The sequence below is a fragment of the Arachis ipaensis genome, chromosome B4, assembly GCF_059453495.1.
Source record: "Arachis ipaensis isolate K30076 ecotype BB chromosome B4, ASM5945349v1, whole genome shotgun sequence".
NCBI classification, from domain to species: Eukaryota; Viridiplantae; Streptophyta; class Magnoliopsida; order Fabales; family Fabaceae; genus Arachis; species Arachis ipaensis.
The window spans coordinates 18266590-18327537 of NC_142439.1; the positions used below are offsets into that span (position 1 = coordinate 18266590).

At 36.9% G+C, this 60948-nt stretch overlaps 2 protein-coding genes and 1 pseudogene across 2 annotated transcripts; 1 reads left to right on the plus strand and 2 right to left on the minus strand.

Annotated features, from left to right (window-relative positions):
* The first annotated feature begins 37105 nt into the window (after nucleotides 1–37105).
* LOC107639038 (uncharacterized) lies at nucleotides 37106–39012 on the plus strand. Its single transcript, XM_088483070.1, has 2 exons — nucleotides 37106–38402; nucleotides 38588–39012. Exon 1 carries the CDS (start codon nucleotides 37250–37252, stop codon nucleotides 38393–38395), a length of 1146 nt encoding a protein of 381 aa, XP_088339196.1. The 5' UTR covers nucleotides 37106–37249; the 3' UTR covers nucleotides 38396–38402; nucleotides 38588–39012.
* Nucleotides 39013–40402: 1390 nt separating this feature from the next.
* On the minus strand, nucleotides 40403–41772 carry LOC107639040 (late embryogenesis abundant protein Lea5). Its single transcript, XM_016342453.3, has 2 exons — nucleotides 41714–41772; nucleotides 40403–40667 (listed from the first exon to the last, which is right to left on the minus strand). The coding sequence occupies exons 1-2, from the start codon at nucleotides 41770–41772 to the stop codon at nucleotides 40403–40405; spliced, it is 324 nt and encodes a 107-aa protein (XP_016197939.1).
* A 15465-nt stretch (nucleotides 41773–57237) lies between these two features.
* Nucleotides 57238–57666, minus strand: LOC110271444 (putative oxidoreductase At4g09670 pseudogene; annotated as a pseudogene).
* Between the last annotated feature and the right edge of the window lie 3282 nt (nucleotides 57667–60948).

Consider the following 60948-nt stretch of genomic DNA (forward strand, 5'->3'; position numbering starts at 1 on the left):
CTCCATCAATATCACAACGGGTGAAATTATATGAAATACACGAGAGGGAGTGAGCTTTTACGTGTGAGAATCTATTTTTGTTTGTGGTTTCATGCACTATGACATTTGCTGAGCTATAATACGATCTCTGTCAAAGTATAAACAGTGATATCTTAAAAAGGATGAGCAATACTCTGTATAGAAATTCCATTATCGTATTAGGAGGTCTAATATAGTTTGATATTATGCCGATCATTGACGAAGCAAGTATGCAGCGCATGTTTCATGTTTACTAGCAGACTCAGGTGCAACAAACAAAGATTGAGTTGTATATTGAGTTTGAATATATGGCTACAAATGGGATTCAACAAAACTCATACATAGAAAATGAAAGAGTTGAAGTATACGAAGGAATGAATAGTGATAGCGAAGATGACTTTGAAGCTAACTACGAAGCCAGTGATGAGAATGAGATTGGTGATCGGGGAGGTGAGGCAGTCATGAAAAATGTTGTGGTTGCACCCGCAATCAGTCAACCTATGGATGTTCCACCTTTTATTCGTATCTAGGATAGTGATGCCATGCATGCACCGGAATTCTCTTAATGTGCGAACATAGGTATGTGAGGAGTGAGTAATACATTTTCCTTAATTTGTATTTTAAATAGATCGATGAGTGATAATTTATTTTTTCTGTAGGTGTTGCTGACCCTAAGGATGGGGAGTTCAAGATCAGAATGGAATACAGTGCTAGAAAGTCGGTCGTCACGGCAATTAAGAGTTACATTATCTCTAGAGGAGTTAATTACACTGTGTATGAGTCTGAGCTACACACGTTCTATACAAAATACAAGATATATGATCATGGATGCGATTGGCTTATCCGAGCTAGTTTGATACGGAAAAAAATTGTTAGGAGATACGGAGATACAACGGAAATTATTTCACAGGATCATTCTAAGTTGAACTCAAACACGATTGCTGAGGCTATAAGGCTATTGGTTGAAATCGACCCATCCCTGAAGGAAAAATCTATAATTGTGAAAGTCCATAGTCCAGGTTCAACTACACCATCAGTTACCGAAATGCTTAGTTGGTAAAGCAGAAGTCAATCAAAAATGTTTTCGATAGTTGGAAAGAATCTTATCAATCTTTACCGTTGCAGTGCACGGTAATAGTTCAGAAGATGCTTGACTCAATTGTCCAAATATATATGCTACGTCTTCTAGTAAAACTGTAACCTCACTCACCGATAAGATGAAGGTGTGAGTCTCTGACCTCCACCTTTCCACAAGAGCATTTAGTAACGAGACATGTTCTCTAATCTCACCAATTTTTGAGACTGGTAGAACCTCGTTATTTGAAAGGCCCCATCTACCATCGGATGCCACATCTCCAGTGGCAAGTTTATAGAACAAAAATATTCCTGTTAACCTCGCAGAAAACTAATATATTAAGAAACGTTAAACATAAATATTATAATATTATAGTTAATGGTTAATTATAATAATTATATTTTTAACTATAGCTATTTAAGTTACAATAATATAACAATATAACTAAAATTATCTAAAAAAATAAATTATAATAATTATATTTTTATTATAATAATTATATTTATTAATTACACTAAGAGCAAATTATAATAAAATAAAAAATATTTATTAATTGCACTAATATTAGAATTAAATATATTTGAAAAAATAACATCTGAATTTTTTTTATTTCCAGCATAAAATATAATTATTAAAATATTAATATAATTATTAGTTTTAATAATTACAAATTAAAATAAATGGATATTGTAAACTCCCGATTTTTAGAAAATAAATAATGAATTATTTATAATTATATATATGATTTTCTTTTTAGAAAGATTATGAGACTTCATGTTTTAAATTAATTTGGTTTTATATAAATTTCAATTATAATTAGATACTTTTGATTTACTGAAATTAATGGTTCTTGCTAAATTAAAATTCAAAGTTTTAGTAATTGGAAATAAAAGAGAGTTTTGTATATAATTTAAATTAAATAATTAAAAGTTTTGATTAATATTATTTATTTATCTCTAAATTGTAAATTTGAGTATTTAATTAAAAATAATTTGTAATTTGAAAAATAAAATAGTATTTTTAAAATTAATTATTATATTGATTAAATTTGGTTTTAAATTAAAACTCTACTCAAATCCTAAATTCCCAATTCTAAACCCTAATGCCTAATCCACTAATCCTAATCCTAATTTCTAAAACACCCACACATGTATACTCCTCCAACCACCTGTTCATTCTTCAATAAGCCACAATTTATTCTTTCTCACCGCCACACCGCTTCCCCTTTCTTCTAAAATGCTACCATACAACAATAGAAATAAAAAGCAAGAAAGAAAAGAGAGAGATCTGAGAGTGAAGCTGTGACAGGGAAGGGAGAAGAGGAGAGGGAGGAGCTGCGCCACCACTGCGGGCCTTGGGCTCGCCGTTCATGCCCGTCACGTTGTCGCCCAGCTGCGTCCAACCCACTGCCAGTAGCCGCCATCGTCGCCAACAACAGAGGAGAGAGAAAGAGGCGAACGCGAGGAGAGAGAGAGAGAGAGAGAGAGAGAGAAGCCGTGCCAGCCCCTTGCTGTCGTGCCGCATCGCTGTCCAAGGGAGGAGGAAGGCCGCGCAGCTATTGCGAAGCCACCGTCTCCGTTAGTTGCTCAGCCTTGTCTCTGATTTTGGTTCCCCTTTTGTGTGCCGAAGTCGCTGCTGCCGTGATGGTGGCCGTGGGGTTGCATGTGCTTAAACAAAGCTGTTACTGCTGCTGCTCCATTCCTCTGTTCTTTTCAAGTTTTAGTAAGTTGTCCTTGTTCCCAAACCCTCATTATTACCATTCTGCTTCCATGGTTGATTGAGAATGTTGAGATGTTAATATGTTAGGGTTATGCCAATACCACTACAAATTGTTCGATGGCATTGCTATTAATGATTCGGTTTAAAGCTGTTGCTGCTGCTGCTGCTGCAAGTTAGAACGAAGTTGGAGTCACGCCTAACCTTGTGGGTTTCGACTAACTGAAGTAGGAGATTTGTTTTAAAAGTAAAGGTTTTAACTTATGAATGCTACTAAAATTAAAAGAGTAACTGCAAATGGTTTATGGTTGCTTTGTGTGAAATTGTTTTTATGATATGAATTAGCTATTTGTATTTACTCTGTTTAGTGCGGCATTCCTATTCCCTACTGAGAACTAGTGGTTTGTTCTCACCCCAAAATCTTCCACCCTTTCAGTGACAGGCTCGGAGACTCAGTTTGAAGCCGCAGGCGATTAGGAGTTTTATTTAAGTTAAGTTTATATGTTGAGTTATTTTCATAGAATTCCCTCGCCTTTGTTATTTAAGATTTTATTTTATACCGAGGGATAGGAATTATATCTGAATTTCTTTTGAATTTTTTTGTATAATATTTATCATTATTACTAATTGTTCCGAGGGTTACCTGAAACTGTAGGTCGATCTCGGACGAGATCCTCAGTGATGGTCGGAACCGATGTGTCCGGCTGGTGAATGGAGGCTGGAGCTGGTACGTCCGACTTGTTTGGACTTGGACGTGTTGCTGATCCTCTGTCACCGAAGGGTGGGGGGTACCTGCAAGAGACTCCGATGCTTAAGTTAGCATGGGTATTAAACAGGTGTTATGTAGAATCAGAGTATGAGTTATACCTGGGTGCTCCAGTGTATTTATAATGGTGAGATGTGACCTTTTTGATAAGATAAGTTAGTTATCTTATCTTATCTTTATCTTTGAGTTGAGGTCAGCGTATCTTTCAACGGAACCGCCTTCATCTCTATAGGCTTAGGCCGCCTTAGGATTCAGGTCGTGCTCCTCTGTTTGGGCCCTTAATTGGGCTCTTCTGTCGATTTGGCCGAGCTCTTTGAGAAGAGGTCGGATAATCTGACCTGAAGAGGTTGGTCGCTTTATCTCGAATCATCCCAGGTCGGATAGCTCGACCCAGGGTATGAACAGTGCCCCTGCTTGAGCTCGATCTTCTTTTTGAGGACGAGTCCTTGACTTCGGTCCTTCTTAAAGTCAAACTCAAGCATTTGTCGATTCCTTTCTTTGTAAAGTCTTTTTTGAATGTAGAACGTTTTCCTCTACAAGCGCGCGCTTCTGTATTAGCGCTTTTTGGGAACGCAAGCGGTTTTAATATCCGCATTTAATTGGCATTAATTTGCCCTTCATTCTCTCTTGGCTTTTATTTTGAATTTCGCGATCAAAACGGTTTCTCTCCTTTATTTCTTCGTAACTTCTCCCTTTACTCTCTCATTTTCTGTTTCTCTCATCTGCTCTCTGTCATTTGCTTGCGCTTCTGCTTTCTGGTGTTTGCGGCGTCGCTTGGCATTTTTCTGGGCAGCCTTTATCTCTGTGCTTCCACTCTTCCTCGAAGCTTCTTCTGTCTCCAGGTTAGTCCCATTTTGTATTTTTCTCGTTTTTGACCTTGCGATGGAGTTTTCCTTTTGATCTTCTTTTTGAATAAAGTTTGGATCTTTTCTGTTTGACTTGTTGCATGTTCTGGAATTTCTTTGATTTGGTGCGAATCTTTTTTTTGTTGCTTGAATCTTTTTCTTTTGCATGTTGCCGCCGTTTCTGTTTGTGCCTTGGCTGATGATTTTTTACTTGATTTCAAGAGAAAGTTTGCGCCTTTGCTACTTGGCCTTTTTTGACATTTCTGATATACTGTAGAAGTAGTGTTTTTTGTTGGTAAACTGTAGAAGTGTGGTCCTTTTGCGTTTTTGCTTCCTTTGTTTTCTTTCTGAATTTTATTTTGATGAGTGCTGGGATGTAGGCCGTAGAAATAACTTGAAAACCTTGCTTGTTTACTGCCTCCAAGGGATGCCCCAAGACCTTTGTCTTGAGTCTTGGGGTTTTCCCTTTTTGTTTATCCGCCCGTCGAGATGTTTTGCCCTCTGTCCGAGATGTTTTTGAGTAATCCATTCTTCTTTTCTTTTTGTAGGATTTAGTTGACCTCATGTCTTCCCAAAATAATGTTGTCGAAATGCCTTCCCAGGTTCCCGCGGGTATGGCCGATTGGGTGGACTCCATGGTTCTCGTGTGTGTCTCGCTGGTTGATTCTGAATTTTGTACTCAACTTAGGCAGTTTCACAGTGTCTGTAGTAATTCTGGTGATGAGAAGAACTATGAACTTGTCCCTCCCTCTTCTGACGAGAGAGTCTACTTTTCGACTCGAGTTGTTGATGGTCGCCCTTTCTTTTATGCTTATGATTTTTTCTTTGGTCAGCTGGGTATCACCCTTCCTTTTACCAAATTCGAAACCGACCTGTTATGGTCTTGTAATGTTGCCCCTTCTCAACTTCACCCCAATTCCTGGGGTTTTATTAAAATTTTCCAATTGCTGTGCGATGGTTTTGGTATTCCTGCTTCCCAATCTCTCTTTTTCTATCTGTTTGTCTTGACTAAGCCGGTGTGGTAAAAAAGAAGTCGGCCTGGGTCTCCTTTCGTTCTACCCAGGGGAAGAAGGTTTTTTCCATGTTTGACGAGTCGTTCCGTGATTTTAAAAACTACTTTTTCAAGGTCCGAGCTGTTGAAGGAGCTCGGCCCTTTTTTCTAGATGAGAATGACGAACCTGCTTTTCCTCTAGAATGGGAAAAAGATGTGAGGGTCTCCAGGTATTCGTGGGAAATGTTGGATGAGGCTGAGCGAGCCTTTGTGACTATCTTGGAAGAACGCTAGGGTCAACCTCTCCATCTTGACACAAAGAAATTTCTAACCAATCCTACTCTTCTTCAAACTGAACTGGGTATCTTGTGTTTCTTTTATTATTTTGTTTATGTTGCTTGTAGCTGTCCTTTCTGACTTATCCGACTTGTAGCTGAGTTTTCTGTTTTGTTTGCAGAGGCAATGAAGAATAATGAATCCATGAAAGCTTATAAGAGGGCGCAGAGGGCGACTGCTGCCAGAAATGCTGCTGCCCAGGCGGCTGGTGTTCATACCCTGGGTCGAACTGTCTGACCCGGGATGATTGGTGGCAAAACGACTGACCTCTTTAGGTCCAACTATCCGACCTCTTCTTAAAGAGATCGGCCAAATCGACAGGAGAGCCCAGTAAAGGGCCCAAATGGAGGAACATGACCCAAATCCAAAGGCAGTTCAAGCCTACAGAGATAAAGGCAGTTCCCTTAAAGATAAGCTGACTTCACTCAAGATAAAGATAAGATAACTAACTTATCTTATCAGAAAGGTCAGCCCACACTACTATAAATACACTGGAGCACCCAGGTATAACTCATACTCTGATTCTACATAAAAACCTGCCTAATACCCGTGCTAACTTAAGCATCGGAGTTTCTTGCAGGTACCCCCCACCCTCCGGTGGCCAAGGATCAGCAGCGCAGCAAATCCAACAAGTCGAACACAACCGCTCCGGCCGCCACCAGCCAGCCGGACACGTTATCTCCGATCGGTACCAAAGATCTCATCCGAGATCAACCTCCAGTTTCAGGTAATCCTCGGAACATTAGCGCCGTTGCCGGGGAACCCGAAAGTCATCCCAAAACCATGGCGGACGGCCATGACAACGACCACGACTCGGATCTGGAGAACAGAACACCGCACAAAAATGCGGACACTACGCTAAAGGATACTCCGGAATCCAACCGGCACAAAAACTCACCAAATCCGGGAGTCATGGAAGCACTTCAAGATTGCTTAAAGCAAATTGAGAAAGAAACCCAGCAACAACGGGAGATCGGAAAGGATCTACAAAGAGAGGTACGGCGACGTCGAGAACTAGAAGAAAAACTACAGCAATTAGAGGCCGACCTCAAATCAAAAGCTCCTCGGACCACTCCTGAGGAAATTTCACGCAAAGAACAGGATCCATTCACCAGGGAAATCATGAAGACCAAAATCCCAAGAGATTTCAAGCTCCCAAATATGGTTTTGTATGATGGCACTACAGATCCCAACCATCATCTCAGCAATTTCAGAAGCAGAATGTACCTTACCGATGCCTCAGATGCCGTTCGCTGCAAAACTTTTCCAACAACTCTCACGAAAACGGCGATCAGATGGTTCGACAACTTACCTCCGAAGTCCATCTCAAACTTCGACGACCTGGCCAAAAAGTTCCTGGCCAGATTCTCCATCCAGAAAGATAAGGCCAAGCACGCACCCAGCTTACTAGGGATCAAGCAAGGAGATCGGGAGAGCCTTCGCAACTACATGAAAAGATTCAACAAAACATGCATGGACATACAAAGTTTACCAACAGAGGCCGCCATCATGGGGCTTATCAATGGCTTACGAGAGGGACCTTTCAGCCAGTCTATATCAAAAAAGTATCCTACCTCCTTAGACGAAGTCCAGGAGCGAGCAGAAAAATACATCAACATGGAAGAGAACGCTCGGCTAGGAGAAATCTCAAAATCTGGGGCCTCCTACTGAGACAAAGACAAGGACTCCAAAAGGAAAGAAGATCGACAGGGTGAGAAAATTAAAAAATACCACAACTACACTCCTCTCAAAGCATCCCTGGTCGACGTGTACAAAGAAGTCTGCCATACAGAAAAAATCCCCCAGCACGGCCACTCAAAGGCAAAAGGGGAGGAGGAAACCGGAAGGAATATTGTGAATACCATCGAATTCGAGGGCATTCTACCAACGAGTGCTTTGACTTAAAAAATATCATAGAAAAATTGGTAAGAGAAGGAAAATTAGATCGATTTCTGGCCACCCAGGATGATGACCAAAGAAAAAGACGGAGAGACGAAGATGATGGACGAGCTGAACGGTCACCTCGGACACCAGAAAGACACGTCCACATGATACACGGCGGATTCACAGGAGGTGGGATCTCCAAATCATCCCGAAAGAGATATCTCAAAGAAGTATATCATGTTGAGGGAAAGGAGGAAGCACCTGACATCCCGGCGATAATATTTACTAAAGAGGACGCATCCGGCATCATCTCGGGACACGACGATCCCATGGTCATCACTATTATACTGGCAAACGCCAATCTACACCGCACACTAGTAGACCAAGGGAGTTCTGCCGACATCTTATTCAAAACAGCCTTCAAAAAGCTCGGTTTAGACGAAAAGAAACTTAAAGCATACCCAAACAATCTGTTTGGACTAGGAGACACTCCGATACAACCGCTGGGATACGTATCGCTACACACTACTTTTGGAAAAGAGAACCAATCTAGGACCCTCAAAATAGACTACATCGTGGTCAACGTAAGTTCAGCCTACATTGCTCTCATAGGTCGGACAACACTCAATCAACTCGGCGCAATAGTCTCAACTCCGCATCTATGCATGAAATTCCCAACTGCAGAGGGGATAGCCACGATAAAAGCAGATCAAAAGATGGCACGTCGCTGTTATAACTAGAGCTTAAACCTCAAAGGCAGAGGAGAAGAGTTTCATACAATTGAGCTTGGCGGAGCTCAGCATCGAGAAGAACTCCGTCCGCACCCAGAAGGTGAGGTAGAGAAGGTTCAGATTGGAGACACCTCGGACAAAACGACTAATATCGGCACGGTCCTAAGAGGAGACTCAAAAGAATTACTGATACAATTCTTACGAGATAATGTCGACCTCTTCGCATGGAAAGCCGCAGACATGCCAGGCATAGACCCCAAGCTAATGTGCCACAAGTTGGCGGTCTATCCAGGATCTCGGCCGGTACAGCAGAAGCGAAGAAAACTCGGACCAAAACAATCCCAAGCTGTGGAAGAACAAGTACAAACGTTACTGGAGGCAGGATTCATAAGAGAAGTCAAGTACCCACTATGGCTAGCCAACGTCGTCTTGGTGAAAAAATCAAACGGAAAGTGGCGCATGTGTACCGATTACACCGATCTCAACAAAGTCTGCCCAAAAGATCCATACCCACTCCCAAGTATTGACGCTCTGGTAGATGCTTCCTCCGGATATAGATACCTCTCGTTTATGGACGCCTATTCGGGATACAACTAAATCCCCATGTATCCACCAGATCAAGAAAAGACCTCGTTCTTAGCACCAAAGGCGAACTACTGCTACATCATGATGCCTTTCGGTCTCAAGAACGCGGGAGCTACTTATCAAAGGCTAATGAATAAAGTCTTCTTAGATCACATCAGAAAAATCATGGAAGTCTATGTGGACGACATGTTGATAAAAACACAAAGCGAAGATACATTATTGTCTGACCTGGCTCAAGTGTTTGACATTATAAGGAAGCATAACATACGACTCAACCCCGCAAAATGCACCTTCGCAGTTGAAGCATGCACATTCTTGGGTTTCATGCTCACACAAAGGGGAATTGAAGCAAATCCAGACAAATGTCAAGCTATACTCAATATGAAGAGCCCAACCTGCGTCAAAAAAGTACAACAACTCAACGGGAGATTGGCCGCCCTATCCCGATTCTTAGCAGGAGCTGTGATAAGATCTCTCCCCTTCTATGCTACTTTAAGAAAGGGAAAACAGTTCGAATGGACGACAGAATGTGAACAAGCTTTCTGAGACTTCAAGGAGTTCTTAGGACGGCCACCTATCCTATCCCGACCACGAGAAGGAGAACCACTCATATTATATATCGCAGTAGGAAGCCGGGCGATAGCCTCAGCACTAGTCAGAGAAGACGAAAATGGGCAACAACCCGTCTACTTCATTAGCAAAGCACTACAGGGATCCGAGCTGAACTACCAGAAAATAGAAAAATTTTCCTATACTCTCATCTTAACATCTCGACGACTCCGCCCGTACTTCCAGGCTCACACCATTAAGGTTAGAACTAATCAGCCCATAAAAGGAATATTGCAGAAAATAGATTTAGCAGGCAGAATTTTACAATGGGCAGTCGAGTTGTCAGAATTCGACCTCCAATATGAAGCTCGGACGGCCATCAAATCACAGTATCTGGCCGACTTCATCGCAGAATTCACAGATACCCTGAAAACTCCCACAGAATGGAATCTCTACGTGGATGGTTCCTCAAATAAAACTGGAAGCGGCGCAGGCGTGATAATAGAAAGCAACCAAGGAACCCAAGTTGAGCTCTCCCTCAAGTTCGGGTTCCCGGCCTCCAATAACCAAGCAGAATATGAAGCATTATTAGCTGGTTTGAAGCTGGCTAAAGAGGTCGGAGCTCAAAAACTCAACATTTACAGCGATTCACAAGTGGTCACATTACAAATAACAGGGAGCTACCAAGCCAAAGACCCCACCATGAAAAAATATTTGGATAAAACCAAGGAACTACTCGGACAAGTCGGGGAATATAAGATCTTCCACACACCCCGCGAACAAAATACCCGAGCTGATGCACTCTCAAAACTAGCCAGCACCAAACCAGGGGGCAACAATAGAAGCCTCATCCAGGAAATGTTGCAAAACCCGTCAATCTTGGAAGAGGAAAAAGTCCTGGCCATAACAAGTCAGGACCAAGGATGGATGACCCCCATAATCAACTACCTCAAAGAAGGAACACTCCCCACAGAAGAAAAGGAGGCAAAGAAGTTAAAAAGGGAGGCACAGCACTACACCATCATAAACAACATCCTGTACAAAAGAGGAATCTCAATACCTTCACTAAAATGCGTGCCGATCTCCAACACAAGGGAAGTGCTAGAAGAAATACACGGCGACATTTGTGGCAATCATCTCGGAGCACGAGCTCTCGCCAAAAAAGTACTCCGGGCGGGATTTTATTGGCCAACTCTACAGAAAGAAGCCACAGAATTTGTAAAGACATGTCCACCATGTCAAAAACATGCCAACTTTCACAATGCCCCGCCAGAAGAGCTCATCAGCGTGACTTCGCCTTGGCTGTTTGCAAAATGGGGACTCGATCTTCTCGGCCCCTTCCCACAGGGATCAGGACAAGTTAAATTTCTCATAGTGGGAGTAGATTACTTTACAAAGTGGATCGAGGCAGAGCCCCTAGCCAATGCCACCGCTCAAAGAAGCCGGAAATTCTTATATCGAAACATTGTCACAAGATTCGGGGTTCCATATTCAATAAGCACAGACAATGGCACCGAATTCACAAATACAGGCTTCAGAAAACTAGTAGCCGACTTGAATATAAAGCACCAGTACACCTCCGTCGAACATCCACAAGCCAATGGGCAGGCCGAAGCTGCTAACAACGTCATATTGGCCGGATTAAAACGGAGATTACAAGATGCAAAGGGAGCCTGGGCAGAAGAGCTCCCACAGGTCCTGTGGGCATATCGAACAACGCCACATTCCACCACGAAGGAATCTCCCTTCCGATTAGCATACGAAACAGAGGCGATGATTCCAATAGAGATTGAGGAAGGGTCGCCCAGAATAGTTCACTACAATGAGGAAGCAAACTTCCAACTTCAGAGAGAAGAGCTCAACTTGTTACCCGAAATCCAAGAAAGAGCTCGGATCAGGGAAGAAGCTCTAAAACGTCGAATGGCTTCCAGATATAATCAAAAGGTAGTGCCGAGAAGTTTCATAGAAAATGATCTCATCCTAATCCGAAATGATATCGGAACAACTCGACCAGGAGAGGGAAAGCTGGCAGCAAACTGGAAAGGACCCTACCGAGTTGTAGAAATACTTGGAAAGGGCTACTACAGACTGTCTGAACTCGATGGACGAGAGCTTCCCAGGTCATGGAACGCCTGCAACCTCAGAAGGTACTACAGTTAGAAAAGATAAAAGATCTCATCATTGGATGCACTCTTTTTCCTGAAAAGGTTTTTTAATGAGGCACCAAGTTGAGACTCAGACAATCCCATATGGATATATTTGCACTTTTTCTTTAAATAAAATATATTTTAGATACTCTACAAAGATTTCAAGACGCATTAATCTGAAGCATTCATCGTCCGATTATAAAGCAACAGATCGGCAGAAAGTGAAAAACAATTTCACTACACGATCACGATAAAGACAACCGTCCGATAAAGGTGAAAACGCGATTCACCCAAAGGACGATCTAGAGATGACAACCACTTTCTACAAATCGGCAAAGATGAACACAGAATAATGTAAGAAGTTATCGAAAGTGATCTAAAAAAGAACCTGACGAGGTCTTACGGATTGCTAAAATAATAACTTAAAGACTGGCCGACGTTGAGAAGTCGGACCAAGTCAACCCAAGTTATAAGTAAACCTTGGCAAGAGGTCTGGCCAACCCTATTAAAGAGGATTACTTTAACTTAGAAGGGCTCGACATGACAAAGTCAGCCCAAAATGGAAAGTTATAAAAGTAATCCCTGAAAGAGATCTGACAAAGATCCAAGAAAGAGGATTACAAAAATAACTTAAAGGAGACCGATATAATAAAGTCGGACTCCTACTACTAAAAAGTTATAAAAGTAATCCCTTAAAGAGATCTGACAAAGATCCAAGAAAGAGGATTACAAAAATAACTTAAAGGAGACCGAAATAATGAAGTCAGACTCCTACTACTAAAAAGTTATAAAAGTAATCCCTGAAAGAGATCTGACAAAGATCCAAGAAAGAGGATTACAAAAATAACTTAAAGGAGACCGATATAATGAAGTCGGACTCCTACTACTAAAAAGTTATAAAAGTAATCCCTGAAAGAGATCTGACAAAGATCCAAGAAAGAGGATTACAAAAATAACTTAAAGGAGACCGATATAATGAAGTCGGACTCCTACTACTGAAAGTAATCCCTGAAAGAGACCTAACAAAGATCCAAGAAAGAGGATTACGAAAATAACCTGGAAAAGATCGACCTAACGAAGTCTATCTCCTACAAACGAGAAGATCGTAAAAAGTAATCCCCGAAAGAGACCTGACAAAGGTCCAAAGAGTTTAGCAGGGGACCAACGCAAAGAAATCGGTTACAGAGCGCTAAAGAACACACACAAAGCGAGAAAACCAAAGAAGTCGGACCCCTACAACTACGGAGATTCAAGCTACAAAACAAAAACCCAAGGAGGTCGGGCTGCAAGATGTCAGCATTGGCAGAAGGAAGCCTAGCCAAAAAACCTGTTCTTTACAGAGTCATAAGGCCTCGAAAGGCCACCAACACTTACTATCCAAAAGACGGCAAGCTAATTGTTTGTTTTTCAAAAATAAAAAGTTGCTAGAAAAAGCAACTAAGAAATGTCAGCAAAAAATTTCCAAACGCCCACAAGCCGGGCCAACTACTTTAAAGAAAAAGATCAACAAGCATCAGAAGCCTTCTCGGCAGCATCAGGAGCCTTCTTGACAGCATTAGAACAAGGAGAGGGGGGCGAGTCTGAATTGGTACCGCATCTACAGTACCATCCTCCCGGTTCAGGATCTGGCAATCCAACTCGGGCCCAACTGGAGGAGCGGAAGAAGTCGGCACCTTGGTAGAAAACATAGGGGGAGGAACCACCTCATCGTCATCACCCTCATCATCAGGGACAATCTTGCCATCCCTGACAACATTATCCAAGCTAAAGAGGGTAAGATCGGCCTCGGGAGCAATGATTCGAACTTGTTCTCTCAAGTTCTCATAAGCAGCAGTCACGCTGCCAACGAGATGACCTTGGAGCTCAGCATAGTCTTCCCGGGTATTGTCAAGCTCCTCTCTCAGGCGCCTCCCCTCCCTATAGGATGTAACATAGCTATCCTTATGCATCAAGGCTGTGTCTTCAGCCAACCTCAAAGAAGCAGCCAGCGCTTCAGAACTCGCCTTCTCGTTCTCCAAGTCTTTTTCCAGTTTATCCACCTTCACCTCAAGCTCCTCCTTCAGTCCCTTCATCCGGTCGAATTCTTGTTTCGCCTCTTCCATAAATGCCTTAGTAGCATGGAGAGGGAGATTCTGAGCAGTCCGATATATGGCAGCCGACATGTATGCCATCTTAACATGATTTCGAGCCATAAAATCCAAGTGATGAAGGATGGACACATCGTCCATGGAAAGAGCACCGTAGGGGCCGATCTGTTGATCCACGAATTCAATGGCATTAAAATCAGGAGCATCGAGGTCAAAAGGCTCAGCAGTCTTTTGTTTTTTATTGGGAGGAGCAACAGAAGGGGCAGCAGAGGTGACGTGAGGATCTGCCAAACGAACTCGGGGAGTAGGGATCACCTTCTTCACCCCGGCAGAACTCTGCACCGATGGCTTCCCGCGCACTTGGGAAGATCCCTCCCCAGCCGCCTGGGCAGCGGCATTTCTGGCAGCAGTCGCCCTCTGCGCCCTCTTATAAGCTTTCATGGATTCATTATTCTTCATTGCCTCTGCAAACAAAACAGAAAACTCAGCTACAAGTCGGACAAGTTCGAAAAGACAGTTACAAAGCAACATAAACAAAATCATAAAAGAAACACAAGATACCCAGTTCAGATTGAAGAAGAGAAGGATTGGTTAGGAATTTCTTTGTGTCAAGATGGGGAGGTTGACCCCAGCGTTCTTCCAAGATAGTCACAAAGGCCCGCTCAGCCTCATCCAACATCTCCCACGAATATCGGGAGACCCTCACGTCTTTTTGCCATTCCAAGGGAAAGACAAGTTCGTCATTTTCATCCAGAAAAAAGGGCCGAGCTCCTTCAACAGCTCGGACCTTGAAAAAGTAGTTCTTAAAGTCACGAAACGACTCGTCAAACATGGAAAAAACTTTCTTTCCTTGGGTAGAACGAAAGGAGACCCAAGCTAACTTCTTTTTTACCACACCGGGCTTAGTCAAAACAAACAAATAGAAAAAGAGAGATTGGGAAGCAGGAATACCAAAACCGTCGCACAGCAACTGGAAAATTTTTATAAAACCCCAGGAGTTGGGGTGAAGTTGAGAAGGGGCAACATTACAAGACCATAACAAGTCAGTTTCAAATGGAGTAAAAGGAAGAGTAATACCCAGTTGACCAAAGAAAACATCGTAAGCATAAAAGAAGGGGCGATTGTCAACAACTCGAGTCGAAAAATAGACTCTCTCGTCAGAAGAGGGAGGGACAAGTTCATAATTCTTCTCATCACCAGAATTACTACAAACACTGTGAAACTGCCTAAGCTGAGTACAAAATTCGGAATCAACCAGCGAGACACACATAAGAACCATGGAGTCCACCCAATCAGCCATACCCGCGGGAACCTGGGAAGGCATTTCTGTTACGTTATTTCGGAAAGACATGAGGTCAACTAAATCCTACAAAAAGAAAGGAAGAATGGATTACACAAAAACATCTCGGACAGAGGGCAAAACATCTCGACGGGTGGATAAACAAAAAGGGAAAACCCCAAGACTCAAGACAAAGGTCTTGGGGCATCCCTTGGAGGCAGTAAACAAGCAAGGTTTTCAAGTTATTTCTACAGCTTACATCCCAGCACTCGTCAAAACAAAATCCAGAAAGAAAACAAAGGAAGCAAAAACGCAAAGGACCACACTTCTACAGTTTACCAGCAAAAAACACTACTTCTACAGCATATCAGAAATGTCAAAAAAGATCAAGCAACAAAGGCGCAAATTTTCTTTTGAAATCAAGCAAAAAATCATCAGCCAAGGCACAAACAGAAACGGTGGCAACATGTAAAAGAAAAAGATTCGCACCAAAAAACAAAGAAATTCCAGAGCATGCAACAAGTCAAGCATGATAAAAAACGGAAAGATCCAAACTTTCTCCAAAAAGAATATCAAAAGGAAAACCCCATCGCAAAGACAAAAACAAACGAGGAAAATACGAAATGAGACTAACCTGGAGACGGAAGAAGCTGCGAGGAAGAGTGGAAGCGCAGAGACAAAGGCTGCCCAGAAAAAACGCCAAGCGACGAAAGCAGAAGCTCAAGCGAAAGACAGAAAGCGAGAGAGTGAAAGAAGAAATGTGAAGAAGATACGAAAAGGGCGAAATAAAGAAACTGTTTTCCTGAGTGCAAAATTCAAAAAATAGAGAAGTTAGGGGAATTGGGGCAATTAAATGCCAATTAAATGCGGATATTAAAACCGCTTGCATTCCCAAAACAGCGCCGATATAAAAGCACACGCTTTTAGAGGAAAAACATTCTACATTCAAAAGCTTCTACAAAGGAATCGACAAAATGCTTGAGTTCGGCTTCATTAGAGAAGGATCAAAGTCAAGAACTCGACCTCAAAAAGAAGACCGAGCTCAAAGCAGGGGCACTGTTCATACCCTGGGTCGAACTGTCCGACCCGGGATGATTGGTGGCAAAACGACTGACCTCTTTAGGTCCAACTATCCGACCTCTTCTTAAAAAGATCGGTCAAATCGACAGGAGAGCCCAGTAAAGGGCCCAAATGGAGGAACACGACCCAAATCCAAAGGCAGTTCAAGCCTGCAGAGATAAAGGCGGTTCACTTAAAGATAAGCTGACTTCACTCAAGATAAAGATAAGATAAGATAAGATAACTAACTTATCTAATCAGAAAGGTCAGCCCACACTACTATAAATACGCTGGAGCACCCAGGTATAACTCATACTCTGATTCTACATAAAAACCTGCCTAATACCCGTGCTAACTTAAGCATCGGAGTTTCTTGCAGGTACCCCCCACCCTCCGGTGGCCAAGGATTAGCAGCGCAGCAAATCCAACAAGTCGAACACAACCGCTCCGGCCGCCACCAGCCAGCCGGACACGTTATCTCCGACCGGTACCAAATATCTCATCCGAGATCAACCTCCAGTTTCTGGTAATCCTCGGAACAGCTGGGGAGGGATCTTCCCAAGTGCGCGAGGAGCCATCGGTGCAGAGTTCCGCCGGGGTGAAGAAGGTGATCCCTACACCCCGAGTTCATTTGGTAGATCCTCACGTCACCTCTGCTGCTCCTTCTGTTGCTCCTCCCAATAAAAAACAAAAGATTGTTGAGCCCTTTGACCTCGATGCTCCTGATTTTAATGCTATTGAATTCGTGGATCAACAAATCGGTCCTTATGGCACTCTCTCCATGGACGATGTGTCCATCCTCCATCACTTGGAATTCATGGCCCGAAATCATGTGAAGATGGCGTACATGTCGGCTGCCATATATCGGACTGCTCAGAATCTCCCTCTCCACGCTACTAAAGCATTTATGGAGGAGGCAAAACAGGAGTTTGATCGGATGAAGGAGCTAAAGGAGGAGCTTGAGACGAAGGTAGCCAAGCTGGAGAAGGACTTGAAAAATGAGGAGGCGAGCTCTCAGTCATTGGTGGCTTCTTTGAGGTTGGCTGAGGACGCAGTCTTGATGCACAAGGAGAGTTACCTTTCATCTTATCGGGAAGTGATGCGCCTGAGGGGGGAGCTTGACAGTGTTCGGGAAGACTATGCTGAGCTCCAAAGTTATCTCGTTGGCAGTGTGACTGCTGCTTATGAGAACTTGAGGGAGCAAGTTCAGGTCATTGCTCCCGAGGCCGACCTCACCCTCTTTAGCCTGGATAATATTGTCAGGGATGGCAAGATTGTCCCTGATGATGAGGGTGATGATGATGATGTCGTTCCTCCTGTGTCTTCTACCAAAGTGCTGACCTCTTCGGTTCCTCCCGCTGTGCCCGACCCGGATTGCCAGATCCTGAATCGGGAGGATGGAACTGTGGATGCTGTGCCGATCCAGACTCTCCCTCCTTCTCCTTGTCCTGATACTGCCAAGAAGGCTCCTGATGCTTGTTGATCTTTTCTTAAAATTTGTATTGTTGGTCCGGCTTGTGGGCTTTTTTAGAACTCTTTTATTTATTTGCTGATACTTCTTAGTTGCTTATCTAGCAACTTTTATTTTGAAAAACAAACAATAGTTCGCTATCTTTTTTATAGTAGTCTTTGGTGGCCTTTCAAGGCCTTATAATTCTGTAAAAAGTAGTTTTTTGACTAGGCATCTTTTCTGTTTTCTGCTGATGTCGAAATCTTGTGGCTTGACCTCCTTAGGTTATTTTTGTTATGTTATTTGTAGCTTGAATCCTTTGAGGTCGTGGTTGTGGGGGTCCAACTTGTTTCTTTGATTTTCTTTGCTTTGTATGCTTTCTTAACGTTGGTCCCCTTCCAAGCTATTCTCGTAATCCTGTGTTTTGGACCTTTGCTAGGTCTCCTTCAGGGATTACTTTTATAACTTTCCAGTTGTAGGAGTCCGACTTCGTTAGGTCGGTCTCCTTTAAGTTATTTGTAGTCCTCTTTCTTGGATCTTTGTCAGATCTCTTTCAGGGACTACTTTGATAACTTTTAAGTAGTAGGAGTCCGACTTGGTTATACCGGTCTCCTTTAAGTTATTTTTTGTAGTCCTCTTTCTTGGATCTTTGTCAGATCTCTTTCAGGGACTATTTTGATAACTTTTAAGTAGTAGGAGTCCGACTTGGTTATATCGGTCTCCTTTAAGTTATTTTTGTAATCCTCTTTCTTGGACCTTTGTCAGGTCTCTTTCAGGGATTACTTTTATAACTTGTTAGTAGTAGGAGTCCGACTTCGTTAGGTCGGTCTCCTTTAAGTTATCTGTAGTCCTCTTTTTTGGATCTTTGTCAGATCTCTTTCAGGGACTACTTTGATAACTTTAAGTAGTAGGAGTCCGACTTGGTTATATCGGTCTCCTTTAAGTTATTTTTGTAATCCTCTTTCTTGGACCTTTGTCAGGTCTCTTTCAGGGATTACTTTTATAACTTTTCATTTTGGGCTGACTTTGTCATGTCGAGCCCTTCTAAGTTAAAGTAATCCTCTTTAATAGGGTTGGCCAGACCTCTTTCCAGGGTTTACTTATAACTTGGGTTGACTTGGTCCGACTTCTCAACGTCGGCCAGTCTTTAAGTTATTATTTTAGTAATCCGTAAGACCTCGTCAGGTTCTTTTTTAGATCACTTTCGATAACTTCTTACATTATTCTGTGTTTATCTTTGCCGATTTGTAGAAAGTGGTTGTCGTCTCTAGATCGTCCTTTGGGTGAATCGCGTTTTCACCTTTATCGGACGGTTGTCTTTATCATGATCGTGCAGTGAAATTATTTTTCACTTTCTGCCGATCTGTTGCTTTATAATCGGACGATGAATGCTTCAGATTAATGCGTCTTGAAATCTTTGTAGAATATCTTCTGAGGTTGCAGGCGTGCCATGACCTGGGAAGCTCTCGTCCATCGAGTTCAGACAGTCTGTAGTAGCCCTTTCCAAGTACTTCTACAACTCGGTAGGGTCCTTTCCAGTTTGCTACCAGCTTTCCCTCTCCTGGTTGATTTGTTCCGATATCATTTCGGATTAGGATGAGATCATTTTCTGCAAAACTTCTCGGCACTACCTTTTGATTATATCTGGAAGCCATTCGGCGTTTTAGAGCTTCTTCCTTGATCCGAGCTCTTTCTTGGATTTCGGGTAACAAGTCGAGCTCTTCTCTCTAAAGTTGGGAGTTTGCTCCCTCATTGTAGTGAACTACTCTGGGCGACCCTTCCTCAATCTCTACTGGGATCATCGCCTCTATTCCGTATGCTAATCGGAAGGGGGATTCCTTCGTGGTGGAATGTGGAGTTGTTCGATATGCCCACAGGACCTGTGGAAGCTCTTCTGCCTAGGCTCCCTTTGCATCTTGTAATCTCCGTTTTAATCCGGCCAATATGACTTTGTTAGCAGCTTCGGCCTGCCCATTGGCTTGTGGATGTTTGACGGAGGTGTACTGGTACTTTATATTCAAGTCGGCTACTAGTTTTCTGAAGCCTGCATCTGTGAATTGAGTGCCATTGTCTGTGGTTATTGAATATGGAACCCCGAACCTTGTGACAATGTTTCTATATAAGAATTTTCGGCTTCTTTGAGCGGTGGCATTGGCCAGGGGCTCTGCCTCGATCCACTTTGTAAAGTAATCTACCCCTACTATGAGGAATTTAACTTGTCCTGATCCCTGTGGAAAAGGGCCGAGAAGATCGAGTCCCCATTTTGCAAACGGCCAAGGCGAGGTCACGCTGATGAACTCTTCTGGCGGGGCGATGTGAAAGTTGGCATGTTTCTGACATGGTGGGCATGTCTTTACAAATTCTGTGGCTTCTTTCTGTAGAGTTGGCCAATAAAATCTCGCCCGGAGTACTTTTTTGGCGAGAGCTCGTGCTCCGAGATGATTGCCACAAATACCGCCGTGTATTTCTTCTAGCACTTCCTTTGTGTTGGAGGTTGGCACACATTTTAGTAAAGGTGTTGAGATTCCTCTTTTGTACAGGATGTTGTTTATGATGGTGTAATACTGTGCCTCCCTTTTTAACCTCTTTGCCTCCTTTTCTTCTGTGGGGAGCATTCCTGTTCTGAGGTAGTTGGCTATAGGGGTCATCCATCCTTGGTCCTGACTTGTTATGGTCAAGACTTTTTCCTCTTCCGAGATTGACGGGTTCTGCAACATTTCCTGGATGAGGCTCCTATTGTTGCCCCCTGGTTTGGTGCTGGCTAGTTTTGAGAGTGCGTCAGCTCGGGCATTTTGTTCGCGGGGTATGTGGCAGATCTTATACTCCCCAACTTGTCCGAGCTATTCCTTGGTTTTATCCAAATACTTTTTCATGGTGGGATCTTTGGCTTGGTAGCTCCCTGTTATTTGTGATGTGACCACTTGTGAATCGCTATAAATGTTGAGTTTTTGAGCTCCGACCTCTTTAGCCAGCTTTAAACCAGCTAATAACGCTTCATATTCCGCCTGGTTGTTTGAGACCGGGAACCCAAACTTGAGGGAGAGCTCAACCTGGATTCCTTGGTTGCTTTCTATTATCACGCCCGCACAGCTTCCAGTTTTATTTGAAGAACCGTCCACGTAAAGATTCCATTCTATGGGAGTTTCTAGGGCATCTGTGAATTCTGCGATAAAATCGGCCAGATACTGTGATTTGATGGCCGTCTGAGCTTCATATTTGAGGTCAAACTCTGACAACTCGACTGCCCACTGTAGAATTCTGCCTGCTAAATCTATTTTCTGCAATATTCCTTTTATGGGCTGGTTAGTTCGAACCTTAATGGTGTGATCCTGGAAGTACGGGCGGAGTCGTCGAGATGTTAGGATAAGAGTATAGGCAAATTTTTCTATTTTCTGGTAGTTCAGTTCGGATCCCTGTAGTGCCTTGCTAATGAAGTAGACGGGTTGTTGCCCATTTTCGTCTTCTCTGACTAATGCTGAGGCTATTGCCCAGCTCCCTACTGCGAGATATAATATGAACGGTTCTCCTTCTCGTGGTCGAGATAGGATAGGTGGCCATCCTAAAACTTCCTTGAAGTCTTTGAAGCCTTGCTCACATTCTGTCGTCCATTCGAACTGTTTTCCCTTTCTTAGAGTGGCATAGAAGGGGAGAGATCTTATCGCAGTTCCTGCTAAGAATCGGGATAGGGCGGCCAATCTCCCGTTGAGTTGTTGTACTTCTTTGACATAGGTTGAGGTCTTCATGTTGAGTATGGCTTGACATTTGTCTGGATTTGCTTTAATTTCCCTTTGTGTGAGCATGAAACCTAAGAATTTGCCTGCTTCTACTGCGAAGGTACATTTTGCGGGATTGAGTCGCATGTTGTGTTTCCTTATGGTGTCAAACACTTGAGCCAAGTCGGATAATAATGTATCTTCGGTTTGCGTTTTTATCAACATGTTGTCCACATAAACTTCCATAATTTTTCCGATGTGATCTGAGAAGACTTTATTCATTAGCCTTTGATAAGTAGCTCCTGCGTTCTTGAGACCGAAAGGCATCACGATGTAACAGTAGTTTGCCTTTGGTGTTAAGAACGAGGTATTTTCCTGATCTGGTGGGTACATGGGGATTTGGTTGTATCCCGAGTATGCGTCCATAAACGAGAGATATTTATATCCAGAGGAACCATCTACCAGAGCGTCAATGCTTGGAAGTGGGTATGGGTCTTTTGGACAAGCTTTGTTGAGATCGGTGTAATCGGTGCACATTCGCCACTTCCCATTCGAATTTTTCACCAAGACGACGTTGGCTAGCCATAGTGGGTACTTGACTTCTCTTATAAATCTGGCTTCCAACAGTGCTTGTACTTGCTCTTCCACAGCCTGGGATCACTCTAGCCCAAGCTTTCTTCGTCTCTGCTGCACCGGTCGAGATCCTAGATAGACCGCCAACTTGTGGCACATTAGCTTAGGGTCTATGCCTGGCATGTCCGCAGCTTTCCATGCGAAGAGATCGACATTATCTCGTAAGAATTGTATTAGCAATTCTTTTAATCCTCCTTTGAGGATTGTGCCGATATTAGTTGTTTTTTCCGAGGTGTCCCGGATCTGAATTTTTTCTATCTCACCTTCTGGTTGGGGGCGAAGATCTTCTCGTCGTTGAACTCCGCCCAACTCGATTGCGTGGAACTCTTCTCCTTTGCCTCTGAGGTTTAGGCTTTTGTTATAACAGCGACATGCCATCTTTTGGTCAGCTTTTATCGTGGCTATCCCTTTTGGCGTTGGGAACTTCATACATAGGTGTGGGGTCGAGACTATTGCGCCGAGTTGGTTGAGTGTTGTCCGACCTATGAGAGCATTGTAAGCTGAACTTACATTGACTACGATGTATTCTATTTTGAGGGTCCTGGATTGGTCTCCTTTTCCGAAGGTTGTATGTAGTGATATATATCCTAGTGGTCGAACCGGGGTATCTCCTAACCCGAACAGACTGTTTGGATATGCCTTAAGTTCTTTTTCTTCTAAGCCGAGTTTATCAAAGGCTGTCTTGAATAATATGTCGGCAGAACTCCCCTGGTCTATTAAGGTGCGGTGTAGGTTGGCGTTTGCCAATATGATGGTGATGACCATGGGATCGTCGTGTCCTGTGATGATCCCGGACGCGTCCTCCTTAGTGAATGTTATCGCTGGGATGTTGAGTGCTTCCTCCTCTCCTTCGACATGACATACTTCTTTGAGATACCTTTTGCGAGAAGATTTGGAGATCCCTCCTGCTGCAAATCCGCCATGTATCATGTGGACGTGTCTTTCTGGTGTCCGAGGTGATTGTTCTGCTCGTTCGGTATCTTCATCCCTTCGTCTTTTTCTTTGATCATCATCTCGGGTGGCCAGGAATCGATCTAATTTTCCTTCCCTCACCAATTTTTCTATGATATTTTTCAAGTCGAAGCATTCGTTGGTGGCGTGTCCTCTGACCCGATGATATTCACAATATTCCTTCCGATTTCCTCCTCCTCTTTTTCCTTTGAGGGGCCGTGCTGGGGGGAATCTTTTCTGTATGGCAGACCTCTTTGTATATTTCGACTAGGGATGCTCTGAGGGGAGTATAATTATGGTATTTTTTAATTTTCTCCCCTTGTCGGTCTTCTTTCTTTTTGTCTTTATCTCGGTAAGGGTTCCCAGATTTTGAGGTTTCTCCTAATCGAGCGTTTTCTTCCATGTTGATGTATTTTTCTGCTCGCTCCTGTACTTCGTCTAATGAGGTAGGGTACTTCTTTGATATAGATTGGCTAAATGGCCCCTCTCGTAGGCCATTGATGAGTCCCATGATGGCGGCCTCTGTTGGTAAGCTTTGTATGTCCATGCATGTTTTGTTGAATCTTTCCATGTAGTTGCGGAGGCTCTCCCAATCTCCTTGCTTGATCCCCAGTAGACTGAGGGCATGCTTGGCTTTATCTTTCTGGATGGAGAATCTGGCCAGGAACTTTTTGGCCAGGTCGTCGAAGTTTGGGATGGACTTTGGAGGTAAGTTGTCGAACCATCGGATTACTGTCTTTGTGAGAGTTGTTGGGAAAATTTTGCAGCGAACGGCGTCTAAGGCGTCGGTAAGGTACATTCTGCTTCTGAAATTGCTGAGATGGTGGTTGGGATCTGTGGTGCCATCATATAAAGTTATATCTGGGAGTTTGAAGTCCTTTGGGATTTTTGTTTTCATGATCTCTCTGGTGAATGGATCCTGTTCTTTACGTGAGCTTTCCTCAGGAGTGATCCGAGGGGCCTTCGATTTGAGATCGGCTTCCAATTGCTGTAATTTTTCTTCCAATTCTCGACGTCGTCGTATCTCTCTTTGTAGATCCTTCCCGATTTCTCGTTGTTGTTGGGTTTCTTTTTTAAGCTGCTTCAAGCAATCTTGAAGTACTTCTATTGCCCCTGGGTTTGCTGGATTTTTGTCTCCGTTGGATTCCGGGGTGTCTTTTAGTGGGGTGTCCGCGTTTTTGTGCGGCGTTCTGTTTTCTAGATCTGAATCGTGATCGTTGTCATGGTTATCTACCATGGTGTTGGGATGACTTCCAGGTTCCCCGGCAACGGCGCCAATGTTCCGAGGGTTACCTGAAACTGTAGGTCGATCTCGGACGAGATCTTCAGTGATGGTCGGAACCGATGTGTCCGGCTGGTGAATGGAGGCCGGAGCTGGTACGTCCGACTTGTTTGGACTTCGACGTGCTGCTGATCCTCTGTCACCGAAAGGTGGGGGGTACCTGCAAGAGACTCCGATGCTTAAGTTAGCATGGGTATTAAACAGGTGTTATGTAGAATCAGAGTATGAGTTATACCTGGGTGCTCCAGTGTATTTATAATGGTGAGATGTGACCTTTTTGATAAGATAAGTTAGTTATCTTATCTTATCTTATCTTTATCTTTGAGTTGAGGTCAGCGTATTTTTCAACGGAACCGCCTTCATCTCTATAGGCTTAGGCCGCCTTAGGATTCGGGTCGTGCTCCTCTGTTTGGGCCCTTAATTGGGCTCTTCTGTCGATTTGGCCGAGCTCTTTGAGAAGAGGTCGGATAATCTGACCTGAAGAGGTTGGTCGCTTTATCTCAAATCATCCCAGGTCGGATAGCTCGACGCAGGATATGAACACAAATTAAGTGATTACTATTACCTGTGTGTTCTTTGATGAATGATTTTGATTAATAAGAAACAATATTTTCCGGCATTTTCTTAAAAATCGAAACGCGGTATCAAACTAAAGGCTCAATATTAAATAGTAAATAAGAAAAACATGTCAGTAACGCCTTGCTTTTGGTACGATCATGACGTGCTAAAAGTTAGGGTGTTACAGATATTGCTAAATACAACTATTTAAGCTAAAATATACAATATTATAATACAAGTTTTTCAAAAGAAATAAAAAATCCGAAATATTTTTTTTACTTTCAGAAAATAATTAATGATTAAAAAAATACTAAGTATTTATAATTATACTGACAACATATTATGACAATATTACAACTATTTAACTTATAATAATATAAAATCAGACTTAAATATATTTTAAAAAATTAATATCCAATTTTTTTTTAATTTCTAACAAAAAATATGAATTAAACTGCAAATATTATTTATTAATTTTGATAATTATAAATTAAAATAAAATAATAATACTAAATACAACTATTTAAGTTAACATAATACAATATTATAATAAAAGTTATCCAAAAAAAATTTGAAATACATAATTTTTATTACTTTAAGAAAATATCGAAAGATTAAAAAATACTAATTAGTAATTAATTAAACTAACAGCATATTATGATAATATAATGGTAATACTAAAAATAATATTAACTAAATAATAAGGTCTAAATAAGTAAAAATAATAAACTTACATGATTAGGATATCCCAAATAATTGATAATATGTTCTGCCGCAGGATTGCACATGGAGCAGATTGGATATGGCCAAAATCTCGATCTGATCCACACCTTGTTGGATTAGATTAGATACAATATACACACTTTTTATGTTCGAATCTGATCCATAATGTGCAAATCAGATCGGATATCGGATATATTTACATATCTGCAAAATAAAAAATTTTTAAAAATTATTTCTAATTAATTTAAAGCAGAAAAAAATTAAAAAAATTTATATTAAAAAATTATACAAAATATAAATATAGGGTTAGAAAAAATATCTTGTCACTTAAAATTAAGTAGATATCTTATTAAAAATTATTTTAACAAATGATTTTTATTAAAAAAAAATAGGGAGTCGAGTGTGTGAGATGCGTTGAAAAAGAAAGGAATGGTTTAGGTTTCAAAAATAAAAAACTAAATTAACTATATATACTATTTAATTATATATATATTTTTATTATGTGTTGCGGATTTAAGGATCGGATCTGCAGATTCAAATATGATATCCGTGATCCAATCGTATTAGATGGTGGATCGGATAATATCCGTAATCTGCGGATCGTATGTAGATAAATATTGCAGATCTATAAATATTATCTAATCTATGTTCATCCATATTCTGCAATTGACGTATAATCACATACTATTTTTGCTAAATACACGTTTATACTTTTTTTTTACGTGTAATACTCTCCCTTTCAGCAAATTACTTTTTCACTCTCAATCTCTCTCAGATGAACTTTGCTATCTTTCCTTCTCAATCTCTCACTCTTGGATGAATGTTACTTGATGCCTCACCCCATCCCATTTTAAACACTTAAACCCCTTGCATGTTGTTGTTCTCCAGGCACGCGTTTATTTTTTGCATGGAGACCGGTCAACATACGACTATATGTTGAAAAAACAATTTTTACACCGGTCAAAATATCTAAAAAGGTAGAGAATCTTTGAAAAAACTACACCCATTGAAAGAAATACGCGACCTGTGTGTTGATTTTCGTTCTTCTTTCCTAAAAAAATTGCACCTACCAAAAGCAACATATAACTTATGTGTTATCTAGAACATGTCACGTGTTGATTTTCATATATTCTTCCCTGTAATACATTGTTTATGTTTTGGCTCAGAGATGTTGTTGCAGGTCTACAATCCTGCATAACACTCCATAAATGAATATAATACAACAAACTTTTTCATATTAAAAATAATTTTGGTTGGATTCAAATTTAGGCGTTATTTGTTTGGACTGAAAATCAATGGAAAGAAAATAAAAGGAAGGAAGTGAGAGAAAAAACGTTTATTTTTCCTTGTTTGTTTGGAATGAAAATTTTAATGGAAAACTAAAATAGTGTAAAATTGAGAGTGGGTCCCATCCAAAATTTTTCTTCCCAACTATGGATGAAAAACTGAGAGAAAAATGAAACCAAGAGCATTATCTCACATTTGCCCTTTCGTAAAAAAAAAAAACAAAAAATAGAGGAGTTTTTCTGCATAATATGACGAAGTAGAGTATCACATAAAAGTATTCAAGTTCTATTTCCACCACAAAATCAGAGTGTATTTTTTCTTCAATCTTGCTGTTACTATCAATATTGTACTCCAATCATTCTCAGTCTAACCTTACACAAACAGGTTAGGGTTCTACGATCTCTGCTGTGAAAAAGTTATCATTTTTCTTTTTTTTTTTTCCTTCATATGTGAAACTACTTCTGCAGTATGAAATTTGTGGTAGTTCTTGAAATTTTTCTATCTTTAATTTGTAGTGATATAGCATTATTGTCTCTATCTTTTTAGTTTATTCTTTCTTTTTTGCATTGAACTACCAACCTTGTGATTTAAGTGCCTTATTTTGTTTTGTTCTATCATAACTAAGAAATCAAAAGTTATGATACTAAAAAATTCAGAACTTTTTAAATTGTGTTGGTTACAAATAAAATGCTAGAATTTTATCTATTTTAGATATGGGTATTTAATCTTTTGCATATGCACATTGTTTATTCTATTGTTGTTAATGTTAAGTTTTGGTATTGCAGTATCTAAATTTAAAATTCATTAAGTATAAAAAAAATTGCTTTTTATTCACTGTTTGCTTTAAACATGGTTTGATTGTTTTTGTAGTTTGGGCATGTAATATAAGTTGATGATGAAGATTCGAAGTTATTTTAGTGTATAATTTTAATTGTAAGCACGACATGAAAAACATTTTCTTTGATGATTTTCCGTTATTTCAAATATGCAATCCTATTACAGTTAAAAATCAAGAGCATAGATTAGTTGTTCCCATAGGTAATTTGGGACTTATATATACTGTTGAGAGTCAAAGACATTTATTAACTGTTCTCAACGAAAGTTGGAAGAGGGATAAGCAACTTTATACAATAACCATGCTGTGTTATACTGTCCACATATTATATTTACTGAAAGTGATGGCCAAGAAAGTTGAGAAACCCATAAAAGATAACATTATTGGGAGAGAAGAGATTCGAGCCACTTTGTTACAACAGTTGCGCGAAACTAATAGGTGTCGTGATATTTTACGAATGGATTAACGTGCCTTTCTAGAGTTATATGCAAAATTAAGGACAACCGGTCATGTGAAAGATACTATACATGTCACAGTTGAGTAGCAAGTAGCTAGATTCTTATACATTATAGCTCATAATGTTAAAAATAGAACCGTTTCATTTTTTTCCACTGGTCTAGAGAGACAATCAGCCGTAATTTTTATGCTGTTCTAAGAGCTGTAATCTCACTTGAAGAAGAGTTTCTTTAGCAACCTTCCGGAACAACCATTCCCTCAGAGATTCTTCATAGCAATAGATTTTATCCATATTTTAAGATATGATTAGTTTTACATTGAAGTAGACAATCATAATTAGTATACAGAATAAATTTTTTTTCTTTTTAATTAAGTTATATATGTAGGACTGTATTGGAGTTATTGATAGAACACATGTCAAAGTTTCTAAGCGTAAAGCACCAATGAGTGGTTTATTTGAAGTTGATATGGAACGAATGAGTAAAGGTATTCAAGGATTGACAGATATGTTGAAGGATGGGAATAATTACTATGATAAATCACTTGATATTGCTAGGAAACAAGTTAAAGGCAAGCTGAAATAGCTGCAAAACAAGTTATGTTAGCTGAAAGACAAGTTCTGATAGCTGAAGAATAAATTTAAGTTGCCAAGATCCAAGCTCAAGCCGTTGAGAGAGGAATTACATTCCTAGAACAAAGCAGGGCTCGAGTTTACTCTGAAAATGATGTGTATAACGAGTTAAAGAAATTGGGTGTTGTCAAAGAGATCTTTTGGAGTTGCTATTGTTTTCTATGTAGAGATGAAAGAGCAAAACGAGAATTTTTTGGTGTTCCCTTTAAAGATCGCCACGGTGCATTATATGACTTAATGAAGGAAGCTGGTGCAATTTAAGAGGAACGCAATCAGTAATGATAAAATATATTTTATGTATGTTTATGATTTTAGGATCTAACGTTGTATAATCTTAATAAAATCTCTATATTTTGTAATTAATATACTCATTAGAGTCTTAAAAGAGGCTTACAGTTGGTATATGCTTATGCATTTTGAATATATAGCTATATATCTTGAATATTGACTGAAATATATATTTAATGCATCAAAAATTGCATATTATAATATTAGTGTTGTTGTAGTTGCTCTTTGATTAATAGACCCTTGAGAGCTACAAAAATTTATGTGATTGAGTATAATGAGGGTGGTATTTGGGAATTTTAAAGGTGGTATGCAAATTATTTGGTGTTGATAAATTTGTGTTGTTGATATATTAACTGGATGGTAGATTAGTATTGTCCTTGAAATTTAAAACATATAATTTTTCTTGTTGAAGATAACAAATTTATAAGAATTAACTATAAAATATATGAAACTTTAAATTCGTCAAAATATATATACTACTAAAAGAGCAAGCACATGTTTTAGATTTTTTTTATGTGTACGAAGAGAATTCAATAGAATTTGTATTAGCAATCCATCATACTTTGCATGGATCGGACTAAAGTTGTTATTTTTTTTTATAATTTAAACAATGCATTATATTTTGTCTTAAGTTGCATGAAGTAGTATTTTTCGTATGATTCAAACTTATTGTAACATAAAAAAAACTATGATTCATAATTTATCTTTAAATTATTAAATGTATTAATATATTTTATTTTATTTTACTTGTTTTAATTATTTTAAATTAAATAATAAATTCATATACATAAAATACCCTTTTATAATATAAAGATAAAAATATCATTTACTACTAATTTATTCTTCTTTCTCTCTAATCTTCTTTCTAACCAAACAAAGGAAATTATTCTTTTTTTTTTCTTTTTTTTATTTTTCTTTCATCCAAACAACTCAAAAGAAAATAAAAATACACTTAAATTCTTTCTTTTCTTTTCTTTCCTTTCCTTTCTATTTCTTTCTTTTCTATTTCCATCTTTCCATCCAAACAAAATCTTAGGGTTTAAGATTTAATATATAAAATATTTATTAGTTGTTAGATGATGAAAATTTTAATAATAAAAATATGATTAATTTATTTTAATTAAGAATAAAGTTAAATTGAGCATTAACATAATTTTTATTAATTTTTTAAAATTATTTAAAAAATTATACTTTATTTTAAACTTTAAATATATAAATTCAAATTTTATAGGTATAAACTCTTTATTAGAAGTATTCTATTTTCTTTTATAAAGAGGAAAAAAATTATCATGCATCACTTTATAGTAATTTATTTATTTATTTACTTTTTTCTCTTAAATATTTATAATAATTTTTGTTTTAAAAACAACTTTTTATGGGATATATAATAATAAAATAAAACTACTTACATGAATTTTTTTATCTTTTTTCTGGTGACCGAAATTTTTTTATCTAAAAATTATAATTAAATATTAATATATATTATATTAAAAAATATTTAAAAATATCTCAAAACATTTGAAATTTTTTATTATTATTTTCACTTCATTATTGACAATTTTTTAGAGTTTATGTTTACTGATAGTGTAAAAGGTATTATCTTATTAATTATTATTCAATTATATTTATATGCTTATATAATTTTTTAAATAATAAATTTAAAAATAAACTATTTTATTAATAAAAATAATACACAATTAATTATTTTTATAAATTACTATTTCTATTTATAAAAATTTAAAATATTGAAAAATTTACTTATAAATAACAAAATAAATTTATATCCAAAAAAAATTAAAAAAATTATAATTTCTAATCATAAAAAATTGAAATATCGACAAATATACTCATAAATAAAATTTATTAAATATTTTTATTACACAAAAAATATTTTTTAGGAATATTTTAAATTTTGATAAATAAAAAGAAATAATTTATTTAAAAAATATTTTATAATATATAAAATAAAATTGACATTTTGATGCGTCGGAATTTAATTATGATTTAATATAAAGATCTGCTACACATTCAAGCAATATTGCCATCCAAGTCTAACCAAATAGATCCAACACCAACAAAAATCACTCTCATTAAAAAGAGCGTGATTAAACGCGCACACATCATTCTTCTTCGTGTTCCTCCTCCTCTTTCTGCTCCTTCTCCTCCTGTTCCTTCTCCTCCTCCTTCTCGTCCTCCTCCTCCTCCTTCTCCTCCTCCTCATCTTCCTCTTGCTCCTCCTCCTTTTTCGCGTGTTTTCTCCTCATCGTTATTCTTTTGTTGCTGCTATTATTGCTAGTATTGCAGTAGAAGATGGGGAGCAAGAGTTTTGAATTGTGTAAGACAACAAGTCCAAATACACCTTAATTCACTCAGAAATGAACCAAAATTATACAATGATTACGACACAATTAACTCAGAAATGAACCAAAATTACATATTTGATTGCGACACAATTAACTCAGAAATTAACCAAAATTACATAACAATTGTGACATAATTAACTCAGAAATGAACCGAAATTACATAATGATTGCGACACAATTAACTTAGAAAGAAAGAGAAGCAAAGAACAGTGGTAAAGAATTTGTAGGTTTGAAAAGCAATGGATGTTAATAACAAAAGATTTTCATCATGAACTTATTAGAGATTTTGCAGTGGATTTCAAGTTTAACTAAGGAGAATTTAGCTACAACAGAAGAAAAGATTTTAAAAAAGGCCTTTTAGAGAAAATGAGTATATTCACGATATCTTATATTAAATTCTTAATTCATATAAGAACTGTTTAGGAGATTTTATTTGTTGGGGTTGTGAAGATTGATGAAATGCTTTTTCTCTGTCTTTGAAGAATACTTGAAAAATATTCATTGTATTCATTATTTCTTGTTATGTTTTCTCTATTTAATTTACTGATTTTCTAAATCCTTGTCCAAGAGCTAAACTCAAATTTAACACATAAAATCAGAAATTGTGTTAAATTTGAGTAAATCAAGAAGAATTTTAAGAAAATAAAATAAAAAGGAGAATATGAAGAAAAAGATGAAAAAAAAAGAAGAAAAAGCAGTAGAAGATGAGCAAAATTAATTTAAGAATGGAAGATATAATGGAGATGTGCAACTATATTGTGATTTAGCGTGTATTCCACAGATACGGATCTGTTGAAGTCAAGAACCTACAAAACGCATGTTACGTTTTGCCATACCAAAAACCAAAAAGCTGAGTCACCTGCAAAATGCAGGATACGTTTTGCATGAATCCAAAATCAGAAAGCTGCAACAACCTGCAAAACGTAGCTTCCGATTGGTAGGGAAGCAGATCGATGGCTCGAAACGTGTCCCTGTCCCCTGCATACAGACCAGACCTGCTTTTGTTGACCATGTTTGAAGTCCAAAACGGAAGTTGCGTTTGGCAGCTGGCCAAGCCAAAACGCAGGTTGTGTTTGGCAGTCTTCCCAGTTGCATGCACGCCACGTGTTGGAGAAGAGTGTTGTGGGGTATTTAAAACGCAAAACGCAGAGGGAGAGTTACTAAAGAGTCAAGAGTGTTGTGTGAGGGAGTTACTGAAGAGTGAAGGGTATTGTGTGAGGAAGCTTGTAGGAGGAAGAAGAAGAGTAGACAGCTTAAGTTCATTTGGTTCTTAAACAAAAAATGGTTCGTGATTTTACTAGACTTGAAGATCACATTATTGAGTACTTGGATCATCCCCAATAGATAAGTAATTTTTTTTAAAAAGTTTATGATAAATAAATATATTTATTTAGATTTTGTTTATTTATCTTTTAACAAACAATTTAATAATAATAATAATAATAAAATAATAATATATAATTATTATTTTATTATTATTATTATTATTATTATTATTATTATTATTATTATTATTATTATGCTTAAATCTGATGAAAAAATTGTTATCATGAGTAGTATAATAATAAAATACTTAGTAAGATAATAATAATAAATTATTAATATTTTTTAATAATAAATAAATAATACTGTCTAATAATAATAATAAATTGTTATTATTTTGTAATGAAAAATAAATAATGTTTAATTTTTTTAGTTACCATTTTTATTATGATTATGATTATGATTGTTAACCATTATAGAATACTGTATAACATTTATTATTATTTTCTAATAATAAATAATAAATAAATATTTATTATTATTTAATAATTTATTATTATTTTTTAAGATAATAATAGTAATAATATTGTTTAGTTACCGTTTTATTATTATTATTATTATTATTATTATTATTATTATTATTATTTAGAATTTAATAATTATATTTTTTTTGCAGGCTAACAGAAATTTGTTGTCCAGAAAACTCGATCCGCCCGATACCTTTAATGAAGTAGCTGTAGCGGCACTGGAATTTACTGGGTTTCAACACGTTTTGCGAGTAGGCGAAATGAGAGGTCATTCTGCACTACTAAGTGCCATGGTGGAACGCTGGAGGCCGGAGACTCACACATTTCATCTTCCGGTCGGTGAAGTGACGGTGACGCCAGAAGATGTGAGCTATATTCTTGGTCTCCCGATTAATGAGGAGGCCGTTACGGGTAGATCAAACAGCAGTCACCAGTTTTTAATGGAGAACTGTATTGCGTGTTTTGGTCGGGAGCCCGGTCCGCAAGATCACGTGTTGGGAAAGGTTAATATAGCATGGTTCCGGCGGTGCAGAGACACCGAGCCGTATGACACTCAGGAGTCTGTTGAGCGGTACATTCGGCGCACATTTTCTACGTGCTCGAAACAGTTGTGTTTTCGGATTAGTTGACTATTTCATTGAACTTGAAGTTTCTACCGCTACTTCGAGATTTCCACCGGATTTCAAGATACAGTTGGGGGGCAGCCAGTATGGCACACCTATACAGATCGTTGTGTCGTGCATCACCATACAATCGTAAAGAGATGGATGGCCCACTGATACTGCTTTTTGTTTGGGCGTGGGAGCGTATGCCGCTCCTGACACCAACCACGCCTTACGGTAACTCACAGTGTAGTTGAACCTGGATTGAACTTCTGCAATAACAAACTTCACCTTTATCGAGGTGTCTGCTTCGACCAACGGCCTAATGGCATCTGCAATTGTGTCCGAGTCCAACTTGGTATGATCTTGTGAAATCGTGCCCACGGTGCACGTGTGCTTGCCATTGTATCTCCTGATCTCCCAACAAGCTTTCTTTCGAATAAAGCTAGCTCGGATAAGCCAATCGCACCCTGCACCATACCCCTTGCATTTCATATAGAATGTCTGCGGCTCAAACTCATACACAGTATAATCAACTCCTCTAGAGATAGTGTAGCTTTTGATTGCAGATATCACCGACTCTCTTGAACCAAATTCTGTTCTGACACTAAACTCGCCATCTTCCGCCGCAGCGTTGACTTCACCTACGACATGCGCCCCACCATCAATCAGACAAGGCAAATAAAATAAACACTATAGGAAACTTGAGTTAATAATCATAACATACCCGTATTCGCATACTCAGGAAATTCCGGGGCATGCATGGCTTTGAGATATAGAGTCCGCATAAAAGACGGAACACCAAACGGGTGCTAGCTTACAATCGCATTCGCTTCATTTTGCACTGCCGAATTGCCTGCTAAGTCTCCTTCATCGTTTTCGTCATCGACTTCATAGTTAGTTTCGAACTCCTCTTCACTGTCATTATTATCTTCTTCCCAATCTATATCCCCGAACTCATCAACATTGACCTCCTCGTCGACCGCGTCCAACGCTGACTGCTGTTCAAACGCAACGTATAGCACTATCATCGGCACGTGAAATTGAGTTTGTTGATAAATACACAACATCTGCTGCATACTGGCATCGTCAGTTATGGACATTATTTGAAACTGTATTAGCCCACTAAATACTTGCACAGGACTTCTGTATAAAAGGTTGATCACCCTTTTCAAAATGTGGCTTTGAATGTTACAAAACCCATTTTGCAACTCAACAAAACTCATGGTATATGAAATAGCAAATGACAACGGACATTCACAAACAAAAGTCACTCCTTCATGTGTGTTTGGTATAACCTCACCGTTATAATACACTCACAAATTTGTAATATTTTCCATAACTTCAACCTCACCTAATTCGACTTTTTTGACACACCTAATTGCCAAACAAAATTTAGAACTATTAGATATGTGCAACAAAGAAGAATAGGAGGAGTATAAGTGGAATGAGGCATTTTGAACGAGTGTTGCTTCGTATTTATAGGCAGGCCTCTCGAATAAAATATATTTTTACACAAAACACAACCTGTGTTTTATGTTTTCCAAAAAAAATTCTGACATTTTTAAAACGTAACCTGCGTTTTGGGTCTTCCAAAAATAAAGCTGGCGCAAAAAGTAAAACGCATCCTACATTTTGTTATCTCGAAAAAAATAAAAAATGCCCATCACTAAACGCAGGCTGCGTTTGAACTTCAATGAAATAAAAAAAATTAAAAACCTTTCAACAATCAAAACGCACCTTGCATTTGATTCAATATGCTAAACAAAAAAATTAAAAAATAAAGGAAAAAATAAAACGCAAGCTGAGTTTGTTGCTGACACCATAGCAGTGAATATTTTGTTTATTAGTCCATTTCAAAGCACTACACCCATATGTTTTTCATATGGAAAAAAAATGAGCCGAAGATGAGGAGAGAATTTTGAGTTGTGCAGGACAACGAGTCCAAATGTATCTTAATTCACTCATAAATGAACCAAAATTATATAATGATTGTGATATAATTAACTCAGAAATAAACCGAAATTACATAACAATTGCGACACAATTAACTCAGTTCGAAAACAATCATATAAACAAGACTAGATCATGAACAAAAACACATCAAAAATTATTTTTGGACCAGACAACATTATCAATATGGTAAAAATTCAACAATAACAATAACAATAATGATGATAATGATAACGGTGATATGTATAAGAAGAAGATGATACCGATAACGATGATAATAATGATGATGATGATGATGGAAGAGGAGAAGAAAAAAAGAGAAAAAAAATTCAAATAAAAAAAGGAAGATGAGATAATGATATTATTGGTGATCACGGTAACAAAAGAAAAAAATAACAAAAAAAAAAGAAGAAACTTCGGCAGGTATGCATTAATTTAAAATACTTAATTAGACTTGGTTAAGATTATAAGTTAGATGTAGAGCTTTATTATTATTATTTTTTTTTGGGACTTAAAGCATCTCCAATGGGTGATCCCCATTCACCTTTTTGCTGACACATTGAGGAACTTACCATTGAAGAAGGAGAGAGAGGAGTTCCCTCACGGAATTCAATGTGAAAGAGTCCCTACTCAAATGGACTCAAGCATAACCAATGATAACTTGCCACATGGCAAGTTACCTTTTAAATAAATATATATATGAAATTATAATTAAATAAATAATTATATTAAATAATTAAATAATATTAAATTTAATAATAATTATAATAATTAATTAAATTAAAAAATTATAATTTTATTTAATTAATAATTTATAATAATTATTTAATTAATAATTTATATTAATTATTTATATAATAATTAATATTAAATATTATTTATATTTATATTATTATATTAAATTAGTCGTTGTAAAATTAGCTGTTGCAAAACTAGCTGTTATTATGTTATCTTTATTATTAATAAATTAATATTTTGTTACTCTATATATACCACTTAGATACACTTCTATTTTCACACTATCTACTACTCTTCTTTATCTTCTTCCAAATTTACGAAATCAAAATTCTGCTACTATTATTTTTTGTTCGAAAAAATGGATCCAAACCAACTCAACTCAACTCTTTCTTTAGTGTAACCTCGAATTATCTATTGTGTATTATTGTTATATATGAATTTATTTAATATTAATATCTTTTAATAGTGAATTATTTTTAAATTTAAATATTTAAATTATATTATTAAAAAAAATTAATTACATTAATTACAAGTATTTTAATTAATTAATTAAGTAGGACCACAACAGGACTAAAGTTAGTTCCTCCTAATGGAAAAGAGAGAGATGCTTTGAGTTCCTATTTACTATTTATGACGCAAAAGTTAATGTGGAGTTACTTTTTATGACAGGTGGGATATAAATAGAAACTGAGATGAGTTCCTATTGGAGATGGTCTTAGAGTTTTATTGTTTAATATAATAGTAGATACAATTCCCAAAGTAAGTGTTCCACTTGCACGTGCTCCTTGGAGTCCCCCCCTCCGTTCCATCTCCCTCTCTAGTCTCTACTATACCGTCTATAGCCCCCTTTCACTCTTTCACATCACTTCTTCTTCTCCTTCTTCTTCTTCTTCTTCTTCTTTGCCTATATCTATCTATCTAACTATCTATGATCCACCACATGGAAGAAGAAGAAGCACCAAATAATCCCAAAACAGTCAAACTTGTTCCTGACTGCGGAATAATGCAACAATGCCCTCACCACCACAACCACGCCGGCGGTATATGTGCTTTCTGCCTCCAAGACAAGCTTGGCAAGCTTCTCTCTTCTTCTTTCCCCGCTCCCATTCAACCCTCTTCTCCTTCTTCTTCTTCTTCTCCTTCTCCTTCTTCTCCCCCTCCTCCTCCTTCTTTTAGATCCAGCAACACTCCTCCTCCTTCTTCTTCTCTCCCTACCAAGAAAACCGATCACTACACGCGCTCCCGCCTCCCTTTTCTTCTCGCAAACAAGACTTGTGCTAAGAAGAAACAACACTCCTCCTCCTCCTCTTCTTCCACTTCTGCTGCTGCTGATGTCCTTTTGAAGCGCAGCAAGTCCACTGCAACTCCAAGGAGGGACACCAAGTTCTTCAACAACCATGATATACTCATTCAAGACTTCACTCCCAGAAAGAGAAACGGTTTCTGGTCCTTCCTCTATCTCTCTTCATCTTCTTCTTCCTCTTCCTCCAAGAAGCTTCATGCCAACAACAATGGCGCCACCCCAAGGGTTTCTGCAAGCATTTCCTCAACTTCGGGGTTGACCATCACCAAGCCTACCACTACCACGGTTGCCGGCGGTTTGCAAGAAAGTAGCGACGGTTACGTTTCTGTTTGTTCTTCGTTTGAGCGAAAGGTTTCAAGATCCAGATCTGTTGGCTGTGGTAGCAGCAGAAGCTTCTCCGGTGACTTCTTTGACAGAATCTCAAACGGCTTCGGTGATTGCACTCTCAGAAGAGTCGAATCTCAGCGTGAAGGAAACCATAACAAGCATCACCACCATAATCAGCAGTGCATGAAGGAGAGAGTCAAGTGTGGAGGAATATTCGGTGGCTTCATGATGATGCCTAACACTTCTTCCTCTTATTGGGTTTCTTCCGATCATGGAAGGGTTCGAAGTTGGAGTAGTTGGGCATTTGCAAGTCCCATGAGAGCTTTTACCAGCAGCAACAAAGCTTCTTCTAAGAACAAGAATGATAGAAAGAACAATAACAATGCATCATCATCATCACCAAATTTATCTGCTATTCCTTCATTGCTCACTGTTTCAACCTGAATCACAAGTATACACAATACTAATAACATTATTATGCTCTGTTAATTACTCTAGTATTGTGTTTATTATTATTATTATTATTACTACCATAATACCCTTTTTAGTTTTAGCTTTACTTTTAATTTTCCTGCCACAGTTTTTTTTTTTTTTGGACAGTTGTTTATTTATAATTAATTATATAGATATATTCAGGTGGTTGGATTTGGATTATGATTCATCATTTCAGGTACGGAGTACTCTACTCTCTCCCATTACCATTCATTTATGACACTATTTGGAGAGAGATAGAAAGAGAAGGAACTTTATTATCTCAATGCATTGTTCAGTTCAATTTCGCTGTGTCATCATAGTCTGCTTCTTTTGGTTGTATTCTTTGTAGCTTTTTCATCTTGTAATTTCAGTACTCACAGTATGATGCTATGGTGTAAGATAATGATGTAATTTTTAAGTTATTATTGTAGACTACTCTGTTCAATTCACATTTTCACATGCATACACATGTTTGGTTTGGTTGATGCAAACAAAACCAAGTAGGGGGAATCACACTAGCTAAGCCATGTTATTATGTGTCTATGCTATGTAAATTCAATTTAATCAATCATTAAGCTTATTAATGATATTCTATTTATTATTACACATGGTGGTTGTTATTTTTTGAGTAATAATGTGAATATCTCTTTGTTTATATACAAAAATAAGGTTTGTTATTTTTTTTAGTAGTCAATATTCAATAGTCAAATTAGAGGAACATAGTTGGGGAATAGATAGAGTTAGAGTGGTCCCTCGTATGTTGTATTCACCAACACGATCTTGTTGTAATCAAAGTTTGTAGCATTTATTGTAGGCTTTTGTTTGCAAGTACATGACCACTTTCCACTAATATTTTAGTATTTTGATATCTCTCTCTCCAACGTTTATTGTCAGTAGACGAAGCAAAAGAACATGGCACCAACGGCTAAGTGTGATGATAACTTAATTTATTTAATCCAATGTTAGTGTAAATAAAGCTGTCATGTTGTGTTATACTAATGGTTATTACTGATTAGCGGTGACTGTGTATACTAAACATTTTAGTTGCCACTGTGATAAACTGTGCTAATAAATGGGAATGTTTTGCTTCATCATCGATTTCATAGAAATTTATGGATCGTTTGCAATACATAGATTTGCAAATTAGTAAGCACTATGTATGGTGATGATGATGATGGTGATGATGATGATAATTATAATTATTATTTTGAAATGTATGCTCTATTATTATTTCTTTTTTTTGATAGACAGGAGGGTCAAAGGCCCATATGCTCAATTATTATTATTATTATTAAGCTATCTTACCATGAAAATATGCATATATTCCTTAATTAAGTATTTAAGTGATTGATGATCATTTGTGCCATCTCTGCCATCATTAATAACATACCTATTTTTGGGGCCATCAAAGAAAAAGTCACTTTTATGATGAGAGCCATAAAATGAAACATTTTATTGTCCACATGCACCATTTTGTTTAGATATACATCTTTTGGTTTTTCCAGCTTTGTGCAAGTGAGGTAGCTATTTATTTGGAAATGGACGAACGAGTATTAAAAAATATTCAATATTCATTTTACATGTATATTGTAAGTGACCAAGTGCGGAAGACAATTAAGGCACTGAGTGATCTAATAATACAAAGTTAAATAGCATACACAAAATCTCAAATATAATAGACTTAGATATGTTTAAAATAATATTAAATTGCATAGATAATAATAAAAAAGGGGCATAGCCAATTAGCCATGAACTAAAAGCTAATGCAACATAATAATGATAGTAAAATAATATTAAAAAGAACAAAATCTAACTAGTCCAAAACTCATACTTAGCTTTAAATTCCTAAAATGTTTCTTGATCACTGCCTGTGTATGATATTATTGATATGGATAGGTAGATAAAAACAAGAGCAAGGTTCAAGAGTTGGGAGCGTGGTTGGGTGGTTATTAGGTATGGGTGGCCCCACAGTGTTCTCTAGGTTGATGATGTTGATGAAGATGTTGATCTGACCCTATGATTCAACAGCATGTTTCGGAGCTCCACTGGGTCAATTTCATTGGCGTGATTAATGGGCCTGTAGTAGCCCGTGACTGGATCTGGGGCCCAAGCTGAAGAGGCCTTGGAACCATCTTTTGAGCCCACATCTTTGTCCTCAATCTTGCCCACCATACCATTCCTGTTCACCATCCTATCCAACCCAACCGTCGTTGATACATTTGATGCCACACCATACCCTCGCCTACCATAACATTTGAAAGCCAGAATTATGTCAAATTAAAATACTAAGGTTGTGTTTAGAAGAAAAACTAACAGTGAGAGACAAAAATTGGAAGACAGATATTGAGACTAAATATTATATTTGGTGTAAGATAAATATAAAAGTTGAGAGACAGATTTAAAATTTGAAAAATTAAATGAGAGTATTTTTGAAAAGAAATGTTATTAAAATTTAGTTTAGAAAAGATGAAATTATGTGTCTTGAAACTAAAATTTTAGTTTCAAACACACTATTAAATCTCAAATTCTCATTCTTAATTCCAGTCTCTAAAAATAAACCCTACCTAAAGGAACTCCAGTCTCTAAAAATTTTTATATAACAAAACCAATAATATTATTCATATACCAAATATTTTTTTGACATATTTATAAAAATAGTGTTATTAATTAACTTAATAATTAGACTATATTTTAATTAATAAAACAAAGAAAATTCGTGCTAATTGTAAAGGAAAAAAATTATATCTACTATAAAGAGTATTCGCATAGTGGGATTGGTGTAAAATAATATAATTCACAGAAATTATCAAGAAATATGATATCTATACTTCAATACTATACGTACAATTAGTGTCTATTAATAAAGTAGTTTCCTTATAATAAGGTTATCAATATTTAGTGGTTGCTCTGCTCAAGACTACAGAGCATGGTATAGGCAGATGTTGATTCTGGTAGGATGATTAATACTAAATTTATTTAAATTTCCTACTTCTCACCACAAAAAGATTTAATTGTTTCATTCCGTGTCTACAACATTTTCTTTCAATGTAAACAAGTTTTAAACATACATTTTAGTTGGCGTATTATATAATTGAAATCAATGTTAAAAGATCTGCTAAACAGAATATCAGCATGGTTACATCAATTATCAGAGAAAACTGCAGAGTTGATGTTCTATTATATATATAGGAGGGAAAAAAAAGGAAACAAGAAAGAACAAGCGGTGGCAGTTGATCATTGATATAAATAAGATGAAAGAATGGAAGAATAAATGAGAATGAGACTGACCGGTGAGGAAGAGAAAGAAGGGTGAGAAAACGGTTAGCTTGGGAGAGAAAGCGAGGCATGGTTATAGTGTTGGTTTTCTGCTGCGGAAGCTATATATATATTATTCTATAGAGAGAGAGAGAGAGAGAGAGAGAGAGAGATTGTAGTGTGCGTGGTTGGAGAAGAACGTAACGCTTGGCTTCCGCAGCAGACTACAACCACCTTATTCTTCTTCTTCTTCTTCTTTTTCTGGTTTCTCACTCTCTGTCACATACAGGGGGTGAGGCGCTGCCGTATATATACAAGATTAACGATCTTCTTTTTTAGGGTTTGCCTCTACGTTTACGGTTAGCAAATAAAATATTAAGTTTGTTTGGGTGTGATCATCGAAAAAGATTTTTTTTTAATGATATTTTTTTTAAAAAAAATTGTGATCTTATGTTTAGATATGTTATGTAAAAAAAATTTTTATTTATTAATTATGTGTTTATTTTGGTGTTATTATTTTAATAAAAAAATCTTTTTTCAATGAAAGAAGATTTTTTTTTATTTTTTAACGTGTTTGACAAATTTTTAGTAGTAAAAATAAAAATATTAGAAAAATAAAAAAACATTTTTTTTGAGAAGTTGTAATTTATATCTTTTTTTAAAAGATCTTTTTTAAAAAAAGATATTTTTCATATAATAAATAAATAAAAAAGTACTTTTATATTGTTATACCCAAACATAATTGATAGATAAAAAGATCTTTTTGTATGAGATATTCAAACATAAAATTTTTTTAGTTTTTCATAAGATCTTTTAAAAGAAAATAACTCGAAAAAGATCTTTTCTTAAAAGCTCACCCAAACAAGTCCTATGTTTGGATAAAATAAGATAAAAGTACTTTTTTGTTTATTTATTATTATTATGTGAAAAATATCTTTTATTTTAAGAAAAAAGATCTTTTAAAAAAAGAGGTGAATTGTAACTTCTTAAGAAAGAAATTTTTTTAATTTTTCTAGTACTTTTATTTTTACTATTAGAAATTTACCAAACACACTAAAAAGTAAAAAAAAAAAGATATTTTTTCATTAAATTTTTTTATTGATTTAATAGCGCCCAAACAAGCACGCTATATTCACCCAAATTTTACTAACTACTTTATTAATTTAATTCAGACAAAATAAATAAATTTAAACTAAAAGTGTTTTTGAAATTTTTCAAAAATTTTGAAAACAAAGAATTTAGATTATGTTATGTTAGGTTAAAAGGGTGTTGCCGCGATAGATTCAATGAGATAATAAAAAGTAAGTATTTACGGATTAGATTCCGAAGGTTGTGGTAGACTTAGAGAATGGGGGTTGAATCTATGCCTTCCTTTTTTATTGCTGAAAAGACCCTTTAAAACAAACTTTCAATTCTGATTCTATTCGTACTCAACAGCGAAAATTTATGAGACAATTTATTTTTGTCTCATGAATACCAGAAAACAGAACACAGCAGATAAGGAAAAAGCTAACACCAGCATGTATCCTGGTTCGGTTGGCTTGTGCTATGCAACCTACGTTCATTCTCCTCCACAACAATGGAGGAATTTCCACTATAGTTAAAAGTATTACATACACCAATTTCATAGAATTGATCCAATCCTTTCACACTCAAGTTCTAACCTAACTTGACATTGGCTATGCTAATACATAACTCTTCACTCTTAGTGCTAACCCAACTAAGAAAGGGATACCCAACAGGTACAAGATACAAGACACTTAATCGACCTAAAGAAATCTGAAATAACTCTAAACTTTTCTCTCAAGTGTTTCACTCAGCCTTTTTCCACTCATAGCTTTTTCTTTATCTCTCTCAATATACCTTTTCACTCAAGAAATTACAGAAAGATAAACATTGAAAAGTAAAATACAATCTATAAAACATGAAGGAGATTGACTTCATCAACAGCCTCTGTGCTATGCGAAAAACCATATTAGTAAGCCTCTGATTCAGTTCTTTATACTGGCGGAATGCACCTTTGACTAGGAAACACTGTCCAGTTAGATGAACTTCTTCAAAGAGCTCTTCTCAGAACATACACCTCAGGTTCACTGGTTTTCTCTCCTTGGCTTCTGAATGAACAGCAAGACTTCTTTTATCTCCTTGCATGTTACTGGGTTTACCTTCCTAGGTCAACTTCTTGAGCCTTGAGCTTCACCAACCCACAGACTAACTTTCTCTCATTAAACCTCAGAGTAGAAACTTTGCTTCTGACTTCTCCATCTTGACCGAAAGCCATAAAGTAGCAACCACAAGAGTCTTCCAATGGTCAACTTGATCTAAGCCCTTGAAAACCAACTTGGTCCCCAAGACATGTTTGAGACCGTGGATTTACAGTAGAGAGGAACAGAAATCCTCTTTTCCATATAGCTCGAAACAAAGTGACAGAGAGTTGAAGATGAAGAGAAGAAAGTGTGTTGCATGTATAAGGAAATGGGTTACCTTTAATCTTTACCTAAGCTTGATTTGGTTTGAAATGGTTGATTTGACTTCTGCCTTTCAAGCTTAATCTCTCTCTTTCTTTCTTCTTCGGTGAATGGCGTGTGGGAGAAGCTCTCTTTCTTTCTTCTGTGTTTTCTGACCAAGAACAAAAAGTGAATGTTGATTTTGTGAGAGTAGGTGAGAGGGGTTTGCTTGCTGAAATCAAATCGGGTTTGGATATGGATATGGTTTGCTTGGCCTGTTTTGATGTCTTTGGCTTTGTTTCTTTGGACTTTGCTTGATTTATTAGCCCACCAGCCTTGTTGTTTTATTTTGTTCCAATTGGGCTGCTTAAATTGAATTATGGCCTGCAACATATAATAAATAATTAGCAACATACACTTATTAATTAATCAACACTAATTATTTATTTTGCCAAAAATAATATTTGTCATCACTAATTAATTTAGTTAATTTTTTAACTCAACAATCTCCCCCTTGATGACAAACATAATCAAGCAATAACCAAAAGGAATTAAATTTTAGTAAAGTTAGAAAACTCCCCTTTGATTGATGTTTCTTGCTTTAGTGTTGCTCCCCCTTTTCTTTTCAAGAGTAGCTCCCCCTGGATTTAGGCTTTCCTCTTTGTTCCTGTTTACATTAAACTTACAAAAGAACTGTACAATATGTAACTTGACTAAGGGATACTACATAACCAGCAACACATATAACAACAAGTTTCAATTGTTATGTCAATACAGTCCATTCAGCAGCAGTAAAAATCAATCAATTCAAATGCAATTCAGCAATTCAGCCAGCCTATTACTCCCCCTTTTGTCATCAAGGGTGGATAAGAGGTAAGACCAACAAAAACATCTACTGTAAACTCTGCAAGAAAGAGTTAGTGCACAATCCATCAAATGAAGTAAAATAAACTTAAGTGCAGCAGTATCAAAGTTATTACAGTCATCCAAGAGAATAGAAGTAGTTCAAAAGTAGCTCAATGAGCAGAATTCATGAGACAAAACTAAGATCACAGCAGCTTCATGTAACAATCCTAGGCATCAGAACCGTCTCCCTCCGAATCAGCTTATTCTTCAACGTCAGTGGCTGGATCTTCATCCTTTTGAAGGTTATCAATGAATGTCATAAAAATCGCCACTCTATCCCTTGATTTCCTTAGGAAATTTTCATGTTTGCTTGCTAATTTCCTTTGCTCTTTTCTCATAGCAATAATGTGATTTGATTGGGAAACAAACTCCTGAACAACATTTTTGACCACATTCAGCAGAGCGGATTTCTTCCCAGTAGAGATGGATGTACTCTCAGAGGAAGGAGAAGGAGATTCCTCAGGAACAAAGTCATCATCTTCATCATCTAAGACCACCCTTTCAGATCGAGTAGGTCCTTTGGGCTGTTTCACTGAACCACCCCCTTTTAGGTATGAATGTCTATTTTGATAATTCTCATTGGTCAAGTCAACACCAAAATACTCAAATATGCAAGTTAGAAACATGCCATAAGGAAGTGCTTTGTCTTTTTCACTCCTAACAGAATTAAACATGTATCTAACCATCAAATATGCAAATAAAATTTCGGTTTTGGTGAGAAGGGCATATAAAACAAGAGTATCAGTGTAGGAAACCCTTTGATATAAACCACTTTGAGGAAATATAATGTGGTTGACCATTCGGTGCAACTGAGCACGCTCATATCCCAGGGCTTTGTGAGTGTGTGTGATGTCATCAATTAAAGAAACATGTTCACAGATGTGAGCCAATGCATCATTGTAGGAAATACCAATACCATCATCCCACTTAACTGAAGTCTAAGCACAAGGTCCAACATCAGTATACTTCAAAGCATCACTGATAGTTTCATTGTTTAACACTATGTCTCGGCCCTTTATATATGAGTGAGCAGTGCCTTCATGATATGTCATGTTGGCATAAAATTCTATGACTAATAAGGAATAAACAGACTTTTTGATGTCAAAAAGGTGATTCCAGTCCAGAAAAATCAAGTTATCAACAAATGGAAAACCTTTTCTTTTCAAAGATGGCAAATCAGCTAGAAAAGATGGACATATGGCACGATACTGAATAACCCCCTCATAAAAGTCATTGTTCATGGTAGATTTGAATCTATAAGGGTTGTAGTTTGAATGAGAGGTCAAAAAATGAGCTTTGTGATCAAAAGGGCGAATGTTCGGTTCTTTTATTGATTTAAGAGGAACTCGAGCTTTACCTCATTGAGAGCCCACAGGAACTGACCTGCATTTGGGCTGAGTTGGCTCGGGAACTAGTTCCTCAACTGCTGGACGTTTGCCTTTGGAGGAGCTTGGTTTTGAAGAACCAGGTTTTGAGGAGCCTGGTTTGGAAGGCGTCGCCTTTGGTGGTGGCATCGGCTTGGCAGAGGCAGGGAATCTTGGTGTGGTCTTGGTCCGCGCCATGGGAGCAGTTCATGGAGGAGAGGTAGGATGAGAAGGAGAGAGTGTAAAGGTTTGGTCTTGGGAGCGAGTTGATGGTTTGGTGGATCGCTTGAGAATTTTCTCACGAGGAGGCCTTTTAGCCAGGGTTTTCGTCCTCATTTAGTAAGTTTTAGGCTTTTGAGGGAAGAAAAGCAGTAAAGTGAGTGGAAGAAACCGAGGAGTTGAGGAGAAGTTAATGGAGGGAAGAGAGAGAGTGTTGGTAACCGTACCCAATAGCAGTTTTTCACAAACCATGCAACTGCATTACTTTTGAAAAGACTTGAAAAGACATGACCTCATAAAAGAAAGATTTGATTTTAATTTTAAAAGGAAGGAAATAAATTTTAAATTTCGAAAACCCTTTTTTTTTAAAAAATAAATCACACTGAAAATCCTTTTGGACCAGAAAACATTAAATGAAAGCCCTTTAAAAATTTAAACACACAAGCAACAAAAATATTAACCAAACAAAAATATAACATTCATATTTGGACCCAGAGATGGTTGAATTTAAGAAAACACATTGGACCCCTCTAGATTTGATTTTTGAGGTTGGCCCAGATCAATTTACACTTGAAACAAGCCCAGAACATGCTGATTAAGGGGAACGTTCTTCTTCAGCCCAGAATTGTCTCATACCTGTTTATGAGACAAAAAGCTCCAGCAAATACATCAGCAATTTTCAAACAAAGAATCATAACTCAATTCCTAGACTAGTCCTAAGCATGCAGAATCTGTCCTCAGACAGTGGTTTAGTAAAAATATCTGCTAATTGCTCCTCTGATTTAACAAATTGAATGCTAATATCCCCCTTTTGGACATGTTCTCTTATTGAGTGAAATTTCACTTCAATATGCTTAGTCCTAGAGTGCAAAAATGGATTTTTAGAAATATTAATGGCACTCATATTATCACACATCAAGGGAATATTTTCAGCATTTAATTTGTAATCGGCAAGCTGTGTTTTTAACCATAAAAGTTGAGAACAACAAAAAGAAGCAGCTATATACTCAGCCTCTGCAGTGGATAAGGCCACTGTTGGTTGCTTCTTACTTGACCAAACATTTAAAGACTTTCTAAGGAAACAACATAGGCCTGGAGTGCTCCTTCTATCAACTCTATCACCAGCAAAATTTGCATCACAATAACCAACTGCAGAAAAATTATCAATCTTAGGATTCCAAAGACCAAAATTGGATGTGCCATAAACATATCTAATGATCCTCTTAACTGCAGAAAGATGTGACTCTTTTGGTTTGGATTGGAACCTTGAACACAATCCAACACTTTGCACAATATCGTGTCTAGATGAAGTTAAGTACATAAGAGAACCAATCATTCCTCTATACCTAGTCTCATCAACATCTTTCTCAGTTTCTCCCTTATCTAATTTTGAATTAGGATGCATGGGAGTTCCTATGGGTTTGGTATTTTCCATACCAAATTTCTTAACTAATTCCTTGGCATACTTCTCTTGATGAATGAAAATACCATTTTCATTTTGTTTAATTTGCAGTCCAAGGAAAAAATTAAGTTCACTCATCATACTCATGTTAAATTCACTTGTCATGAGTTTTTCAAATTCAGAACAAAAGGATTCATTAGCTGATCCAAAAATAATGTCATCAACATATATTTGGACTAGAATAAAAGAATCATTAGAATTCTTGACAAATAGAGTTGTGTCAGCGGTGCCTCTTTGAAAACTATTGTTCAAAAGAAATGAGCTAAGTCTCTCATACCAAGCTCTAGGAGCTTATCTTAAATCATAGAGAGCTTTAGATAATTTGAAAATATGATTAGAATGCTCTTTATTTTCAAAACCAGAAGGCTGCTCCACATACACTTCTCTATCTATCACACCATTCAAAAATGCATATTTCACATCCATTTGATATAATTTAAAACCACAAAATGCAACATAAGCTAAGAGAAGTCTTATGGCTTCCATTTGGGCAACAGGGGCAAAGGATTCATCAAAGTCTATTCCTTCTTCTTGGTCATATCCTTGTGCCACTAGCCTTGCCTTGTTTCTTGCAATGCTACCATATTCTCCTAACTTGTTCCGAAATATCCACTTGGTGTCGGTCACTTTCTTTCCACTTGGCCTAGGAACCAAAGTCCAGACTTGGTTCTTCTCAAACTCAAGAATCTCATCCTCCATTGCTTTAACCCAAGAAGGGTCACTAAGGGTTTCCTTAACATTTTGAGGCTCCATTTGAGAGAGAAGGGCAGTGTTTGTCTCTTCATTTACCTTTCTAGTTGAGGACCGTATCCTAACCCCATGAGAGACATCTCCAATGATAAATTCCTCTGGATAATTCTTCAAGAATCTCCATTCACGAGGTCTGGTGGACTTGGAGGCAGATTCAGTCACCAAGGAATTCTGGGTATTGCTGTTTCCAGGATCTCCTTCAGATTCATGAGACAAAATGGAATTGTCTCTTGAATTTTCAGCACTTGCATTTTCTAGTTCAGCTTGACAAGAATTCTCCTTTTCATGATTTTGAGCAGTTTCATTTTCCTTTTGAACTTAATTTCCTGCATCACAATCTTCCAAGATGCTTTGCACCAAGTTAGTATCATAAAATGTAACATGTATGGACTCCTCAATAATCCTAGCATCTTGATGATAAACTCTATATGCTTTACTAGTTGTGGAATATCCTACAAACAAACACTCATACGTCTTTGGATCAAATTTATCCAAATTATCCTTGTTATTTAAAACAAAACATTTGCATCCAAAGATGTGCAAGTAATCTAAGTTTGGTGGGTAGCCTTTCCAAAGTTCATACGGGGTTTTCTTCAAAAATTTCCTTATGATTGTTCTATTCAAAATGTGGCAAGCCGTGTAATCGCTTCCGCCCAAAGAAATTTTGGAACATTACTCTCACAAAGCATAGCTCTTGTCATCTCTTGTATGCTTCTATTTCTTCTTTCCACAACACCATTTTGTTGTGGTGTTCTTGGATAAGAGAAGTTGTGAGATATTCCAAATTCCTCACAAAAGAATTCAAACAAATTGTTTTCAAACTCAGTTCCATGATCACTTCTTATAGAAGAGATTTTTAAATCCTTTTCATTTTGAAATTTTTTACAAAAAGGTTCAAAGGCCGAAAAGGCTTCATTTTTGTGTGCAAGAAATAAAACCCAACCAAACCTAGTATAGTCATCCACAATCACTAAACCATAATGTTTACCACCTAGGCTTTGAGTTCTTGTTGGACCAAATAAATCAATGTGTAGCAACTCAAGTGGTCTTTTAGTAGAGATGTCTTTCTTTGGTTTAAAAGAACTTTTTGTTTGTTTTCCCATTTGACAAGCATCACAAGTGATGTCTTTGTCAAACTTTATCAAAGGAAGACCTCTTACTAATTCTTTCTTTACAACTTTGTTTATTTGAAACATACTTGCATGGCCCAATCTCTTGTGCCATAACCACTTTTTAGATTCTTTAGAATGAAAACAAGCTACATTTTGATCCTTTAGTTCATCAAGAGTAAGTCCATACATATTATTAAAACGCTTGGCAACAAAAAGCACTTCATTTGTCTTCTCATTAACAACACATCATTCAAGTCTATTGAAAGTCACTAAATATCCTAAATCACATAGCTGACTTATGCTCAACGGATTGTGCTTCAAACCACATACCAAAAGTACATCATCAATGAAAGTAGATTGTTCATTACCTACTTTTCCAACAGCAATGATTTTACCTTTACCATCATCCCCAAAAGTCACAAAACCTCCATCATACTTGTTTAGTTTGATGAAGTAAGTAGACCTTCCAGTCATGTGCCTTGAACATCCACTATCCATGTACCACATGTCTTTTTTGTTCTTGGATATTAGGCAAATCTGTATAGAGAGTTTCAAGTAGCCTTAGGTATCTAAATTAATTTGGATCCTTTGAAGTTAATCCATCTTGGTTTCCCAAGTGCATTAAAATCACAAACAATATTGTAAACTTTGTTTCCTACAACTCTCTTTTCAATGAAACATTGTGCATATGAGTGACCAAATTTCTTGCCATTTACACAATGATTTTCTTATGCATGTTGCTGAAATTTAGATGAGCTACTATGCTGGAAATGATTAAATGATTGAAGTTTTCTGGTTTTTGGAAGAGATGCATTTCTTTTGACAAACTAATTTTTGTTATAATTATTCCTCTTTGCAAAAGTATTTTCACCAGAATTTTTGAAAAACTTTGGATTTTTCGAAAATGAGGTTTTGTTATAAAAGAGTGGTTTCTTGAAAGCTAATTCATTTTTCGAAATGTATCCCAAACCTGGCCTGTTTGAACTTGGTTCGGTTCTTGGTGAAGGCTCAGTTTCACTTGTGTATATTTCATCAAATTTTTCTTCAAATATTTGAACATATCCAATACCAGATTTGTTTGGTATGGTTTTGGTATTTGATGAAGAAGCCACAAACTTTATAGAGGAGACATTGGAAACTGCATCTTCCTTGGCTATATAACCTAAACCAGATTTTTCAAATAATGGTCTTTGACTTGCAAGTAATTTGTCCAAGTTACTAGAATTTTGAGCAAATTTTGTTAAGTCACCATTCAGCCTTTTAATCATATCATTTAATCTTTCATTTTCAGCAATTAACTCATGAGAAGGATCCACAATGTGCTTTCTTTTTAATTTTTCAAGTTCAGATTTTAGAAATCTGTTTTCTTCAACAATGTCCAAAGCACATTCAGTTTCCTTCACTTTTTCTTTTAAAAAATTATTTTCAGCTATTAACACATCTCTTTCAAATCTGCATTTATTATACTTGTCAAGAAATTTTGATGTGTTTAAGGTGAGATCATCAATAATAGCATGTGAATCATCAATGGTCAAATCATAATAATTTACCTCATCAAGATTGTTGTTTCCAGCCATGAAGCAGTCTTTATCTTCACGTTTAGATTCTTCTACTTCATTTGAGTCATTCTCAAGATCCTCCCAAGCTGCCATGAGCACTCTTTTCCTTTTTTTCTTTCCTTTGTCCTCTTTCTTGAGTTTTGGACAGTTTATCTTGAAGTGTCCAGCCTCCTTGCAATGATGACACGTCACTTTGCTCAAGTCCGTCTTTTGTTCCTTTGAACTTGAACTCTTGTACTTGCCTTTGTTCTTCATCATCTTTCTAAATCTCCTAGCAAAAAATAAAAGCTCATCATCTGAAATACCATCACTGGACTCACTCTCTTTTGGTTCTATTTTTGACTTGAGGGCTAATCCCTTTTTCTTTGAGTTCGAGTTTGTGTGTGTGGTTTCATAGGTAAGGAGTTTTCCTCTCAGCTCATCATAGGTTATGGGGCTTAGGTTGTTGCCCTCGGTTAGGACAGTGGCAGTGGTTTCCTATTCTTTTGTGAGGCTTCTAAGGAGTTTTCTTATTAGGGTTTGTTCTGAGTAGTTTGTACCTATAGCATCAATGTTGTTGATTATGATTGAGAATCTCTCAAACGCTTCATCAATGCTTTATCCATCCTTCATGTTGAACATCTCATATTCTTTTCACAGCATATCAATCCTCGTTTCTTTGACCTGTTTAGTGCCTTCGTGTGTAACCTGGAGTTTTTCCCAGATTTCTTTGGCTGTCTTGCATCTAGACACCTTCCGGTACTCTTCAAAGCTGATAGCACAGTGAAGAAGGTTGATTACTTTAGCATTCATCTCTATCTTCTTCTTATCATCTTCATTCCATCCAGCTTCTTCTTTTGGAGTCACCACTCCATCAGCACTTGTTTTTATTGGGATCTTGGGACCGCTCACAATAATCTTTCATATGTTGTAGTCAATGGATTGGATGAAGATCCTTATCCTTTCTTTCCAGTAGGAATAATTCTTCCCGTTGAAGAAAGGTGGCCGGTAGTTTGACTGGCCTTCAGTGAGGGTGTAGGCAACTGTGGTTGTGCCCAAGTTGTTCGCCGTTGGATCTTTGCTCCAAGCGGTTAAGCTTGATTCTTGAGATCTTAGCTCTTGATACCAATTGAAGGTTGTGGTAGGCTTAGAGAAGGGGGGTTGAATCTATGCCTTCCATTTTTATTGCTGAAAAGACCCTTTAAAACACACTTTCAATTCTGATTCTGTTCGTACTCAGCAGCGGAAATTTATGAGACAATTTATTTTTGTCTCATGAATACCAGAAAACAGAACACAGTAGAGAAGAGAAAAGGTAACACCAGCATATATCCTGGTTCGGTTGCCTTATGCTATGCAACCTATGTCCAGTCTCCTCCACAACAATGGAGGAATTTCCACTATAGTTAAAAGTATTACATACACCAATTTCACAGGATTGACCCAATCCTTTCACACTCAAGTTCTAACCTAACTTGACATTGGCTATGCTAATACCTAACTCTTCACTCTTAGTGCTAACCCAACTAAGAAAGGGATACCCAACAGGTACAAGATACAAGACACTTAATCAACCTAAAAAAATCTGAAATAACTCTAGGCTTTTCTCTCAAGTGTTTCACTCAGCCTTTTTTCACTCATGGCTTTTTCTTTATCTCTCTCAATATGCCTTTTCACTCAAGAAATTACAGAAAGATAAATATTGAAAAGTAAAATACAATCTGTAAAACATGAAGGAGATTGACTTCATCAACAGCCTCTGTGCTATGCGAAAAATCAGAATAGCGAGCCTCTGATTTAGTTCTTCATACTGGCAAAATGCACCTTTGACTAGGAAACACTGTCCAGTTAGATGAACTTCTTCAAAGAGCTCTTCTCAGAACATACACCTCAGGTTCACTAGTTTTCTCTTCTTGGCTTCTAAATGAACAACAAGACTTCTTTTATCTCCTTGCATGTTACTGGGTTCACCTTCCTAGGTCAACTTCTTGAGCCTTAAGCTTCACCAACCCACAGACTAACTTTCTCTCATTAAACCTTAGAGTAGAAACTTTGCTTCTGACTTCTCCATCTTGACCGAAAGCCATAAAGCAGCAACCACAAGAGTCTTCCAATGGTCAACTTGATCTGAGTCCTTGAAAACCAACTTGGTCCCCAAGACATGTTTGAGACTGTGAATTTACAGCAGAGAGAAACAGAAATCCTCTTTTCTATATAGCTCAAAACGGAGTGACAGAGAGTTGAAGATGAAGAGAAGAAAGTGTGTTGCATGTATAAGGAAATAGGTTACCTTTAATCTTTACCTAAGCTTGATTTGGTTTGAAATGGTTGATTTGACTTCTGCCTTTCAAGCTTAATCTCTCTCTTTCTTTCTTCTGTGTTTTCTGACCAAGAACAAAAAGTGAACGTTGATTTTGTGAGAGTAGGTGAGATGGGTTTGCTTGCTGAAATCAAATCGGGCTTGGATATAAATATGGTTTGCTTGGCCCATTTTAATTTCTTTGGCTTTGTTTCTTTTGGACTTTGCTTGATTTATTAGCCCACCAGTCTTGTTGTTTTATTTTGTTCCAATTGGGCTGCTTAAATTGAATTATGACCTGCAACATATAATAAATAATTAGCAACATACACTTATTAATTAATCAACACTAATTATTTATTTTGCCAAAAATAATGTTTGTCATCACTAATTAATTTAGTTAATTTCTTAACTCAACAGATTCGATTCGCATATCCGTGTTTATTCAAATCTGATTTAAAAATTCGTATATCCGTGTTTATTCAAATCTGATTTAAAAATTGTGGATATTGATCTGATCCGCAAGATTATCGGATTAGATCGGATCTGATAATAATATAATAAGATCGAATTGCGATTTTAAGTAGGTATCCACGTATCCGATTTGTATATTTGCGAATTTGCAAAAAAAAAAAGTAAATATTTTTTATATTTTATTTTAATTAATAATTATGATATATGTTGTATTATTTATTTTTTATTATTTTAAAAAATATGTTTAATAATATTTCAAGAGTAAACATGTTTAAAAGAGTGAAAAAAAGATTTTATTGATATTTAAAAAAAAAATAAGCTTTTTAAAATATTGCTAATAAGTTATAACTCAAATGACATAGTCTTCTGGCTAAGGATTCAATGGTCCCAGAACGTTTGGACCATTAAATGGTCCCAGAACAAAACATATTTTTTAAGTTTTTTTAATAACTGTTAAATAATCCTTTTTTAATTTTAATTACAAATTAACCCTATATATTTTATTTAATCATAAAAATTATTTTTTATTTTATAAATAATTATTTTATCATAAATCTATCATGTTTATTAACAATCAAGAACAAAAACAATAACGAATTAGATCTTTCATTGATCCTAATAAACTTTTTGGCTATTCTAATCGATTAAAAGATTATATTTGATCAGTGACGTTCGTGATGAATCATAAAATTGTATTTCCTTAAAAACTAATTGATTGGATTATCAAAACAATCGATTGAATTATAACTCAATCGATTGGATTACAGTTTATCACAAAACAATCGATTGAAAATTGTAAGGCAGCATAATTTTCGCATAAATCAATAGATTGGTCATATTAACCCATCGATGGACGCTCACAAACACAAGGATATATATAGCATTAATTTTAATTAAAAAAATTAACGTGTAATAATCAAGGTTCTGAAAACCGGACCGGACCGGCCGGTTCGACCAGTTTAACCGCGAACCGGTGACACAAACGGTCCGGTCCTCCTGTAGAAACCGTCCTGGGAAGAACTGCCAAAAAACCGGCGAACCGGTCAAAAATCGGCTGGTTGGGCCGAACCGGTGACCGGCCGGTTCTGCATAAACGACGCCGTTTTATTGTTTTTTTAAAAAAACCCTAAACCCGACCCGACCCGTGGAGCACCCTGCACCCCACTCCCCTTTCTTCCCCCGAACCTATTCACTCATGATTCAGCTGATTCTGAATCATATTCATCTCACAGTGAGAGAACAGAGAAGAGTGAACCCTAGCCGCCCAAATCCTAACCTGCCACCGCGCCCTCCTTTGTCGCCGCGGTCACCGGTCATCAGCGCGACTGCCGTCGCCTGGTTGTCAGCCCAAGTAACCCTCCTTCTTCGCCTGGTTCCCTGCCCAGTAGCCCTCCATCTGCGTCGTCTTCATCTTCTCAACACCAACAGGCAGTAGCCCGTCTCATCGTCTTCATCGTCGCGCGGTCCTCAACAGTCAACACCAGTAGCCCTCCGTCGACCCCAGGTGAGTGACTTGTCCTCTGCTCATCTTCTTTGTTCTTCGCCTCTGTGAACTTCCTCTGTGAAATTGATACTATGTGAACTTCGACTTCCTCTGTGAACTCAGATTTTAGTTTAATTGTGAACTTTCTCTGTTTGTTGGTTAGCATGACTATCAAAAAATCTGTTTGTTGGTTAACATGAGAAATAAATAATCTGAAAATTAACTGGCTGGTTTGCAGATTTCTGTTTGTTGGTTTGCAGCTCAATTTCTGTTTGTTGCTCAATTTCTGTTTGTAGCTCAATTTCTGTTTGTTGCTCAATTGCTGGCTTTGTTTGTAATTGTTGGGTGAAAGTTTAGTGTTTTGTGATTATTGGTTAATATTTTGGTTTGGTGTTCTCTCTTTTCCAGATTTTTCTTCTCTTGTATTTCTGCATGTTGCTGAATTGGTAATCAATAAATTTGCCTTTTTGCTATAAATCGAGACTTTACTAGGATTTGTTAAATTTGTTGCTTGTTGCTGAATTTGTTGCTTCCCAGTCACAGCATCAGAAGAGAAGCCGGTGAATAAGGTTTTAAACTGTGAAATCATGTGTTGTTGCTTGAATTTTAGGAGAAAGAGCAATGTAATGTATTCCTATTTATGATTCCATAAGACCAAGGTAAATTAACAATTCAGGTGGAGTTGAGTTTTGTTTATGAGTAATTAAATGCACGAAACAAGAATAGGATTGCTAATTAAATTTGGAATTTCTAATTAGTGACTTGTTAAGGTGCTGTTGTTGTTATGCTGCTATTTTGTTATGACACTGTTGTTGTTATGCTGCTATTTTGTAATGGTTGTTGCTGAATGCTACTCTATTTTCATTGTGTTGTAGTTGCTGGTTTTGCTTTGATTTGTAGTTGCTGGTTGTGTTAGTTTTGCTAGCTTTGTTTGTAATTGCTGGGTGAAGGTTTGGTGTTTTGTAATTGCTGGCTTTATTAGCTGAAGAAATTGGAGGGGCTGGATGAGGAGACATTGATGACTCAGAAGACACCACCACCATCAACATATTAATAAGATTATATGAATTTGATTGATGACATTTAATGTAGTTTTTTAAATTTGAAAACTATTTTAATATTTATGTTATACTATAATTATATTTTAGTATGTTTATTTATAATTTATTTATTATTTTATTTTAAAACAGTTTTTTCGGTTGAACTACCGGTTAGACCGGTTGGACCAATAAACCAATAAACCAGTAGCTAAAGCAGTTTTTTTTTTTTTTTGGTGACTCAGCTAGCTAAAGCAGTTTAATGACCGATCCGATTTTTCGAATCTCGGTAATAATTTCACCTTGTAAAAACCGGTTGTAAACAAATTTCCATGTTCATTAACTATTAAACATAAACTCAAATCAACATTAACCATGAAGAAGCCTTTCACAGCAATGCAACAAAGTCCTTAACCAAATTAAATACATTATATACTACTCCAAGATCTAATATAATAATTCACAATTATTTAATATCGACAAGCTGATAATTTCTCTGAATAGATTCTTTCACTGCATTCAACACAATTTGAGTCTTTCTATTCACAACACTCCATTCTTTGAGAGGCTTCTCTCCACAAAACTTAATATTATAAACCAACTCAGCAAATTTTTTAACCATCAAAACCTCTTGAGGAACCTCAGTCTCCACAACATGCTCATTAGGCTTAGGGCACCACCTTCCCGCTTGAATCTTCCCATAATCCATCTCCGAAGCCTCACAGAAGGTTCCATAACCGAAATTCTCCTCAAACGGAAGAGTGAAATCGTGAAGACGGAGACATCCTTTGGTTCCCAAAGCAGTGACGTCAAAGGTTACGTAAGATAAGAAGGAGCAATGGAACGTTGCAGATCTTCCATCTTCCCAATGCAAGGATGAGCCGCATGAAATCATTACACCTTGTTCGTTGAGAATGGCTCCGGAAAAAACGAGAACTGATTTTGGAAGTTCGATTGGAAATTCAATCGATTGGAGTGTGTTTTGAATTTAACATATCCATATTGTTTTGATGAATTCAATCGATTGGGTATCACAACCAATCGATTGAATTGTGAGACCTCGGGTTGTTTTGAAGCATTCAATCGATTGGAAAGTATAAACAATCGATTTAATTTTAAAAAGTCCATATTTATTTCATTGTTCATTCGATTGGTTAATATGACCAATCGATTGATTTATGTGAAAATCATGTTGCCTTACAATTTTCAATCGATTGTTTTGTGATAATCCAATCAATTGGTTTTTAAGGAAACACGATTTTATGATTCATCACGAACGTCACGAATCAAATATAATCTTTTAATTGATTGGAATAGCCAAAAAATTTATTAGGATCAATGGAAGATCTAATTCGTTATTGTTTTTGTTCTTGATTGTTAATAAATATAATAAATTTATGATAAAATAATTATTTATAAAATAAAAAATAGTTTTTATGATTAAATAAAATATATGGGGTTAATTTGTAATTAAAATTAAAAAAGGACTATTTAATAGTTATTAAAAAAACTTAAAAAACATGTTTTGTTCTGAGACCATTTAATGGTCCAAACGTTCTGGGACCATCGAATCCGGTGCCTAGTCTTCTCATACTCACTTAAAAGGTTGCGGTTCGAGTCTCCTTATCTTTGGTAAAAAAAAAAAGGTTTTTAAAAATATTTTTTATGTTTTGCAGATATATTCGATATCCGATCCGCAAATATACAGAATTGGATAAGATCCAAGCTTAAAACAACGGATATTGGATCCAATTTTGATCCGACAATTTTAGTATGGATTGGATTGAAATTTTGGTCATATCTGATCCGATTCGTATTCACCGCTAATAAAAAATTATTGAAGTTTGGAAATATGAGTTAGGTTATATTAGGTTAAGAGGTTTAATTTAAAAATTTAAATTATTTTTTAAGATTTAAATAATTTTATCAATAAAATATATCTTTTATGGATATAACATTCGGTTTTTTTTTTATGGCTAAATTTGTTAGCACATAAATCTTTTATGATCAAAGATGATTATTCATTCTAAATTTAAACTAAAAGTATTTTTGAAAATTTTTAAAAATTTTGAATATTTTTTATGATATTTTTCAACTTAATAAATCAACAACTAATTTAATAAATAATCTAAGATTTTATTTAAATTTAAAAGTAGTTTTTAAAAATCAATCAACCTATATTTTATTTAAAACGAAATATTGACCTGTTTTTATTATGCAACTATTTGGCTTTAATTTGTCAATAAAAAATTAAATGACACTGGTCAAATTTTAAGCGGATACATATTTTGTTAAGTTAATATACTATTACTTTGAAGAACTAAAATATATTATTTTGTATTATCTTCTTATTTTCTTCAGAAACCGTAAAAAATTAAAATAGTGACTTTTAAATATATTATATACACTTGCCCATATATGATTATATAGTTAACTTGTATGAAATAAATCAGTACATTTGCAAATTATAATTGTTAATCCAAATAAGCATCACAAGATTTCTACAATGTGAAAATGGAATTCAATTTTTTTTTTTTTTGTGTGTCTAGAAAAAGGTTATTAGGCTTGCAAGGTTAATGACTCGGACTGCGGATTTTTTTTTCTATTTATAAAGTTATACGTATTATTGAGTGCATTTATATTTTTATAATGTTATTATATATCTTGAATATACAAGTATAAAACAATTAAATATAGAGTTTGAAAAGCGTTAAGTAATACATGAGACAACTTTTTAAAATAGGCATAAAATACCAATTTAATTAACTAAAATTGAAAGATTAAGAACACTACTCCTCATGCAAAGGCTTTAAACAGAAAATAAAAAACAGAAAATAAGATATAATACTGAAAAACTAAAAGTAGGGAAAATAGCAGATAAGAAACTCAACCATCTCAGTCATGATGACTGCTTTCTCCCAAAAATCCTCTCCAAGTTCCAAAATCACGCCTCAACTCATCCATATCTCGCCTCTGGCTCTATTGCTCCTCCACTAGCTATTGGAGAAGGGCAGAGTGGCCCTCATAGTCTATCTTCAGCTGATCAACTGATGATGTCAGTTGCCCAATGAATGCTGTCAATTGATCCCAATAATCCTATGGAGAAAAGTAGTATTCCTGAGGCATCTCACAATAATGTTTTGATTTCTTTTTTGATGACTGGCTGAATCAGTGATATGTTCGTTGAAGCGTTAAATTATTTAGGAATTCCTTGCAACGCAGTTTGAAGGTCCTTTGAGTGGCTAGTGGCAAAAAAGGGTTTCAAAATATTTCTGAGCTACTATACCTTTTGGCTCTTTGGCTACTCCTCCCAATTCATCCTCCGACTCCATTAATTTATTCATTCTATTTCTTGATTGGAATTTTGCGTGAAAAAATTGGTATTTTTATCTCCTTAGTTAAGCTACTGAATTCTGAATTTTTTTTCTCTAATATCTTTCCTTTTTATCTAGCATCTCTTCTAATTTTGCCTCCCATATCCGAATAGTATCTCCATTCGCCTCTGCCTCCCTTCTAGTTTCGTCCTTAATCAATTGTTTGAGATAAAAAATTCTGGTTTGAGAGTTTGAAAGCCAGATGGGGTCTCACGAGACCTTGCATGCATAGCCTCAGCCCGAGGACACCGTCTAGGAAGCTTGGCAGCAATCGACGACAAACTCCAATAGACGGAACTCGATGGTCAATCCTAACTCACTAGCTTTTTCGAATGCTATAAATGAGTGTGATATTCCAGTATCAAACAAGATAATTAAAGTTTTACCAGCCATTTTGCAATTAGCTCGGATCAAAGTGTCTGACCTCTCAACACCATCCGCCGACATGGTAAACATGTCTCTGTTGCTGAACTCTCTCAGCTTCCTGTCTCTTCCTCTCTGGACAATTCCAGGACAGATGCTCGGCTCCACCACAATAGTAGCATACACCCAGTTCAACTCTACATGGAGTATTAGGATGATATGCCCCACATCTCTTACATGTCAAATTGTTGGGAGGATTCTGAATCTGCTTTCCTTTGCCTCTTCGCTGGTTGTTGTTATTGTTGAATCTCCAGAAGGTGTTATGGCCCTGATGTGGTTGTGGAACATATTCTCTTCGCTTGAAATTCTATCCTCTAGGCGCGAGGTTCCTCCCCCAATCTCTCCTAACAAAAGCTCAGTGATTGTCCTTGTCTGACATG

Bases quoted from the DNA above. Each gene is read 5' to 3' on its own strand.
- LOC107639040 (XM_016342453.3), bottom strand. From the start codon at position 41,772: ATGCCTCGCTTTCTCTCCCAAGCTAACCGTTTTCTCACCCTTCTTTCT. The intron at 40,668-41,713 runs GTCAGTCTCATT...ATGTTATGGTAG, and splicing joins CTTCTTTCTCTTCCTCACCG to GCGAGGGTATGGTGTGGCAT.
- LOC107639038 (XM_088483070.1), top strand. From the start codon at position 37,250: ATGATCCACCACATGGAAGAAGAAGAAGCACCAAATAATCCCAAAACA.